This window comes from Prinia subflava, chromosome 2 (genome assembly GCF_021018805.1).
Source record: "Prinia subflava isolate CZ2003 ecotype Zambia chromosome 2, Cam_Psub_1.2, whole genome shotgun sequence".
Classification (NCBI taxonomy): Eukaryota; Metazoa; Chordata; class Aves; order Passeriformes; family Cisticolidae; genus Prinia; species Prinia subflava.
In genome coordinates this window covers 90560341-90632429 of record NC_086248.1, presented here as the reverse complement: position 1 = coordinate 90632429, position 72089 = coordinate 90560341, and positions in this window count along the sequence as shown.

Here is a 72089-nt window from a genome sequence, read left to right as displayed (position 1 = left end):
AAAATAAATAATTCCATATATTTTTTCACAATTTACTATTCTTTATCAAGTAAAACTCTTTGTTTCTTTTTTATTTTTAAATTAGTCTGAATGAAAGACGACACACATGGTTCCAGAAGAGGCTGCAGTAGTCTGTGCTAACCAACCAAAAGATAGGGCCCAAATTTAGGTTACACCACTGATATAAAATGCACTATTACTGCTAAATATGAGGGTTGAGTAAACCTGCAGGTTTATGCCCAGCGTTATAAATATCTTTACTTAGCTTCAGGTGGGGATACTGGGAGTTGTATCTCTTGTGCACAAATTATATGCAAAGTATAGATTAAGTGAAAAGAAGTTTTAATTAATATTGCCACTTTTCAACACTGACAGGTAGAGCAGAGTCAATTCAATCAGCTTTTAAGTTTTACTATTGCATTGTTTCCCCTTCTAATCAACTGTTCTTTGGTATAAAAAAGTACATTTGTGTAATTGATATTGTGTGTTTTTTAATAATTGGGGGAGAACGTTGTCTGGATTGTAAGTAATGACTTTAGGCTTTTTATTCTATTCTTTACTTTTTTGGAAAATCTATTCTTCATCATAGTATAACCCCTTCTTTTGGACACATCATCTAAGATGGAACCTGCTGAAACTCAATCTATCAAGCTCTTAACCTTGCCTCATAAATATAAAAATTGGTCAGAAAGCATCTACTCTCTGCATCTCAGTGACTTTTAAAAGTCATTCACACAGAAAATTGGCAATCTGACAGCTCAGGAAGACTCAAAAAGTTCTGTAAAGGAAATAAATTGGTGTCCTGATTACCTTTATTAGATAGTGAAAGATCCCCTCTGTGAAAAGGCTGAATAAAGAGGGAAAAATGTTGACATAGATCAGGACATTTAGAGTTGATATGCATATCAACTGCTGCTACTTGAAACACATATTACCTCAATGGGAGGGTCAGCACAACTGAAACCAGAGTGATAGGGAATGCAGATATGGCACAGAATCTGCAAACCAGACCCAGGTCACTAAAAAGGAAGAATGGGAGACATCTCTAAAATCCATAATGTGTTTGTCAAAAACAAGTATCACCATTAAGTGAAGAACAGTAAGAGAATAAAAAGAGTTCCTGACTTCTGAAAATTAATTTGTTTATTCAGTCCTGATTCACTAAGTCAGATACTGACTTACTGTTGATTTAAATAGGCTTTGGCTCAATGCTTATGCTGAAGAACATTACTATGTAAGCCTTTTTTCTGTGAAAATTATATCCGAGCATATTGATAAAATCATATCACCATCCCAAGGAATATCACCTGAGTTAAAAGTAAAATAATATTTTCTATGCCTAATCCCCCAAAATCCAATTATTTTAGCATTTATTAGAACCCACTCCAGCAGAAATGGAAGAAATTGCAGAACATATAAGAACAGAAACCTCTGTGTCTCATCTGAACCACAAGTCAGAGAGAAGTACCAGTATGGAAGTACTTTTCTGTCTGCATGAAAAATACTCATCCATTTAACAGTTTGTGAGGCACTAAAGGCTCAGTGGAGGCAGATATTTTTTCCTGGTATGCACTGGATCACAAAGCAGGGAACAGTCCCTCCTCAGTAAGGTACTAGTAGCTAAGTCATATAAAGAAGAGTACACCTTATCTACCACAGGACCATTTCAGTCTACAAAAAAATAAAGAAATCCACAATTTCACACAATTTTCAAAACAATCTTCTGACTAAGAGGCAGGATATTCTCCAGAGGAGAGAAAATGAGCAAGAAATACGCAGCCGTGGAGTTTGTAAGACAAGCTGAGAGAAGAACTGGCAATGAAAGCTAAGGTTTTCATTTGAATAAGAGCACCAGGCCGTGTCCTTACTTGTGCAAATACCCCCAAAGCCACAGGTACTCAAGTACATCCCTATGCAAATAGGTGGGGATGAACTGTCAGACTAAATCCAGCAAAACCTGAAGCTCTCTACCTCCACCTTCCAAGGCCCCAAGTCTTTACTACCTTTATGTCATCCTTAGCCAAGTCTTTAAGTCCTCCAGGCCCCTGTCTTTTACTGGAAGAACTCAACCCAAGTGCAACCATCCTTTTTTGTGAAGACAAGGAGGTCCAAGGCAGAGGAATGTCCCAAAACATCATAGGACTGCAACTGTGGGAGAGGTAAACCCTAAAGACTAAGGACTGAGGTACATCAGAGGTATCCATCTACACACGTTTGAATTACAGTATTGTCCCTAAAGCCACATTGGAGAGGTTTTCAGGAATTTGGAGATACGATTTCTTCTAGGAGACTGCAATAGCCAAGAAGGATCTCTAGCATGCAGAGAGAATTTGAACCTTAGGATGAAAACTTCTGAGGCATAGTGTAACCATGAGCAGAAAATCCATGAGTATCTTTGACACAAAATCTGAAGCAAAAATCAGGTCTTAGATATTCTTAATTTTCTTTCCGTAATTTTATATAACTTTATTTTACTTTATCAACTTTATTTTTAATTATATGCAAGATATGATTGGTTCATAATATTACATAATACCATTTATTTTATTTGTATTCTATAGAGGTTTTTTAGAATACATTTCTTAAAGGAGTACAGACTGGAAAGGGATACGATCACTCAAGACGGAAAAGGTACCAGTGAAGTGATAGCAGCCTGCACAGCCATTAAAGGATGACTTGAACCCCTTGACAGACTGGTCAGATATTTAAGGAAACTACTACCAAGGCAATGTAAATAAAGTATTATTGAGGGCGATATTAAAAACAGGAACAGCAAATTTACTTACAGCTGTTAGAAACAAACAGCCCACCAAAAAACTCCTAGCAACCAGGTAATGCTCAGGAACTGACTGTGGAAAATTCAGTCCAGGTAAGAAAAGCCCAATTGGAGGCCAAAGCTTACAGCGATGCAAGGATCCATAAATCAGTCATATCCTGCAGAGCTGCCTGAAGTCACAGCATTATCAGAGACAGGTTACAGGGCAAATCAGAAGAGTATCAAGAGCTGTCCCCAGTGACATAAAGCAGGTTCTTATTTCATGAGATGTTTTATTAGACACATAGCTTTATCAATAGCTGTTCTTCCCAGAGGCAACCTCAACCTTTGCTGGGTGAAAGTAAATTCATAAACACTCTCCCTCCTTGTTAATTCCTGTTAAAGTGGAGCTTAAGGTATCACAATGTAAGAAAAATTACTGCAGCATATTAAACCTCAAAAATTTAGGAGATGAGGGAACGTTGAGACAAATGTCTCCTGTTGCTGAGTTTCACTTCAGGTGAATTCATAAGCTGAAAAACAGAAATATTTATGCAATTTTGTTTTAGAGTAGTACCTCTGATGCTCACTGTAAGAACACACCACAAAAAGAATTTATCAGTAAACAGCAGGAGATACAGAAGTCATAAATGACAACCTGTCCTTGGAGATACACAAAAGGAAATTAACTCTAAGGGTTTTTATCTAAGGACTCTGTTGAGTATCTAACAAACCCAGAGAAGGCAGAATACATAAAAAACTTGCTTTAGGTTCCTTTTCATAGTGTATGTTACCAAAAAGTAAGGAGGATAACTGGGGAAAGAAAAACTCTGGGTCTCACTTTTATTTTCCTTCAAACTACCCTTCACATTTATTTTACAAAAGGAAAACTAAGCACTTGCATTTAAGTACAATACCACTAACAGTTAACATTCAAAAAAAAATCACAGTGAAAAACCTCCCTTCCTGAAAATGAACAATCCAACAGTAAGCATTGAAAACCTGAGGAAGATCCCAATAAACGGAACACAAGGAATAGCAAAACAATTCTCAAAAACCACCTTCAGTAAGAGTAGACAAATTATTTCACAATTGTTACATCTCTCCCATCTCACCCTCATGCTCTATCCCTCAGTATGTGACGAAAATGTCAGAAGCAGACCAGCAAGGGATCCATTCCTTTGTTGTTGTTTTTTAAGCTGTTTACAGCCTCTGCCAAATAAGAATCAGTCAAGGAAAAATTAACATTCTGCTGTACAGGTGGAATTGTGCCAGGGATGAAACACCTCCACAGCAAGAACAAATTCAAAAATTAAAATGCACCACCTTTCTGCTGCCAACCTTTCCCAACGTCATCACAAACATCTCTGTTCCTGAATTGTGTGAGCAGCTGTCTACCTGTGGGAGGCGTAAAGACTTAAAGATCACAGTTACCTGTCTCGAGCACTGTTAAGGCCACAGAAGGACTTACTGTCAGATAGGCACAGAACGGATGGTGCTAACTCCAAGCCTGGCAGAAGCCAGATCTAGCTATCACATCCTAAGTACTGCACCCAGACAAAAATTCCCACTGTGGCAAACTGCATAAAGAAACATCTGCTCATACATGTATCAACAGTCAAACAAGGATCACCCCAAATTATGGGACAGATGGCATTAGAAACTTCCACTGAAGCCACACCCCAGAATATGCCTCTGTGGATACCTGGAACTTGGACTGTAAACGCAGCCACCACCGTGGGAACTTGAGATAAGATAAAGGTGATGCTATTGTCTGAATGTTATCTCAGGTCTAGGGCCAGGTTACAATGCTGGGGGAGAAGAATGTATCACTGATAACAGACATAAAGAATGCAGCAACAAGGAAAGCCAACTCACCAGTGGTGCTGAAATCAGCTCAGACTGAGTAAAAGGCAGTTTTGGCAGGGGGAGATTACAACCACCAATTCACAACCCACTGACTCAAGAGAAAGACCAAGCAGGCAGAGTAATTAGCCTTAGATGAGAATCATTTAACCAGCAGCATAAGAGAACTGTGTAGCCAATGAACATTAATTCTTTTGTTTGCTAAAATATATAAACATTGAAAAATTTGGAACAATCTGGAGACCTCCACCACCAAGAAGCCAAGGCTAAAGAAGGGCCAAGGGACACTCTTGGAGCCACAGGTGGTGACTACCTTAGGCATTCTGTCTCTTTCCCTTTTTTCTTTCTCTCCCTCTCCTCTCTTTTCTATTTCTTTTTCTCTACCTCACATTTTATTGCTAGATAAAATCTATAGTATTGACTTCAGCATATGGTCTCATTTGCACCTTAATTCAGGCAGAGACATCTCTCAATAATCAGTTCTTAACAGGAGGAGCAGAGGAATGCAGGGAGTGAAGAAAATGTATCTTGGGACAAAGCAGAATACAGAATGAAGGTGAGAACACAGGGAATTGGGGTTTTTTCTTTGCTTTCTGGTAACAAAGTACTAAGAAGAAATCAACTTTAAAATTGGAAGTGCTACAGAATCACTTCTGTTAGTGATCTTGGCAGCCATAACTGGCTAAATATGTTCCGTCTTGACACAAATGGGAGACACTCAATAAAAGGAAAAAAAAAAAAAAACACAACAGAGCACTGCAGAAATCAGTGCTGAAAGCCCCTACCAAACCAAAACCTCAGCATGATGTTAAAGAGATATTGTACTGCAACAAGTACCATCTGTTGTGTGTGGATCTGAGAAGCTGAAGGGTTAGAAGCAAAACTTGCTCCAGCAACAACCTTTATTCCTCAGCCCTGAAAGCTAACCCATCCTTGAGTAACCCATTTGAGCAGATCAGATTGAACCCCTATCTCCACATGATATTCACAACATGTGTTTTGTGTGCTCTGAGAAAACACATATGCTTAGGTGGAACCAGCTTTTAAATCTGATCGCTGCAGATTTCAAAAACAGCAGCTATTGACACAGTATCTAACAGTCAATGGGAGCTGGTTAATCACTCCATGTGCAGTACAAAGCATCATTTTCTTGCCTAAGTCATGACAGAAATGTCCAGAAGCTTTGCATTGCATCAGGACTCCATGCTGCTCTGCTTACGTTTCAGATAGCTTAGAAGAAAGCTGAGGACACTATCTGAGATCCATCCCAAGGATAGCCACCCCTCATAAGATTTCCAATTCAGCCTCAAAAACGAGGAAAAATGGCTGAGTTTTGCTATAGGCAATAAACGGGCCAAAACCCCTGTGCCCTCATGTCATGAATGCTGATTAACCTGACTTAGCTAGAGTGAAAATGAGCTGTGCTGATAAAAAAGAACTGTATAATGGCACACCAAAGGGAGTCAGAGGGAGATTTTGTGATCCTCTGAATTATTCCTTCTAGTCTTTCACTAATATCAAAAGCAAACAAAATCTATCCAAAGGGTTTGACCACTGACTACTGGAATATCATCATTATATCTGGAAACTAGAAATATATTTTTTAAAAAACCCTTCTTTATATTGAAATATATCAGAATTTGTAGTTCCCAGTGTGGGGGAAAACTTTCCTCACACAATTTGGAAGATATCAGAGAAAGTAAGATTTTCTCCCGAACTTAACCTTCTGTTTCTAACCTCCAGTCAATTTTTTCCCCTTGTATAATAATTTTTTGCATTTAAAATTCAGCTACTTGCCAAGCAAATAGCATCTGTTTAAACAAAAGGAAGAGATTAGTGGCGTCTACCGCCTGTGATAGGAAAACAGCCAAGCTTTGATAAAACTATGTTTCAAGTTTGCCTTTACTGTTTTCAAAAACTGCAGCTGTTCCCTCCAACTTTTGTAAGCCTTAAGCTCTCTCGCATGACCTTGAAGACTTACAAAGCTGCAAAATTGTTCTAGACGCTTGCAAACTTCCTAAAGTAATGCATTTCAAACAGTTCCCTGTGAATTCCTTTTTATGAACAGGCTCATTTAATGTCTGTTAGCTAAGTTGAAAGGCACTCATTTGAGAGGCTTCTTCTAGACATAATATCACATACTTGCATGAAAAAAAGATAGATATAGGTGTTAGCTAATTAACCCATCCAGAAATTCTTTATCATTAGCATGAAATCAAAGAGAGAAATCTGTTGCCAGCTCCTAAATGCAACAAAACGTCATCCCTTTAACACCCAGATTTATTGTCCTATAATCAAAAAGTGAAATTTAAAAGGTTTCCTTAAAAAAAATTGCACTTGTTTTCTTAGTTTCTATGAGATTTCTTTATAAGACAGCATAATAGATCACTGTCAGTTACCTGAATTCAAAACTGATTATACTTTTCCTGCCTTTCTTTTTTAATGGGTGCAAACAGTTCTTTGGTTTTTTAGTCTGAATGAGGAGTGATGAAGAGAAAAATGATCTAGAGTGAGGTAGAAAGTGTGGTTTTTCTTACTAAGGTCAAAACAGCCCTAAGCAAAAAATTTTAGTTCTAATACTAAAAAATACTCTGGGGATATTCTAATACTGCGAGATGATTTTTCTTATTTAACAATGCAATGAAGTCTTAAATTTTCCTTCCCTGATTCTTAGTACTCATGATATTGATGAAAAATTCCCACTCAGTGAACTCTATTGATCATGTAAGTGCCCAAATTTGGAGACAGGCAGCGAATAAAACTGCATTACTGTGGTGTGCTCTGACAAAAATTTAAAGGCACCATCAGTCATTTAGATCACAAGATGGATAGATTTTACAGGATACTTAATTCTTTAGTGTCTTTGTCAATATGCTCTTTACCAGGGGTATTCAGAAGTAGGGAAGCATAGGTTCAGAGGAAGATCTGTCTAAAATGGTTATGCAAGGGTTTATAATTTCACTTAATGTTGTGCACTATCAGATCAACAAAAATTGTCAGTGTTCAACCTTTCCCTATCTCCTAAACTCCTGCACTAACAGAATTATTTGTGTCTCAAGCTGAGGATGTGAAGCATCAAGACTTGCTGATCAGAGGCGATTACCAACATCCAAGAATCGTTAGGCAGACCAAAAAGCCCACAAGAATTACTTCAGAATTATGCATTTAAAAATTATGTTTTCTGTTGTTTTCTGCCTTCTGGGATTAGACTCCCCAGGCACTACATCTTTTAGACCTTCATCTAGACCAAAAAGGATGAAAAACTGATTTGATTTTTAAATAAAATGAGAGTGCGAGCTCTTACAGGTTCATGAAAGAGGGTTAACACTCTGCACAGAGTGCTGAATATGGTAGGGCTCATGCCCAGCCCAAGATATTAGTATAGCAAAGACAGTCAATTGAATTTTTAGCTTCATGGAATGGTCCCAGAGAGTCTCACACAGCTACTGGATTTCAAATTAAAAATTTGATGAAAATAATTACATAAAAAGCTGATGTGGCTATGACAAGAAGAGATACTTAGAATATTTGGGTGTGATTGCTGCATTAATTAACACAGACTATAGCATCATTGACAGAAAAATGAAATCAATTAGTAGCGAAATACATGACTTTTATAAGAACATCTGAAAGATCTTGGGGAAATAGAGATAAAGGGAAGGAACCAGCAAAGACTACATATGATGAGTTAAAGCTTGCAAAAAAAAAATCAAGGAAGCAACACAGAATGAGTAATTGCTAGCTACATGGGCTGAAGGTGTGAGAAGTCTTTATCAGTTACTGAAAAGAAAATGAAACAGAGCAAAAGCTGAAAGACCAGCCCTGCACACAGACAAGTGAGTGACCCTTTTACAGCATTACAGCATTAGTAACACATTTTTGCCCCAACACTGTAACCCCTAAAAGTGAAGGTCTCTTGGCCTCTAAAAACTCCCAAGGAAAAGAGACCAATTTGCTTCCGTTAATTTAAAAAAATGTGGAGGGAGAACTCTGGAGAATATATGACAGCAAAAAATAAACTTGAATCACCAAAGGTCAGATATCTTATTGCTCCATCTCTCATTCTTATTCAGCATGATTTCCATTCACAGGCTTATCATTCGAGTGTTGCTCACTGACAATTTTTGTTGAAAATACAAAAGATGCAGGGAGAAAAGATCAGTGATCAGACTCAGCCAGAAGAAACAATGCTGATTTACACCACCTAAATATATGCACACCAACCGAAATATCTTATCATTATCCATAACAATATCAAGTCATATTTATAGGTTATATCTGTCCTGAAATATTCAGGAAAGAAATAATTTTTTTAGAGTTGACTTTGTGTAGCCTGTTACCTTTACTCCTTATGTAGCCCATGTAAAAGGCACTCAAAATTGCAGTCTCTACATTTGGGGAGTCATTATTAGCCTGTCAGTGCTCTTCTGGATGGGGAATTAAAGTGGATGGAGATATTTGGGTAGGAGAAAAGGCTGTGGACCACCAGCCAAAGCAGCATGACAATAAAGAGCAGAGGAGTCTCTCTGCCTAGTGATTACACCAAAGCATCCATAACCAGAGACCTTTGTCAACAAGGACAAGGACAACTGGGTGTTGTCTCTAGCCTGACATATTTGCAAGGACTGAAATGCAAGGGGGATTTCATCTGCTGTCCTAATAAAGTTTGCCTTGGTATCTAATTAAACTGCCCATGGTCTAGTTTAAATCACATAATTCCTCCTCTGTTCTCAACAATGAATGAAAATAATAGGCAACAACTCTGAAATCTATATGACTTCATAGATTTCATATCAATTCATAGAATTAATATGCATTCATCTCTTACATTTCCCCTCTCTGGCCTGAAGATATTTGTTTGTCTAGACCCTTTCCTCTATGCCACTTATAATATCTAACCCTTCAGTCTCATTACTCATACCTCTCTTTTAATCCCAGAATCACACAATGGATAAGGTTGCTTAGGGCCATATGAGGTCATCTGGTCCAACCTCCCCTCTCAAGCAAGGCCATTGCACAGGATTGTGTCCAGATGGTTCTCAAATATCTCCAGCCAGGGAGACTCCACAGCCTCTCTGGGCAATCTGTTCCAGTGCTCGGTCACCTGCCCAGTAAGGAACTTCTTCCTCGTGTTCAGGTGGAACTTTCTGTGCATCAGTTCCTGCCCTCTGCCCCCTGTCCTGTTGCTCGACTCCACTGAGCAGAGCCTGCCTCCATCCCCTTGGCTCCTCCCTGCAGATACAGACAGGGATGAGGTCCCCTCTCAGCGCCTCTTCTCGAGGCTGAACAGGCCCAGCTCCCTCAGCCTTTCCTCGTAAGAGAGATGCTCCAGTGCTCAGTCATCTTTGTTACCCTCCACTGGAGCCACTCCAGGAGCTCCGTGTCTCTCTTGTCCTGAGGAGGCCAGAGCTGGACACAGCAGTGCAGGTGTGCCTCACCTGGGCTGGGCAGAGGAGCAGGATCACCTCCCCTGGCCTGCTGGCAATGCCCTTCCTAAGGCACCCCGGGATTCCACTGGCCTTGCTGCCCACAAGGACACACTGCTGGCTCATGGGTGGCTTTTTGTCCACCAAGACCCCCAGGTCCTTCTCCACAGAGAAGGTCGGACCCCGAGCTGTACTGGCGCAGGGGGCTCTTCCTCCCCAGTGTAGAATCCTGCACTCCCCTTGGCTGAATTCCAGAAGGTTCCTCCCTGCCCATCTCTCCAGCCTGCTGAGCTCTTTCTGAAGGGCTGCACAGCCCTCAGGGGTATGGGCCACTCCTCACAACTGTGTCACCAGTGAACTTGCTGGAGAGGCATCTGCTCCTTCATCGGGGTCATTAATGAACAAGTTAAACAATACTGGGCCCAGTGTTGACCCTTAGTGGATGATACTAGTGACAAGCCTCACACTAGACCCTGTGCACTGATTACAACCTTCTGGGATCTGCCAATCTGCCTCACTGTCCACTCATCCAGCTCACACTTCCTGAGTTTCCTATGAGGATATTGTGAGAGACAGCGCCAAAAGCCTTGGGGACATGGAGGTAGATAACATATACTCTCTCCCCTCATCCATCTGGGTCAGTTTTTGGTCGTAGGAGGCAACCAGGTCTGTCAAGTGTGATTCAGCAATGATTTCTTTCAAAAACAGGCTTCCAATGATCAATATTTCTGTTAAGGGTTCAGTACACAAATCAGTGTACTGCTGCCAAGTAAAGAAAAATCACCTTTTTTTTTTTTCTAATTGTACCATAATTATATTAGCTCAATCTGAATCCCATGTATCAATCACCATCTCTACTAGTGATTCCTCCACTGGTGGAAGAGTACTCCATATTTAGTTTTCTCCTGCATATTTTTATATTTCTCTCCCAATTTGTCTGTTCGTTTTTGTGACAACCTAACACCACAGCTGCACTGCAGAAGAACAGAGCCTGAACTGACCGAGGAATGATCCTTTCACTCCAGGCTAGACCTGCTGAGTCCAATACCTCAAGTACATGAGAAACCTAAAAGGCTCGCTCACAGCAAGAGCTACATACCACATGTGCACAGCACATTACCTGGCCTTCACTCAACCTTCTTGATCCCACAGGTCAAAATAGGTGTCTGTGCAACCTCTGACATACCAAGAAGCTGTTCCTGGCTTAAACATCTGAGAGCAGTAGAAAACCACTGCCTTGTTTTACAGAGAGGAGCAGGACATATCATAGGCCACTGCACTCAGTACAGTGGGTCTCTCCGTGAGAGCACAACCCCCATGGACACTCTTTGACCCCTGCTCTTCCCCTCATTTCTGTGCCACACACTCACAAGACAAAGGAAACACCTAGCAAAGGAAACTCTCCATTAGTAGAAAATAAGTGCAGTCAGGCTGACATGATATCTCTCACATAATGAGGATTGTCCTGCTTAAGGCACCGAGGCATACAGGAGAATCTGCATCTCAGGCTTTTCCCAGTTCTGTAGGTGCAGCACTCACTGGTTGTGCCTTATGTGGACACATCACTGTATTTATGAACACTGGGAGGAGCAGCTGAACAATACTAAGTAGCTGCAATTGTTCCAGCCACAAGCACTCCATAGGAAGCCTGGGGATTAGAAAAATTTATTGAACTGCTATAACTCAGCGCTTGCTGACATAGCATAGTCCTTCTCTATATTATTATGTTCCCCAGATCATGGGCCACAACAACTCACAGCAAACTCCAATTTTAAAGAATGGTAAAAATGAAGATATTTTCTATATTTTATGTTGAATTTACAGTATTAAGAACAATTGTGCCAAAAATAATATCTATTATTTATATTTATTTATAATATCTGACTATTATTTATATTACTATAAATTTTCAAGAAATACATAAAATAACACACACAGTCTTTAAACAGATATCAGCTATGGCATGCATGTGTATATATTTGTGTATGTAAATAAAATTTTCAAGTATTTGTTATACATACATTTTCTTTCCTATTTCTGCTAATACTATTAGAGAGTACCTTAGAATATTACTCGCATTATTTGCTCCTGACACTGATTTTCTGAATTCATGTATTGTATTAGACCAAACACTGAATAGTATGCTGATATATAATTACAAAATTGAAGTTGCATTTTGCAACTCAGTGAAATACAATTCACATTCACTCATAATTTAGAAAATAATTTATTTTAATGAAAATGTCTCATTACCCTTAAGATGTGAAGCAAGGCTTCCATAACATCAGTATCATTTTTAAAATGATTTAGGTATTTTAAAGACTTTCACGTTACTTTCAAAATTTCAGTCAACTCCTATTCTATACAGATATCTTATTCAACATCTTTATATTATTTAAACCTTCCTTGAGTCCTCAAGGTGGTTTTTGGACCAAATGTAATCCCTTCTGCAGTCTCTATGAATTTTCTCTATGTAGTTATCACAACTAGATTCTAGGGGAGCTCTCTTCCCAGGCTGAGAATCATCATGTCCAAAATACTACATTAGACCAGCTACCACGTCCTTGTGCCCAGAGCTTTGTAGAGTGCCTCTGGACTGCACAGCACTGTGCAGTTTAGATCCACCCTCAAACCAAGAGCACCTTTGCTGTGTCACCAGCCCTGCTCTTAGGAAGGTTTTCTGCCAGCCCTGCTCTCAGGAAGATTTTCTGCCAGAGGAGGGTGAATGCTGTGGAATAATGGACAGCTGGGTTTGTAGCTGCAATCAAAGGAACAAAAGAGAACTAGCAATGAGCAGAATAGAGTTGGTTATGTAAATTTCAAATGCTTGTCATATCTACAAAGGTAATCAGGTCTCTCTTTCACTAACCTGAGCACCTAGGAAGTGTCAGCATACCCCAGAAACCTCTTTCAACCTACCTAAAATTTATTTTAGGATAGGAGGCACTAGGAGTGGGGAATGCAATCATTGTATGCACTCAGTTTCTAGGAACTTCTTTAGGTTTTACATTAAACTGTGAACATTTCATTCAGCACAAATCACACTTTTAGACAGATTTGCAGGTTGAACATGCCTTTCAAAATTACATAGATGATTTTCAAAGTGCACGTTTTTCACACCTGAATTCCTCAGATCTTGTCAAATGTACTAATTTTAGCATAAGTTCAGATAAGATTTGGGGCATGTGTGGTTTAATGTCTGGTATCAGACATCAGTTATCTAATTGCAGCTTGAAAGGTATCAAGCAGAATGGATAACATTGTCTTCTTAGCTCCTCTGATAAACTTAGTTATCTCACTGAACTCCTTGAAAGTAAAAATGAAAGAGTATTCCTCATTACTTTTTTCTCTAGCCCAAATGTTTCCAAAGTGGTGCAATATATATTATATTCAGTGATTCAAACCCATGTACCCATATTTAAGCAATACTCAGGCTCTGTTGAGCTATTTGGGTTTCACAGACAGTGGGCTCTTCTAAACTGTTATTATTTGCATTTGCGTGGTTGGAGAGGTTTTCTTTGCTGATTCAGGCCTTTTGAAACTCAAAAGGTCTAAGGTCAAAGAAAATCTTCCTGCTGCATCTAATGAACCAATAATCTAGGGACTCAAGATATTTGGTAATAATATGTTCCAGAAGGAGGTACAGATATCATCCCTGTGTTTCCTTGCTATAGATTTCAAGTTACTTTTCTGACATGACTGTAAATCTGCAGATAGAAAAAGCACCGAAAATACATCACTCCATGAAACAGAATTATTTTCTTTTCAGTCACATGCAATACTTTGAAGGTGAACTCTATTTCATTTTCTGATGGTACTCTTTTCTTTCTATTTTTGAAAGCTTTGTGCATGAGAGAACAAAGGGAAAGGATTTATTCTCTTCAGATGTAGTTAGAAGATGGAAAATACAAATGCAATAAAAGTCAAATAGCTCTAACTAAATAGGTATTGTTCTACAAGAAAAGAAGACATTTAATCTTCTGAAAGCAATATGACGCCAACAAATTTTGCAAAGAAACCTCGTTGGTAGAGCTCAGCACTATTTAGCACATGTAATTCTGTATTATTCTTTTAGTCATGTATTGGTGCAAAGAACTTGTAAGGAAACAAATACACAAATTAAAGGCTTGACAAGAAACTCTGAGAGATAAAAGATAATTTCTCTGCTATTTTGTGCAGCCAAGTTGTTTGACTAATAATCTTGGAAAGCTCTTAAAATCTCTTAAAATAATTGTATGCTGGTTGCCATTGTGGTACAGTTGGGAAGCTGGTCCAGAATTACTTTTTCCCAGAACAAAAAAGCTTTTAATTAATTTCCATCTTAAATGCATTCACAGTTAGTTAATGACTTGTTTCTTTCTACACTAGTCTCTTTTTTATTTCTTGTATTAAGTAATTATTCTGCAGTTTAAGTGGTTAACTACAACTTGTACTTTATGAATTATAAATGTTCATAATTGCATAAAAGATGAATTATAAATGGTTATAATTGCATAAAAGATTGCATTTAAATTTAATGGGAGAGTGTGAGCGATATTAATGGTTAATGGTTCAAGTATTGCTAAGATCAACAAAGGATTTTGCCCACTGTGGCAAGCTATATAAAGAAGCAACTGCTCATCTGGAACAACTGAACCACCAGCCCCACAATATGCCTTCTGGATTCCAGGAATTTGGACTGTGAGTTAAGCCACAGGCACTTGAGAAAAAAATAAAGGTAGTAGTATTGTTCAATTGTCTCAGGTCTAAGAATTAAAGAGGGCTGGGGGAGAACAACAAATCCACAAGGAAAGCAAACTCAGCTGGGTCTGGCAAGCCATAGTCCACTGCCTCATTCCTGAGGCCTTCCACCTGAGAACTGCACAGGACTCAGTATTGCAAGAGATCCAGAGTTCGGCAAAAGACAGGGTAAAACTCTCCCCCTGCAAGGGAGGTGCTTGGCATCCCTGTGAGTACCTGAATGTATACTAACCCCTGGAAGTCTATGTTTCACAGGATCCCACCACCAAGAAGACCAGAGTGAAGAGGGACCAATGGGATGCTGCAGGATCCACAGGGACAGTGACTATATTTCTAAATGTTCTCTATCTCTAACATTCCTTCTCCACTCCCTCCTCCTTTTTTTATTTCTCTCTATCTCTATCTCACATTTCCTTTTGAATAAAATCCATACTGTTGACCTCAGCATATGTTCTCATTTGCACCTTAGTTTGGGCAGAGACATCTCTCTAGTAGTCAAAATAATTGGATCATAACAGAGAGCCTTGTGTCTTCTGTTGCTAGGTAATAGTGAAAAATATTTAAAACTAAATATTAATATTTGCACCTGAGTTGCAAGGACTGGATTTCACAAACTGCAATATTTGGTGTAGCAAACCCAACTTCTATCCAGGGAGAAATTCCATAGGCTATGTATCCATTAATTCCTACTACATCCTTCAAAATTTGGATTAAATTGCTGGTCAGAAATCAGTGTCCCTATGTCCAAGGACATACTCTCCTTGACTGAGTAAATTGATCTTAAGAATTTCAGTGGTTTCCTACTCTGTAACTCCTTGGTTACTTTGTACTTTAACATTGATATTGTAGCTAGATAAATGGTAATAAATACAAACGTTTAAGACTCCCAGCCACAGGCCTCAGCATTTCCTAGGCTGTAATAAAGAACCCCTGATGTTTCCTAGGGGTATAGAAGAGGCAGTTATTAAAGTCTGCCAAAAAGGAAATACCGTAAACCCCATAAGCACAAAATATTATCAATTCTAGCAGAGATTTAACAATTCACCGGAGGAAGAATTTGTGCACAGAGATTTCTGTGAGCATCTGTGTCAACAATCAAGTGATACAGGCATTTGCAAAATTTCTCATCTTACCCTGGAGACATGTCAGCACCTACTTTTGCTCCTGTCAAGTCTTAGACCTTACTTTTTCTCTGCTTGTCCTGTCTTGCAACCCTGTTAGAATTGGCAACACATTGTTCAACTTCTGATTCAGAAAACTATATTCGCTTTTCATCCAATAATCAAAAGGTCAGAATACCTGCCTATTGTGAGAAATGTTGATTTTCTGCTTTTCCTGGGAGTGTGTAAACTCATGTCCTCCACATTAGCACAGCCTAAAGAATGCTTCAAAACTGCAGGAAAAAAAGAAGAGATGTGGGAATGCTTCAGAACATACTTGATTTGAAGCACGAGAGGAGCCGAAAATCCTGAAGAGGAGAAACTATGAGCCTAACTCTGACATCCGAGGAGAAATACCCCTGTGAAATGAAGCATACTGGGGGGGAGACTGTAAACAAAAATAGTTGCTAAGGCTCCTTGAGGTTAAGGTCCTCAAGTAACAGAGTAACGCTCTATTCCAGATCTAAGTATACCACTCACGGCACCATTTTTCAATCATTCTTCACATGACCTCCCCTGCAGACACTACAGCATCCCAAGTCCTGCAGTGATGGGGCCTCTGATCCTGGTCCCCAACAACCTTCAGGCAAAGCCAAACTCTCTACCTGAGTGGTCAGTATCTGTTCTTGATGACAATTAAAAAATGCTTGAGCCTCTTCTTCCATCAGAAAAGTCTACAGAGAAGCACCAACAACAAGTAGGAAGCTGAATACTCTCCACACAGAGCATCTGTGTGCCCAGTTCACTGTGACAACGGCCTTGGTGCAATGGAGAATACCAGCCTGTAGCCCCTTTGCAAGAGAAAGGCTGTGAAAAGGGCCAGGCCTCATCACTTCTGTGTGTGGCACTTCCAGCAGTTTAAGTTAGCATACTAGATCCGGAAAAAAACACACGATTTTTGGTATGCAATTCTTGACACAGACCAGTGTCAGAAAAGTAGAAAAGGTAAAGCATCTACTTTGAATGGTTCCATTTCCACTATGCTGTACTTGGTCACTCTGGCCAGGTGCATATTTCTGCTTAGGCTCCAAAGGGGACCCCAGTAAGAAAGAGACGGCCCTGCCCTTTCAACATTTTACTTTCCTCCAGGAGATCCCTTAATCTAAGGTGTCCCAAGAGCATTGCCCCTTCTTACCCTGCACTGCCTCGGCAGCACCCACAGACAGGAGAGGGAGCACGGTCACACAGGAAGGGTTTCTCTCCTGGAAGGACAGGATTCTTCCCCAGCTCTCACACACCACAGCGCAGCATCTGCAGGGACCTGGCATCACTCTGCAATACCTGTTTTGATCACAAAGCAGCTGCAACAGGACACCAAAGAGGACATGGCTGCATCATCAGATGGTACAGGAGCTTCTGTAAAATGGAAAATTCTGTAAAATTTTCTGGTTCAGTGAACTAGCTAATAAACAACTTCACATTCTGCAACAAGTATTTACTTACACAAAAACACTTCTAAATCTCAGCATGGATTTACTTGCCCAAGCCTACCTGAATCCACACTCAAACATGATAAGCATAACTCTACAACTGATCAAAAGAAATCTGAATCTACATATAAAGCAAAGCAGGTTTTTTTCTCACAATATTTTCCTGAGTATTTGCCTTACTTCATAGTAAAAAATAGAGAATTCTGAATCCAAATATCTTATGCACATCTAAATAGAACAGCAAAAGCCTTCAGGTATAACCCCTCCATCCTCCAGAGTTGTCTTCAGCTTTTCCTGACCAAGATGTTAAAAAATTCCACAAGTAGATGAATCATTCTGGTTCTAAGAGCTGGCTTTTTTTCAATTCACTACATGATTTGAGCTTATTTCTCATAGTGGTGTACTTCTTTTGCCAGTGCTGATTACCAGTGATTTTGACCCTGGTTCATCTCAATTATATAAAAATATGATCTTGCTGAGAGGCCATTTTTAATGGCCATTAACCTCTCATGCAGAAGATCATTATTTTCTGGATAGAGCAGATGCACAGAATGGGACAGACCTCACTGCATGGTTTTCAAAGTTCCTTTATATTTAGGTCTGAATAAATTACTCAAGTGTCCTGCAAAAGAAAACAAACTTGTTTTCTTAACAAGGTCTGAACTTAACCTCTGATATACAGAATTAATCAAATATACCTGTAAACCAATCATCCAATGCAAAATCCAAAAAGTTTCTGATCTCCTAAAATCATGTTAACCTTCAAAAAAGAAACAAAACCTTACAGAATTTGTTTTAAATGATTGAATTCTGAATCACAGCAACAACACATAGCACAATGATTGCTATTAAAATATTATCATCTAACCTGTCATAGAAATAATTCTGTGGTGATGTAACTCCATGCCCTAGAGAATATTCAATTTTCAAACTTCAGCAGGTTTGTCTTGGATTCACTTAGGCTTTAATTTGAGAGTTCACTGAATGCATATTGCTCAGTTTAGCCCTCTCTGCTGGTGATTCTCTCCCAAACAGAGCTTAGGCCTGATATTTTTCTTGCTGTTGCCTGTAATATTGGAAACAAATAATTTTTAAAAGAATGCACTCATGGAAGAGGTAATATATAGTTATATCATTGTGTCAATATTGACTTCTTGAATATTTTTAGAATATGGCATTTTTATCTCCTTTAATAGTAGTCCAATGTTTACAAAAGATAACAGATCTTACTAGCAGTGAAGAAATTACTATTTTATCCCATGTAGCTCTGATTCAGCTTTAAATCTTTTCACTAATATAGAGTATAATTACATACGTATAAGACATTCTGGTTTTCTTTCACACTTACTTTTTTGGAAGCAGGAGCATGTTTTGTAGTATCTGATGTCTCTGACAATTTTCCTTGACAAAATATTTACAGGAATTGTGGCTCCTCACCCTCATGGATTTTTTCAGTATGAGACATCTGAGTTGCTACCAATAGCACTGGGAACTGACGTCAGCTTTGAGAACTGCTAATCAAGGTTTGACACATAGCAGTTTTTGACACTCTCTACTTGCCAGAAGAGGAATTCTGTGAATACTATTGCTAGTCACAGGGGAAAAGGATTACACATACCATGCAGTTAATACTTTGCTTTGCAGCACTTCCACACATAAATTTTGCCAGTGCCATCATTGGTAGCTCAGTTATATTCTTTTCCTGCATTGCATTGATTTAAAGACAAGAAAACTGACACTTTGAATAGAATATTTGCAGATATAATTCTAGTAAGTGCAGTTTCTAGCTCAACCTTTTTGCCAACAGGACTGTGATGCAGATGTTTATACATGTAAATAGTGCATTAACATTTAAAATTGTATTCTCAAGTAGGCAGATATTGATTGATATACCAACTATTGTCAATAAGAATGGGTGTTTTAAGAATTGCTTCATCCATTTGTTTATTTAATGGAGAAGTAACACTGTCCAATTAGCCCAAAGCTGGCAACACCTCAGAAGTTCATTCTAAATACTTTCCACAGTGTAATCTTATGATTTAAAATACACTTTATTTATCTAGTGCATTTGTTGTTTTGCTGGGTTTTTTTTAGTTTTCATACCATTCAGGAAAAGTTTATATTTTAAATCCATGTCAGGAATTTTGGTCTATGCTTATTGTTCACAAGAAAGAATGCCCAGAATGTTGCTGTTTTGCTGAGACATATTTATGAACTCTATGTTTTTTGAAGGTAAATCTTCTTTTACACCAACAGAATAACCTTATTCCCATTAAAAAGTCTTTCTCCCTGAGGTCAGTGAGATTTTTTTCTGCATGAGAAGCATAACAGCAAAGTCTTAAACACTGAATAGGTTTCCTACCAATGGTTTAGTTGGCTCTTTTGTCCTTGGCTTCAGCACAAATCTCTCTGTTTAAAAGGTTGGATTTCTTCTAACACCAAACATTGAAGGATTCATATCATAATCCATCATTCAGAAAACACAAATGAATAAGGCAAGGTCTGTAAGTCCTTTTGCAAAAGTATGAAGTACTAACCATTTATCACTGATAAGACAGGTAATACTGGGACATTAAAAGCTGAAATGGTTCAGAAACCTTTTAAAATAACACTTCTCCCTACAGCTGAGATTAACTGAGATTCCCATCTTCCCTTCAGTACTGTTAATTCTTTGAAGCAGAATCCATCATGTCATAATATAGCTATGTATTGTGGCTCACAAAAGTCCAATTCTGATTTCGGCCTCCAGATACTATCAAACACTAAAATTATTTTTTTTATTTTTTTAATGAGAAATGTATGCTTCTATGTCCAAAAGAAATTGTATCACATACATAACTCACTGAAAGTTTTACTACAGGGAAAAATATTGCGCTAAGTTCCTGAAGGGTACTCCATAAATATGGCTAGGAAATAAGATTACTTTTTAAGCAAAGTTCTTTGTGCTTTTTCCTAGCTCTGTGTCAGCATCAGACCTGGTCACAAAATCATTTTCCATACGAAATTATAAATAGCCAGACAATAAGATAATAATGCAAAGCAATAATTACCATGAGTGCTTCAGATAAAAGCAGCTAAAATGTTTCAAGCAGTAGTCCTGTTCACTGAAATATATTTTTCCAAGAGCACTGATGCTCATAGGCAAGTAAAACTCACTTATAAGACTTCTATAATCTCCATAATGGAAAGATGCTTGAAATTCCACTTCACATATCAAAAGAATGCACATATCTAATCCCTATACAGAACAACTCACTGTGGGGAGAAAACACCTGGGACATATACTGACATTGCAATTTACAATCTGTGGAGACAATTTCAAGCCATAACAAAAATTTCTTGGTTCTGACTTTTTCCTCAATGTTCGGTTCTAAGTTTTGGAGCAGCATACTCTTTTCTTGGGTATAATCACATGCTCTGCACGAGAACATTCATTTTAATTTTTCCTGTGGGACAAACTGTTCAGTAAGATGAGAAGTGATTTCTTGCATATTTTGAGGTTTTTCCATGTTTTGATTTTTTTTTTAACAAGAAAAGAATAAAATTTAGTGAAACATTCTCACATACCTTACAAGTAAACTTCCAAATAGGCTGAGGAGAACTACAAGAACAATTCAAGAGCTACTCATACAATAGCTCTCAACTCTTTGTCAGCAACTGGAATCTAAAAAAAAATTGCTTGAAGTGTGGCACTATAGATGCAATAGTAGATTTTGCTACAGAAAACAATAAATTACTTTTTCATTTGGATTAATAAATGGGATCACTAACTCACCATGGATAAATAAATCCATTCCATCTATCATAAAGGTAGCAGAGGCATCATATTGGAAAGCTCCCAGCAAATGCAGCTGCTGCTTCTTCTGGTTCAAAGGCCTGAGGTGCTCTCCAAGGTAGGCATCTGCTCTGCACCAGATCTAGGAGATGAGTAGCCCAGCTCATACAGAATTTTAATTAAATTGCCAACAACACCTCAAGCAGAATCCGTAGGTGGAATAGCCTTGCAAAATATACAGCACTGGCACTGTGTGATCTTATTTATTTCATTCTGCAATAAGCAAAAAGGTTTTTAAAAGGATCTTTGATAAAGTCTCAAACCAGAAATTTAACCCTGTTAGAAAGTTTAGTGTGCTGGAGATACTGTCAAGAAAAGGGGGCACGTACTTGAAATGGTATCCAGGGGCTCACTGTTACAAGCTGGTCTGCTTGCACACTTTAGAAGGGGACAGTGCATATCAGAGCTCAGCAGAACCACAAGGTAGCAGCAAGCAGTGTGACACCTGTGACATGACAATGAGCATCCACTGAACAGGTGGGAAGACAAGACAGGGCCCAGCAATAAAAATTCCTTTGAAAGACACTGACAAGTGCTGGCAAGAGACACTCCACTAAGAAACTGTATGGAATATGACATGAAGGCTTGATGGTATAAGAGCCTGAGTGCAAATGAAAAGAATGGGATAAAGTGGGGAACCATTGTGGTTACACTTAGAGCATCACATAGGTCTTGGGGATCCTTTACTTCCTTCATGAATATCATGCTACATACATGGTATAAATGGCTGAATTTGAACAGAGTTTAGAGAATGGAAGGAAAAAGCAATAATCAAAGAAAGAAAAGTTTGTTCACTAGACAGTACACCAGTTTATTGCATCTGTTATATGAGGGACATCTATATTTTGCATTCACAACTAACATTTTTAACAAAGCAAAGGCAATATTATTCTCAACAAGCCATGGGGTGCTCGCATTCATACTAATGTTGCTCTTTCCCCTCACTGTGTTTTTCATCTGTCAGCCTCTACGAGAGAACAGGTGAAATAAAGGGATTCAATTCCTTCAAAGCAATGACATTCAGAAGCTGCCAGGGCCTGAACACCCAGGTGCTGCATCAGAAATACACTGAAAGACAGAAAACAGAACAGAATGGTACAGAAAATTTGGAGAGAAAAACAAGCTACAGCAAGAAAAACAAAAGCAAAATGACTGTGCAAGATACAGTGTAAACTATCTGAGTTTTCAAATGGCAATGTCTAATGTTAGGTGTTGAATTTCTATTTTTCAGCCACAAGAATTTGCCTGATTTTTTAAATTCCTTTACAACACTGTAGGCAAGAAGTTTATAGTATGATAAGAAATAAGGCTCATTTCTATCCTGCAAAAAAAGCTCCAGCCCTGTATCACTCAAATAGGAAGACAGATCTCTATTCCCCAAAATGTGCATGCAGCCTCTATTCACATGTGTGAGTCCTCACATTCACCCTCACATGTGTGGGTATGATCATTTCAGCAAAATGTTCATTATCAGGTTCATACTCTTGCAAACTGGTTAGGTAAAAAAGAAAACAAAAATGCCTGCTTATTTATATCACTAATTTATCCTTTAAACCAAAGTAAATCTTAATTTTTCTGGTTAAGGGCCTAGAAGCTGGGATGAAGACATGTACCAACAACCACAGAAACTGCAAAACTTGCAGCCAAATATTTAGGAGCAGGGGAAGAGAAAGGGAATTTGTTCAATGTAAAACACTTCTCACTTGTAAATTTTCAGACCAATTTTGCTAAAAAGCAAAAGTTTTAAAAAATGTTGAACAGTAATTTTAAAAGTATGAAAATTTCTCTCCCATCCCCTGGTTAATGTAGATGCAATATCAAACTGTGATCTGAATGTGATGTACTGAATGTTATGCACCAGAAATTATCTGTGAAATTCTGGTATAATGCTCATCAACAAGAACACAAAGAATTCAGAGAATTTACACCAGCAGGTCTAAGAACAGAATCTGACTGTCTATAGCAGAACATTTGAGAGAAAGTTCTTGGCCAGACTCAAGAAGTAGAACAGATATGTGGATGATTATGACTTGTTTTATTGCTAACACATTAACACTGCCAATCCAGTACCTAAGCAACAGCTCTATGATCTATTACAATGGATTCTAACATAATCAGGATTGGTCCCTCATGTTGTGTTATGAGCTTCAGCCAAACCCTCTTGCTTTCTAAACTTCTCTGGTAAGTCTAGGTGCCACTAAGCCCACTTAGCCTTGGATTCAGTCAGCAGTCTGTGCCAAAATAGTTTAAGTTCGGCTAGAAACGTATATGTTTGCAGTCTTTGGCCTTGCAACATTTACAATTACAAAGCAACAAAACACCCATGCAACCACTTTTGAGTTTTATCTTTACATTTGAGCAGACCTTAGTGATTTTTGCCCACCCATGCAAAAGCTCCCCAGCCCATACCAGTGACCAGGATTGTTCTTCCCAAGGTGCAGGATCCTGCATTTGCCTTTGGGGAATTTAAGGTAATTCTTCTCTAAGAAAAGTAAAGCTTCTCTTAGTGTAACTTTCTTCACAGGCACCACGGTCATGGTGCAGCTGGGAAGGTTGTACAAGTTTTCAAACTTTCTGTATTCTTCAAACTATCACAGAGATTCCAGGCAACTGAAGCCTCACTATGATGCTTCTGACTCATTTTATTAATCATTAGCAATGATATACACATTGCAGGGATTTATAATTGTGTAATTGGCATCATTCAAAAAATACTTGCTAGTCCAAAATCCTCCTGAAATCAATAATTTTTGCTGGATATTCACCAGAGATGCCGTTGACTGGGGTGCTGTTGGCTGCCAAAAGTTGGGAAAAGTAGATGGAGTAGAAGACAGGAAACAATTACAAGGCAATTATGAAATTAGATAAAGATAAATGAAAACACGTTGGACCTGGATAGTCGAATTCAGTTGAACACAGAACTTCTACACACTAACACACAAAACAGATGGCTCTCTTGTCTCTCCACAAGACTGGAAAGAGTTTTAGGAATTGGAGTAAATGAGCTCCCACTGTGCTGAAACCAACCTACAGTCTTTACTGTATAAACAGTAGGACAAAAGAGAAAGTAGCATATTTTTACCTTTATCCATATATCTTGTAGGCCAATTGTAAAACTGGATTAGAATTTTTTTCCCTACTTTTCAAGTTATGTTGACAGAATGAAGTAAGGCACAGAAAAGTATCCAACCATACACTTTAGGGTTGTAGAAAATATCTTACAGAGACAGTCTTAAAGAACTCATAATTGTTTAGTTTATCAAAAATACAGGAAATGTTTTGACTATTATATAAAAGCTTCACTGGGAAAAAAACACAGAGTAATAGAAGCCTTTATAATCTACAAAGACAAAAGTCAGATGCATAAGAAGACATAATCCTGATCGTGATGAAGATACCTCTAGGGAGACTGGTGATGGAATTGTCTAAAGTGCCCAGTTTTAAGACTGAGACTGTCACCCCTTCTCAGGATAGTAATCTTCGGCAGAGCATTAACAGTAGCATTTAGCAAATGTCAGAATTCAGTGGGGATTGAAGGAGTAAAAATGAAATTTGTTGGGGACATCATGGATCAGACCAGATGACTGGTTTTGGTGAGCAGTCACTTTTACAGTAGGTACAGTGACCTCAGGGCCTTTAAAGGGTCAAGGGGATTGGGGAGGTAGTTGTGAATTTGCTGTAGACTCTGATCACATGGGGGGTGAAAGAGTGATACATCAGGAGAACATGATTCGAACAGTTACTTCAACTTTCCCAAGTCAACTTTCACCAGTTTGCAGCTTTAATCTGAGGCAAAACCAGGGAAAATCTGATTGCCTGAAAGAGTGCTAGGTTTTATCTCCCTTAGCTATGCATTTGAAACCAGCTCTGTCGGACCAGCCTCGGAAGAAAATGAATGGTCTGATTATACAGAACTGCAGTGTCTCAGGTAACAAACGCGTGACAGCTATTTAACCAATACCTGGGAAGCCAACCGGCAAGGGTGGCATTAATGATTTTGCAGAAAGTTAACTAAGTACATCTATCACTTTGTCATGTAGGGTAAAAAAAAGCATCAGTCAAAGAAGAAAGAGAGGAGCAGCCTATGCTTCCTTTTTTACGTTCTGCTGAAATCTGCTCTAAGAATCAATATAGCTGGAGCTGTGAACAGTACTCAGGCTGATTAAATCTAACAGGGATAGAAAGGGGAGGAGCAAGGCCAGAAGCTGATCCGGAACTAAACAAAAACTAAAAAAACTAAACAAAAACAAAAACTAAACTAAAAAAAAAGAAGAGTATTATGGGTCAGCAAAACACCAGGGGTGTATTAAACAGCTCTCCAGTGTCCATGCCCTAAAAATTGTCTCCAGGGGCTTAGCCATTTCAGTTTTCTTCAAAGAAGTGTTTCACCTTGGCCACTGATAAACTTTTAAATGTTCCTGTTCACACACAGATTGTACTCTCAAAGTCAGGTACTTCCAATACTTTCCTAAGAAAGACCATGCTGAAGTTATTCCTCCTTGGGACAGATCCACAGCTGGAGTGAATATGAGCACCTTCAATTGTAATCTCAGTTCACAAGAGCTGGGGTTTCAGACAGCTGATTTTCACAGCTCCTAACTGCACTAAGCAAGTCTGTACAATTCCTCTCTTCTCTTTCCTCCCTTGAAGAAGAGGCATTGTATGTACCTTTCCATCCCTTTTCCACTTGTTAAGCCTAACACAGCTCCCACACTTGAACTTCTACTACCTGGAACAGTTCTTTTGACCCTTTTCATTTCCAAGATAACCTGTTCTTTGCAAGAGTCTGTCTTTCCAACATGGCCTGCAGAGCAAGTTTAGTCAAAACTGTAACTAGAGCTGGTTGAAACATTTTTGTTTGGAACTGTGTTGTAAAAGGATTAGCTGCTTTTCTGCCATTATTTTTCTGATTTTTGAAAAGTAAAAAATAATTAGAAAAAGGGTAATATTAAAAATCCATTATATGGTATCTTAAAAATTCCAAGTTAAAAATAAGTTTCCCCAGGAATGTTTGACAAGTAAACCTATTCAGTAAAAAATCCTACAAAATTTAAAATCTTAGGAAAACATCTCCTATTTTTTTTTTAAATCACTATTCTTATTCTTCGCTTAAATCTTTTTCAAAAGAACAGTCTATAAAGGTCATCTACACCTAGTTTATAATTATTGTGGAAGAATCTATCTTTTTGTTTATCTCGATGCAAAAATAGAAGAAAGAAATATATCCCCACTATGCCTTTCTAGAGCTCAAGTAATCTTTTGTTGTTGTTGTTGTTATTATTGCAAGTAGTTTCCTCCTCCATTTTTAGAGTGCCATATACCTCTTTAACTTGACAAACTCATTACTTTATAATGAATTAATTACTAGGGAAACAGCTTGTCAGTTTGAGTGGCAGACAGTAACAGGCTGCTCTTGTACCAGAGGGCAGGCATAGCACCTGACAGCAGCCTGATTAAATTAATAGGGTCTCAGTTCCACCCTTTCAAACTCTTGGGGTGAGCACTGCTGCCACCACCGCCTGAATGTGCTGTGCTCCCTATCAAGTGATTAGTAGGCACTCTTGATTTTTGTCTTTCACCATCAGGAAAATCAGCTCCAAAGGGTCATACGGGAGCTCACACAGCACAGAAGGGAACTTGTTGTGCAGTGGCCACCACCATTAACACCCTTGATATGGAAATAAATGAGTAAGAGAAAAAATTCTAATAGCTTCATGGTGTCCCTGCATCAAAGAGTTTTGCATTAGTTACTCAACCACTAGCAATCTGATTAAAATACCAAAAATTAAGAAATGCTGCAAGAATTAGCATATCCTTTGAGTTGTTCAGAGCCTATGCACCACTTAAGTTGTTAGCCCTGAGTGTAAGGCCTGCACAGGACCTTGGGTCTCTCTTCAGTAAAGCATTTGAGCACAGGACCCTTAAGTGCCTCCAGTAGGATTATTTTCTTGCTTATAGTTAATTGCACACTTGGACTTTGAGCTGGGTGAAGCGCTACATTGCTTCAAGACAGGGATCCAATCCTTGCTGCTCTGGGCACTCTGAAAAGGAAAGAAATAATGCTGCTCCACACTGCTCATTCAGCTGGTGCTGACTTTCTGTTCCCACAGGAGCAGAGAGCAAGGTGCAATTTCTGTCTCACATTAGTGTGACAGGTCACCCTGTAACCCAAGGAGCAATGGAAAGTTCCAGTGCTCATTCCAGCACTGTGCAGATTCTCCATTGCTGCACTCTCAATGCTGGGAAAACAGAGCCTGTTCTGCTGTAGCAGCATTAAATGGGACTTGAAGTAATCTTTCAACAGGACTTTACTTAAACTTTCAGCTGCTGTTGTTTTTTTCCCCACCATGTAGCATGTAAAACACCACAAAGACACTTTTTAGAACTGCTAAAAGAAGCAGGCTGAGTTGTTTTCTCTAAAAACTCCAGGAATCCAGAATCTGTTCTCTTAACAGTCAGGCAGCCTAATAGGATCTCCCATCACATTTTTATTATGTCAGTAACAATAAAATAGAATCACAGAATCATTAAGGCTGGAAAAGACCTCCAAAATCACTGAGTCCAACCTTTGACCATGCTGTCAACCAAACATTAAGGGCCACTTAAGGGACATTTGGAGAGGCATTTCTGCAAAACTCAAGTACTCTTTACCTACATTCTTCTTTTTCCTGATTAAAAAACAGGAAAAACAGGCAAATGGTTGATTAAGAGATGAATGAAGAAAAGACTTAGTGTGATACTGTTGTAATCTAATTTACTTTTACTTTCCCACACACAGGAAGCAATTGCTTCAACAATTCACCGGATTCCTCCACTCTGTATAGACTCGTTCTTACCTCACAGAAATTGTGTGAAGCAAAAATGTTAAGAACTGAGAAGTGCTGACAATACTAAATTGGGAGAAGATTTATAATTGGCTTATATAAGACTAAAGGAGGAAAGTATTAGCTTACACTGAAGAAAACCAGAGTGGTTCTTAACCTAGAAATGTCATGTCCTCCGCAGTGTCCCAAAGGCTCCAGTCTGTGTTCACCAGACCTGCACCTCTCATACCCCCTTCCCTCCTCTTTCATTTCAAAACTTGGCATTGCATCAACATTCCCCCAGCTACCAATCAAACAAAAGCTGTACCACAGGTTGTGAAATTTCTGTAACTTTGATTACCTACAAGACTACCACTTCTTTCCTTTGATCTGAAAAGATAATACAGGAAAACTAAACTCCTAAGTAAATGTAGCTTCTACTAACCATGCAACTTCAGGTGTTCAGAAGTTCATACCTGTGTCCTTGGAAAAATCACCCCTCCCTGGGAGTATGTAGGGATATGAAATCCTCTCCTCTGTTCTGGGTAAGAGCCCAAATACAAAAGAGAATCAAGCCAGTGATCTTTCTCTACCAGATTAAGGAAACAAAGGGGAAGAAAAAGGTAATGCTAACACACCTCATCAGACTTGCACAGACTAAAAAAAAATATATGGACATTCAGAAGTCCTGACATTCCATTCCTATTCTGAGGAAAGGTCTGCTTTAAACAGATCTTCCTACTTTTCTTCACTGATCTTCAGATATTTCAACAGGGGAAAAAGAAGCATTTTCATCAGAGCGTCTTTCATCCTTGCCTTTAAAAATGATATATTTCTTGTTCATTTTATGTGAACACTGAATATTTGGAGACCTAATACATGCATCTGTAAGGCATCTCAGATTTTTCATGTAATCCCAAGGGGAAAATATACTGATCCAATCACTTTGGTACTGCAACAGAGGGCAGTGAAGAGAAAAGTCAATAAAAGCATCAGAGCACAAAAAGGCAAGCTGTAATCAATATATGATCTTGATATAGGCTGTCTGGTAAAGAAAAATCATTTAAGATTCAAATTTATTTCCTTGTGCAAACTGCTTAGAAAGTGAAAAAAATTGATGTGCTAAACCTAGTTTATTCCTCTATCCTGATTTCTTTTATTTTTTTCCTTTTCTTTATCCAAGAAAGCAAGCAAATATTTTGATACTGGGAAATTAAACCAGGCAGAATCTGGCAAGAGAACAGTAGTCTGATTTCCATCTTTTGCCAGGCAAATGCTATTATGCCCAAGCCACCCACCTGCCAGCTAGTTATTCAATGTCAGAAAAAGTCATCACAAGGAAAGATATCTTGTTCTTTGAGAAAGGAAAAAGAAACCTTCAAACCAGCATGTTTTAGCAATTCCATCCTGACTGCAAAGGAAATGTTTTAAAGTAGCTACAGGTATGTAAAAACAAACAAACAAATTACTTCTACAGGTGCTTTCTGGCAGTCCATTTGCCAAAGCTGGGCCCTGCCAGCATCCCTGCAGGTAATGCAGGGTAACTCATTCCCACCCACTCTGCTACCAAGTCCAGAGAACTGGGAAGATTGATAGCAAATTGTATCAGCAAAAGAAAAAAAAAAAAAAAAAGGCAAATAAAGCCTTTTTCATATCCATGAAAATTTACCATGCTCTCCTCAGTGATTATACTTGAACACTTGTTAAATATGAAAATATATACATGTTTTTAGACAAACAATACCAACCATATCAGAAAATTTTAACATTAATTTTTCCAGCATTTCATGTTCCTATTTTTAAATACATTTCTGTCCTACAGTCCTCTTTCTTTATGGGGTTCTTCAATCCTTTTTTTATCTGAAAAAATCTAATTGCCAAATTCTGCTTATTCACCTAAAACTTGAAATCTAATCAGAGAGGAACTACATTAACAAAATGAATGTTCATTGCCAGGAAACAAAATTCTACTTTAAAAGTACATTGAGTTCACAAAAATAAACAGGCAAAAGTTAATAAATACCAGAATTATATGCTGCCTCTGAAATCTTGTCTCAATTCCCCTGTGTATTATCAATGGCCTTTTAATTTCATTGACTTATTTTTCCCATCAGATCTTGTTATTTCTACTGATTTTCCTTAACCAAAGTAAAATTGCCTTCTCTGTACCAGTCTTTACAACATGTATGTCGGGCTTTATCTTCAACTCGAGTACACCACCACTCTTCCCTTAACTTCTGATTTAGGGTAACACCAGCAGCAGAGACTACAGTCCACAGACCATTACCACATTCCTTTATGCTATTAACTGCAGTATAGCCTAGTCATTAATCTGACCTCATCATCCAAAATGTTCCCTCTTTCTACTTCATCATTTTAGTTGCTCAGCTGTAAAACAATAACAAATCATTACTACAGGACAGGGTTTCTTGTCTCTTGTCTCCCTGGCACAATGTCCATATTGCTGCCCTGAACTGAAGCTTAAGTCTCTGAGTATCAGAGCAGCACAAGTTTAAGACTGCATCAGACTGAGAAACAACCTACACCATCATGTGGCTTCTAGCAGTGGCTCAAAGTGGATGGTTAGGAAAGAATGTAAGAGTAGTGCTGCTGCCTCACCATGGTCTCACAGTTTCTGGCCATCTACAGCTCAGCTGTGGAGTTTCTCTGGTGGAGATGGTATCTCTGCATTTAATTGCCCATAAAGGGCATCTCTCATGCACAAATTTGTCCTGTTACTTTTTGAAGTTATCCCAAGATCTGTCATCCACAGTTTTTTGCAATAATATATTTCACAGTTTAGTCATACATTTGGTGAAAAATCATCTTCCTATCATTCATGTTTTGAACTAGTACCCAATTAACTAAATATTCTCTTAATGTTTTGGGGGTTTTGTTTCTTTTAAGGAAAAACTGCACATGCAACCAATATTCATCTTGTCTTTGCTACTTTTAAGTACAGATCTCTATCATTCCTCACTGATTTCAGTGAGTAATGTCAATCTATGTGGTCTTTTTTTATACAGAATAATTACCATACTTTTAATCACGTTGTGTTCTCTGTGCATTTTTTGCAGCCCTAGTTCATAGAACTCAAGGTGTGAGTCCTCCACAGGTTTAGAAAATGGCATAATTATTGCTTTCGTTTTTACTCTTTTAGTAATTCCTCCCATTCAGTTTGTCTTTTTGTCTGCTATTGAAACCACAACCCCACACTTCTCATAGAAACAGCCCCATTATTAGACCTCATCATTATTCATTCTACAGTTAATACTGTGTGATATTTTTGTACATTTTCACTGCCAGCTTATTACATAGACTGACTATCCCTTTTCCAAGTTTCTAAAAATACTCCATATGGCACAGAACCTCCAGTGTCCCCAACAGAGACAGGTCTCTACTGAGACAACCAGCCTTTACTTGTTTCCTATTGAACATTTGCATTAGTTGCCATCATAACACAGTTCTGTGTCAGTGTTCCCAGGATGCCCTAAGTACAGTCTTGCAACAGCCTATTGAGAGCTGCAGTAAGTCAACCTTTACCCTTTCTCATGGGTTGGCAGATGCTTCTTTCCATTCCCATTCCACATGATGGAAAGATGGAAAGATCTACTTTCCAAAAAGCCTGTGGACCTAATGCAATGTCCATTCTTCTCTGTTATTTCTGCAGTTCTAGGGAAATAACTTGCATAAACTCATTATGTTAATTTCACAGGAATTATGCTTTACATGACATTCATGCCACTGTCTTACCAAGCAGAAGAGACAGTTAAAAATACATATCCCTTCATGTTAAATGTTCAGTGCATGGCCCTTTAGGCTTAAATCAAGTAAAACAAAATTGTTATGCACTTTACTGCCAGATTTCTTCTCTACTAGATTACTATTAGCAGCCTTTCCCTGGCACAAACATCAGAAGGAAAATATCTCCTCCTACTGCATATTTATAACATCACAAAATCAACTGCCATTCACAATGTACATTTTGCATCAGTGTCAATATCACTGTAGAAAAATATTTGTTATATGTCCAGAAAATTCAGCCTTTCCAAAGGGCCAAAACCAAAAATCTTAATATTAGTGGAGCTCATCCAGCCTTCTAGCAGAAACAAGGCTCTGAACAAGCCACCCCATCTAGACTTTTAACTCACTCATGGGAGGGGGGTGGGATGTGTGTTAACAACTTCTTTTGTAAATATTTTTATGAATGACAAAAGTTAAAAATATTAAAAGCACCTATGTGACCTGTAAAATGAGTTCTCACTGTAAGAATGAGTCATGCAAATGTCTATCACTGACTTAACAGCAGTGTTTCAAAGGCATTTAAGTATGGTGACCTTTGGAAAAGGTTATAAATCTCTTCCAGATCCTTCCAAAAAACAATGGCAAATCAAGCATATTATAGCCCTATTGTCACATCTTTATGCATGAAGGCATCATTTGGGAAATAAAGTTGTAAGAACTGGTGCATCAACCATGCATTTTTAGAATTACTTTTCTTTACAAGTCAGCCACTTCTACTGAAATAGATCAAGAAATACCACGAGTGGCACATGTAACATTTGTCTATGTCTGTAACATTCCTCTATGTTTGTGGGTAGGCATAGTTATACAAACTCTTCTAATAAATAGTATTAGTTTGCAGCACTGGTTCCATGTCCTACTATGTAATTGCACAGTGTTAGCATCCACTGTGTATGCAGGTAAAGTCCTGGAGGCAGACTGCTATGTTTCTTGTACATTTTCTCTCTTTATTAGGAATAAAAAAGTAAATTAAAGAAAACTGAGGTCAAAATTCTTCTTGAATCTTCTTTGGTCAAAGATTTTAACTTCTGACAATAAAAACATGATAATTTTATAGCCCCAAGCTGATACCTTTAGAACCAAGACCTGAAATTATTAACTTCTTAGACTGTACCACTCTTCACTGACTCATTTCATTGAGGAGTGAAGCTATAAGGCATGCCATGGAAAATAATTACTAAATCCTTTAACTATCTCATTAGAACAGATTGAAAGAAATGCTTGATCCCTACACAGCTGAGATGGATTTTTTTAAACTTTAGAAAGAAAAGAGGAGGATAAAATGTAGGGAAAAATAACAAAGAAACAAATCCTCTTCTCCCCACAAAAAGTGTTAATAACATATCCTATATACCTTGGATATAATCATCATCATATACCAAAGAGCTTCACTTTTACAACTTTTGAATGGGAAAACTTCCATAGAAATTACATCAGAAGTCATAGGGAGAAAATCAATCTTACATTTTAGAATGTAATTTTAGTATTGGCTGTTCTCTGCTAAAAGATGTGAACTTAACTAATTCTTGGGATTCTTTAGGGGATTTATTTACATAAATATCAGTATATGGATTTTCCCATGAACATATATGACTCATAGTGCACTTAAATATACCCCACACTCAGATTTCTTTTTCAGGCAGTTTATGAATTGGGCCCAAGAATATCATGAGAGCCTAACCATCCACACAACGTTTTCCTAACATATTTCTGCTAGCCTTTAAAATTCTATCTTATAGCAGTTGGCAACAGTATTGCAATGTCCATATCTAAAGCCAGATTTTGCATCAGCAGTACATTGATAAAGTTAATGAAGCTTTAAATGATTAAGTAGATGTTTCAATAATGTTTCAATAATTGATTATTAATATTGAAATGAAAACTGAATCCACTGTGGTTGTAAGTTCTAAAAATTGTATGTTTAAAATAACAGTAGAGGCTAATTACCATTTATTAACTCCAGAAAATGTTAGTGTGCTGTTTACAGGTGGCCTAAGCAGCAATATTCAAATAATTTTGCATGCAAGACTTGTTTTAAAAGGAAATTCTTAATCTTACAAACACTTAGAGTTCTGATAAGTTGCAACATAGAAAGCCCAGCTCTATGATTTTGCAATAGAGAACAACACAGATTCCAGCTTTCAGGATCTTTGTGAAAATCAGTATCATTCATCAAAGGACACTTGCTTGCCAGCTATTATGGCACCTATGACAAATTTTCTTTGGTTTATAGGAAAGAGGTCTCTGGCTATGCTCAGCATTACAAACTCATTTTTCTTGAATCAAGCCTGTCTTAGGCTCCTGACACAATGCAGAGAAGAAAAACACTCTACAATGCTTTACCTGGTGGGAAACTGTACAATGTACACCAAGTTAGAAGAAGGAGGCCAAGAAGTGCCTATCTACTCCACTGCTCAAGAGTGCTGACAGGAAAGTGTCTGTTGGCACCTCAGCATCTGGATTTGCACCATCCCAAGAGAGATGGCTGGCAGGGATTTCCTGTGCTCTCTTTTATCATCACATAGGGAAAGAACAGGCGGAATGAGGTGTTGATGTTGCAGAGGAGGAAGAGAAACAAATCCCTCCGTCAGCACACACAAAAAGTAATGCCCCTTTGTGCATCCCATGTTGCAGCAGAAATAATGACTTTGCTGCCTGTTGACAGAACCCAAACAGTATTAAACCAGTTTTCAGACATATTTTGGGGTGGGTTTTTTTCCAGCTTGACAAACAGGTAGTAAATATAAATTACCTTTGGTTAGACTTAGAAATAATGCCTGTGGGCATATGGAAGAAATGACACTAACAACTGGTAAGCAGTTTCAGTCAGCTCTGAACTGTCTCTACTTCTCATTATTTGGCAAGAGAAGAATCATGGCATATACTAGTACCAATTCAAGTTGAGGGAGGTAGGTAGGTAGGTAGGCAGATAGGCAGATAGAACAGCAGTCTCTCATCTGTGATTTTCTTCTTCTTGCCAGCTAAAAATAATCTTCAACTATAACCTTAGAAAAATTCATATTCAAGAGCTAAGCTCTGTATAACACACACTTTTAAAAACCTCCGATATACCCTGTAATTATGGAATAATGGACAAGTAAAATCTGAATGTAATTCCTTGTGAAAAGCTGTGGGTTGCCAGTGGTGGCTTAAAAATTTTGGGGAAACTCCCTGAGAATATTTGGACAAATGCAGTTATTCAGTTCACTGATGTTCATGACCTGTGTTTGGTGCTTTTGAACATGCTGACAGTGAAGTTTTACTCTCAGTAACATTTGGAAGGAGCTTATATTATTGCCAGTGTGTACATTTGCACATAAATCTGAATGCTAACATGAAGACATATTTGCCAGACAATCTGTTATGGTTTTCCCAGTGAGAGAACAGAAGCAATGAGAAGCAATTTCAATGACCAAGTATACCACGCAAAGAGCATGTAAGAAATACCATTCATGCACAAACAATCCCCAGCAGAAACTATTAGCTTTCAGAAGCTTAAAGACACAGTGCTGTCCAGTAAAAAACCCTGCTGCCTCATTTTCAGTAGTCAGCCAATATAATGACAGAGCGAGGCAGCCACAACTAAGGGTGAGAGAATACAGAGACTGTCAAATAATCACCTAAAGAGGAAAAGGAACAGTTTTGGAGCATAAGAGCTGAAAAGATAAATCAAATGCAATTCTGGATCTGCAGTAGAAGAGATTCAACACTGCCAGCCTCTTCATTTAAGCACCTAACTTTCTGGTAACTAGACAGAAGACCATCTTTGCCCTCTAGGATGCAGTTTCAGTTCCTCAGTTCCCCTTTTTGTCTGTGTCCCTACTGGAAGATCTGAAAAAAACAACAAAAATAATGCATATCTGCCATAAGTGTATGATTACACATTTCCATCAAATTAGCCAAGCAGGCACCTTGGGCAAGCCATTTGGGATCCAGTTCTGCATTGCCTGCTACTGCTCATATTCCCTGGAGGATGCAGGCAATGTCCCATCATAAAGATATTTGTGGTTGGCTCCTGATAAGAAAAAGCTTTCTTTTTGTGATGCAAACCGCTGCTTCAGAAGAAAACCTTGGACTGTTTGCAAGTTGCAATGAACACAAGTCCGCACCTGAGCCTCACAACAATCCTTTCTGCGGTAACACACTTGGAAGTGATTTGTTTCATGTTCAGCATGGGTTACCGACAGCTAGGTAGCCTGTAAGCAGAGGTGGGGATACACACTCAATTCATCATTTTGCTAGATATTCTGTCATGATGTCGCCATTCCCACAGGACCAATGACTGCCATTCCCTTTGTAACATCTGTAACCTGAGAAGAGATACACTGCAAATGCAGGAGTCAGCACGGAAGGAAGGATGGCAGAATAAAAAACATTCATTACCTCACCAGTGATCCTCAGAGAGCTCCTATTGAGAGATGCTGACCACTATGAGGTCCCATGCTCCTCCTCTACCTGGCTGGCCATAAACTTTTATGTCTTCCTCCTCTTCACCAGCAGAAATGCCTTAGACTCATTTTACCAAAATTTTCACACAGAAAATCCCATAAGTAATTAGGAGTTAGACCTGTATAGTGCCTTAAAACTGAGCCTCTTCTATGAACAGAAAACAATCCTTTTGCTCACTGAAGTATTCACCTTTCCTGTAACTTCAGCTCAGATCCTCAGTCCTGTTTTGCAATTATCAAATTCAGTACAGTACCCAGGAAGATGCACTTGCTGTTGTTAGTGGTGTTGTCTCTTGAGTTCCCAAACAGAGCACTCCCTCCCCATAATCACACCATGTGCAGTGCTCCAGGCCCCATGGGGTGAGGGTACTGAACTGGGAAAATGTGATTGTCACATTCACGTGTGGGGTGTTCTGGCTCTGGGTTCTTCCTCTGGCGACTCACCTGACGGATGGGCAGCAGCATGCTCGTTCAATGGGCACGAGTCGAGATTTAACTATTGAGACTGAAAAAAAAGAAAAGAAAGATTAAACTCCAACAAGAATTCCGAACAAAGAGAGAGTGCCTCAGTCTTATATAAGGATGGCTGCATCTGGAATAAATCCAGACACTGGAGCATTGAGCTTTGAAATGGGAACTATGAAAATATCAGCGATAAACCTCCTGATTTTCTTGTACAATATCCAGTCTTCAAAAGGGACAGGTATATGCTCTCTGATCAAGCCAGAAACAGCTCTCTTCAGAATTTGTTGAACACCATTAGCTGGTATTTTCTTCCTTTGCTTCCAGATTTCACAATCTAATATGAAACAGGCTTAGACCAGACTGCTACAGGAGACAGTAATAAATGCAGATGCATAATCAGTGAGCAGAGGAACACCTCAGCACAGAGGGTATCCAGGGCCTTTTGTATGGCTAAAAGACCACACAGTTAATGCAAAAAAGTCCTGGCATCCCAAACTAAACTGAAGGAAAGGTTTATGTAATTTGGCTAGAGGTTAGGAAAGAAAGGATTTCAATCCCTGTAATGATATTCATGTTGAGTTGTTCATAAGCAATACAAAAGGAATCATCTGCCACTTACAGGGTAGGAAGAAATCATCAAATCTGATGGCAGAAGGAAAAGATGACTGGAATAAGAAATTGGGGTTTGCTCCTTTTTTTCCAGTCCATTATGTTATACTTGTGTGGTCATATGACTCTGAGATAAGCCAAGTAATTGTATAAACTGGGGAATAGCCACACATAGACTGCAACACCTGCTGAAAACTGAGACAGTGGGAGCCTAAATCAGCAAGAAGGAGATGTCTTTTAACATCTCTCAGCCAAGGTAAGATTAGACAGAGCTTTCTCCATCATAAGTCCTAGGGAAAACCTCTTCCCACCCCACTAGCATATTTCAGGAGGCCAAGTTAAGAAATCAATTATTTAAGTTTCATTAGGCCTGTGATGAGACCTTCCTACCACAAAATGGACTTTTTGCCCAGGTAAGACAACTGAGTGGGACATTGTCTTGCTTGCCAAAACCCAGCAAGTTTGGGAGTTAGTAAGTGCAACTAACACAGAGTATTTCTGAACTTCAGACTCTTTCTGATACTTCTGTCTCCTAACGTTTTAGTCATGACAGCATCTCCTCCCAATTCAAAGGAGACTATCAACAAAATTTTCTAAAAGGCTTCAAACATAAAAATAAAGCAGTGCCCTATTTTTAATGCACTTAGAACTACAGCACATCTGACAAGTTTTATTTTCCTTTACATATAAGCCATTCTTATTTGCATCTGTTACATTCAAAGTCTGCTATTAATCTCCTTTTCTTTATAGTTTCAAGCAATTTACTGTGTGCTAAAGGAAGATGAGGTCACAGTCTGTAAATCCCAAAATCATCACAAGTGCCTTTTTAAAACATAAGCCTGGTATTTGCTATTCATCAGTACACTGTAATAGCTACTTCTCTGAGCAAAGACATTTAATTCATGCCAAACAGAAAAATAATACAAAGGAAATTCTACCAGATATTCTTTGGTTTTCAAATGTGGTTACTCTTCCATTTAATCTTAGGACTAGGTAATGTATTTATGATAAGATTTTTTTTTTTTACCCAGCCACCAATATATTTTAATAAATTCAATATAAATATCTTCAAGCCCAGGCACCTTGAATACTCTTGCTTTGACAGTTGTATTTGTAACCTCATTCATTCCTTCTTTTCCATGTAAGTGGACAGGTTAAAGTTGACTAAAAGTTTAAATGTGTTTGTTTAATATAAGCAACATTCCTGCTTTATTCTAGGGATTGAAAAGAAACTGTCTAAAAGATAGTATGATACAAGCAGGCTACAAATTGTATGCTTATTATATTTTTTCTCTGAATTACTCACTCATGACACAATTGCTTTTCTCTTTGTTGCCTGCATGCTGCCTTTAACCTTTTTTTAATGTATGTTCTTCATCACTAACTTTTTTTTAATGTATATTCTTCATCATTTGACCAGTCTGTAAAGTACTGTGAGTTATCTATACTCTGGCATTTTGTAAATTTAATATTTTTTCCTGCAGAATCAGAAATACTGACAGAATTCTCGCTGATGCAATAACATGTGTTGCCAACCACATTTATTTTTTGTTACGAAATTTCAATGGAATCTGATAGATACACAGAGGACTAAAAAATAATTATGTTCCTCTAGGCTTCTTGGAAATAAGCAACATAGAGGAAAGTGTCCTGAAAGATGACACTGGCTTAGTGCAGAACTCAGTGCAAACAGATTTGTACCCTGGACCTTTATCCATGAGATAAAGTGAAGTTTCTAAAGATGAGTCAGATTCTAAGAGGAGTTTCTAAAGAGTTCACAGACTTCTCATCCATGAGACAGAAATTCTCACAAACTTATGGCTGCAGAAGTGTTTGTTATCTCACAAATACTGGCATCCCTCCCCAGCATAAAGGATGCTAACATTATAACACAGACAATTTTAAGCAGGGGTTAATTTGTTTATCTTAATTTTATGCCCAAATTTCTGAGCCATCAGGGAAAGCTCTGGTCACCTTGACTTTTCTGGCAACTCAGAGAAAAAGAAATCCCACAAAACAGTGGTAGAGAAATAATAGTTTCAACTTTATTCTAAGTGTAGGGTCTATTACACAGCAGTAGAGCATACCTGCAGTTAGGCTGTTATGAGAATCCTGCATTTCTTTGCACTTATTTAAGGGATAATCTTTATTTCTTACAGCTTTTCTACACAATGCCATAAACAGCTCCTGAGATTAATAACAGAAGTTAAATCAACTTCCAGAGCTGTATACAGAGAGCACACAACAGGGCCACTGAGGGAACCAAATTGTATTTTAAAGTAAACCACACATAAGAGGAGACAGCAATATTTTTCTCCTCTTGGAAGGGGCTGTGCAGATCTGTTCTCTTCCTAAACTTTCTGGTAACATACAGTATGCACTAGATATATAAGGATATAGAAGATCCAAAGTCTGCACTGATTAGGAGACACAGGAAACGTCAAGAGTAACTAAAAACTGCTGCAAAGTGAAAGCACATTAGCTAAAGCTCATTAGATTCCTGTGTGGGTACTTTGCTTCTGAATGAGAGGGTCCACACAGAGCTGACTGCACTTCAGCTAATGTGATTTTACATCACACTCTAACTTCTAATACCTTGACCTTACTGGACATGTGCTTTAAAATTCTAAATGTTTCCGCAGTGAGGTAAAATCTCCAAACAAATGAAGAAGGGGCTCCAAGTGCTAGGTATCAAAAGGCAGTGAGACTTTTCAGTGACAGCTGAGTCTCCTGAGGCCAATGACTTCTGAACACCACCATGCCCAGCAGTGGCTGGCAGAGGTGGCTGCAGCCAGCTGTTTGTGCCACCCCGTTATCTGCTCTTTGTGCCACAGCAGAGGCTGCAGAAGAGGCAACACACACTCACCACTATTGACACAATCTGCTCCTCACCTGTGGTGCATGTTAGGAGCCCTTCAGGAGCAGTAGAAAGTCAAGGACAGTGACTCTTAGAGCCACAAGAGGCAGGAACTGGAATAAATAATGCTAAACCTCAACACATGAGGTTTAAGTATATGGTAGAGGACATTGAGATAAGTTATCAGACCTAAATTCCAAAACACCTATCATCAGTCTCTGCAGGACTCTACAGGGAGCCTTTCCTCAGTGCCCTCTTGCAATACCAAACACTGCTGCCCTCTAGAAATCAAAATCTGCTAGTTACTTCTTTCTAAGGGTTAGAAATTATGTTCTCAGTCCAAAAAAAAGGGAAATGTTTATGGCTAATATAGTCAAATTTTGGAAATTAGTAAAAAGTACCAGTCTCAAAAGATGCACAGACGATGCAATGAAAGCTCCCAGATCACACGGATCATCTTCACTTAAAGTAGAAACATATCTTTCCCTACTTCAGCTTCTCTTTTATATGGCAGTCTCTGACTCAAAACACACTAAAGTCCAAAGACAGAGAGGTTTACTAGTGGAGAAAGCAGAGAATATACTAAAGACAACTTAAGCTTGATTTCTTTTACTATATGGTCTAAGGAGAACAAAAATATGTGCTAATTTTGACTAAACTAATTTAACTTTTAATGTAACAAAATTTATATCACTCACACATCTTAAACATGAGTCATTTAAACTAATTAAACAATTTTCAGAGCTAGAAGAAATCTAAGAGGTAAAATGTTATGTGATTTATTTTGGACAATCATCAAAAAATATTTCTAAATATTTCTAAAGATAGTTTAGAGCAAACTATGTTTAGAGCAAACTCTAAAATGCTAGACAAAAATTAAGTTTAATTATAAAAAACAAATTTATGTTAATTAGAAATGTATTTTAATAATTCATAATCTTGCTATGGATATGTTATACCAAAAAACCTGATGATTACATTTTTAGAATTATTTCTCTTTATAAGTCAGTCACTTCTACTGATATAGATCAAGAAATACCATGAGTGGCACATGTAACATTTGTCTACGTCTGTAACATTCCTCTGTGTTTGTGGGTAGGCATAGTTATACAAACCTTTCTAATAAAAAGTATTAGTTTTCTAACAATTGTTCTAAATCCAGAAATCAGTTCTCGAAAGGTTTGGGAACAGCTATGGTTTAGTTTCCTTGGCTCCATCCACTCATTTTACCTGCACTAATTAATAGAAAGTCGAACTGACTCAGTCAGAAATTTAAAAACTGTATTTCTGTCTTTGGCTGAAATTGCAAAATGACACTTCCTCTCCTAATCAAAGACAATGTGCTTCTTTCAGGCTCAGTGACTGCACTGTAAGCCTGCTGAAATTACCAAGCAGCAAAGTTCTCTAAGCACTAATAAGATGTAATTTTAAGACGTCACCTGGAAGTTATTATATTTTTAAATCTTCTTTACCCTGTGCTTTATATTTCTGCCTTGTTTATTTTATAAGAGCCACTTACTTAAATAAGTGATGGTACAAATGTGGGTTGAGGGGTTTTTAGTGAGAGTAATGTGTTATTTTCTCATGTTTTCTCTATTTTCTGTGTAGGAATAGATCAGTATGTTGCCATTACTCTACCACTCCTTATCTCTAGGTGTTGTCATTACACCTACCTATTATCAGAGATGTGTATCATATTACCTCATGACAGAGATATCAGCTTTTTCCTTTGATGCTGGAGCATGCAGTTCTGATTTCTACATATGTACAGCATTACCATAGAGACATAGTGAAAGATAGCTACTACCTTAGAGAAAGAACCCTGAGGTTGTGTGGAGATTAAACTAGAAACACTCGGGATGCCAACAGCACCTTCCTCAGGAAAACATCAAAGAGGATTTACTCAGCCTAGCAATCTTCCCCAAAAGAAACACTGTAAACTGTTTGAGGAAAGTATGTTCAGTGTTAAATAAATTGGCATAAACAATTAACCAGATTAGAGGGCATTTAATTTATCAGAAACTTCAGAGGGTAAACACTGATCTAACACCTAATTCCCAGAAAACAGGCTCTGTTGGTGTCATAGCAAATGGAGTTGCAGGAACATAAAGAAGTGCTGCTCCTTGCTGGTACCAGGACTCCTCATATATTTAAGGTTTTGTTGGTCTCTGCTCACTCCCACACTAGCTTAGCTTTGCTGCATTGAGGTTTGAGAACTGTGACTCCTGTCTGTGCCTTAGCTGTTTTTATGTCCCTAGTCAATTTGATTCTCGTGTCTGAGCATGGCATATTAGAGGAGCAATGTGGCAAAGCCTGCCCAGATACATGATGAAGATCATAAAATCCCACACATACAGAGCTGTGGAGAAGAAAAAAACAAGGGCTAAATTTTTTTTTAGCCTTTTCAGTACAATTTAACAAATATTTCTAACAACAAAATTTTGGATTAAATTTAGAACTGAAAAGCTGTCAATCCAGAGAACTTGGAAACTAAATTCCCATGAGGGTTTTGTCTTGTCAAGTGTGCACCATCCAACAAGAACTGAGTACACTATCAAGCTCCCAATCAGCTCTGCTGTCCTGCCCTATATGGAGACTGAGTTATAATGCAATTGTATTCAGGGTAAAACAGAAAAATAGAAGAATTGAAAGTGGCAACTGTCACGTTAAGTATGCAGGCTTACCTTGCACTGCACATGGAAGAACACAGAAAATAAGGTTCCAATATAATATCTGCTTCAGCATCTGCCTTCCTCACAATGACAAGGAGAAATAGAGTGTGTTACCAACAGGAGAAATGCAGAAGTTTCAACGATTCCATAAAGACTGCCTGGCTATCTGCATTTCTGGGAGGGTGCTGGCAGGGCAGGCTGCTGCCATTTGCATTCCCCTCATGCCACACCTACTGGCACAGTAGCTCTCTGATTTCATCCTCTGACTTCTCTCTTTCTGATTACAAGTAACATGTTAACATTTTTAACACTGGAAAATACACAGTTTCTCTTAGTGCATAGTTTACTGTTCCTAGTGGTGCATGTGCTGGCCAAATTATTTGTCAAACTTCATTCGAAAGACAGAAAATTTCATTTATCTTTGTGATGACACCTGGAGGATATGTTACAAAGTATCAGCTCTTTATCCCTCTCTTGGACACTTTTCCTTCACATTTTTCCACTTCTTTCAATGACTTTTTATTCCTTCACTTATTAAAGCTAGAGTTTTAAAACAAGGATTTGAAGAAGACTTTTAGAAAGCAAAAGATTAGATGTGTATTTTTTTCAAACTCTTCCAAACTTTTCTCCTGACTTGCTAAATGCATTTCCTCAAATATCAAAAGCATACAGTTATATTACCTTTTTCTGGAGGACATTTAATCCAGGGAGAACTAACTACACTTCATTTGTTTAGAACTTGCCCAAATACATCTTCAGATCATTTAATCATACCACACAGTAGTCACACCTTTAATTTGCACAGTCTATGCAGCATTTCAAAGTAGTTTTTCACTACTTTGATCTCTTAGTAAAAATCAGTCTGATCCTTGATACCACACTGGGTTTGCTGACTTTCTCTTTGAATACAGCTATCCCACAACACTGCTGAACTGCCACTCCTTGTCAGCAGAGCCTCATTAAAGGAGCATCCAAAAAACTGGATTTACTTGCAGGCAAGGGAAAAACACCCATATGGTTCTCCATGACTCATACAGAATTTTATGTGAGTCAGTGATAATGGTCACTAAACTCCAAATCTGGATATTTTAAAAAGCTCCTACTTGTATTCACAAACTGCAGTAAAAACTCAAAAAGATGCAAAATATGAATAATCTGTTGAAAGATTTGTGTTCCCTTCCTTCTGTGTCTCATCCACTGATGTGCACAAAATAAAATGCAACAGAATAATTTAAGTAGGAACTGTTAGAATATGAGTTTTCCTAATAACCTCCCAAGTTGCTTTACATTTTTCCAGACCAAGGAAGTGATGGAAGTACAAGGGATGTGGAAAATAGCTACATTGCTACTATCAAATGCTGAAATACTTTCACAGTAATGCCTTGTGTCATTAGCAGAGTTTAGACCACTGCCTTATGCTGTCAGTGTTCTAGTGACCTGAATGAAGCTACTTGCCTAAATGGAAAGAATGCACCATTCCCTATTACACAATTTATTGTTATAGTGGAACTGAACTAAGAATTTTCTGCTGACAGCAGATTTTGTTCTTCCTCTCCTAAGAATCCTGTTGTTTTCTTCTTTTTCAGACTTCCCTGATCACACAGAAAAGATTTCCCAGACCACTGTCACACTGGCATTAAAAATACTTTTTCTTCCTTTCTTGGGATACTTTTTGCCAATTTAGCAAGTTCTAAACATGCAATTAGATACTGCCAAAACTGAGAAAAATGACACGTGGCACAGTCTAAAGCAAGGAGGAGAGAAGAAAATAATGTATTAGTGATCAGCAACAGCAGTCTATTGATTTGGATCAAATCCTAATAGAAATCCACAGCCTTACAGATCCTGGAGTCTCCAGCAGAGATTCTCAATCTGCCATGCTCACTGACCTGCCTTATGTATTCCTGATAGCCTTGCCCCCCCCAAAGTTTATACTCCAAACAGACACAGCAAACAGCCAGCAGGAAGACAGAATACTCAAAATTCACCCAACATTTCAGGGTCAAGAGCAGGATTATTTAGTCTCAGATCAGCATCAAAGTATAAAAAAGCAATGTGATCTAAAGCTTACAAGGCCTTCTGGTGTGAGTTTTTCCATTTCTGGTGTCATGGTAGTTTCTTGGTCTGATTTTACTTTGTGAACCTGAAGATTTTTTACTCAAGGTCTAAAAGGATATATAAACAAGACTGAATCCTAAATACCAGTTTGTATCACTACTTTAACAGTTCCACTATCCTGAACAGAGATGTATTAGCAAAAATATGCACCACAACAGAATAAATCTCAACAAAAAAGAATTACATATGTTCATAAAAGTAAATGTTGTTAAGAGCATGTCTTGTTAGCACACTAAGACATAGGCAGACAAGCAGCTTGGTTCATAAAAACCTAAATCAAAAGGTAATCTTCAGCTAGGAGTCCATGCACAGTGCAATAAACTTAGGTACACAAAAAATAAGTGATGCTAGACAGAATTCCTGTATAATTCTCTCTTCATGAGTCTTACATCAAGGGAAGTGGAATATTTCACTGTGAGATACAAAAATGTGATAAATCCTCTAATATAAAGCACATGCATGGCCACTGTTAAGAGTGGAATTTCAATGCAACACAGAAGCTGTTCTTTTCTTGCACTAACTTGTCTGCAACAGGACATTGCAAATGGGAAAGCACAGAATCCAATGGATATGTCTAAACCTAAAACAAAGGAAAAAACCTAAAAAGATGAATCTGTCCCAAATACTTGGAGACACTGATATCACCTCCAGGGGACTATTTCTAGACAAGTTCACTTAAAGAATGATTACACCAAAGCTCAGCTCCTTGCTTAACTGAAGGTCTAGTTAAGCAAGTGAGTTTGTTGGCTGAAGGTCCAATTAGGAGCTCGGAGCTCAGCCTGAAATTTTTGTAAGTATCCTTGCCATACTCTGAGGAAGGAAAGCTTATATCTACTATGCTGGCTTATTTGAGAAACAATTTCACCATCTCCTTAGCTGTGGTCACAGCTAGAGGCAGTGACCACACACCCAGCTCATCAGCAACAAACCCACTCAGGCTTTCACAACAATCATGGCACCAACCCTGAAACCAACACCATCAAATGCTCATGGGCCGTGCTGCTGCCGTGCCGGTCACACGGGTGTGCTGCGCCACCAGCAACAGCCCCAGCCCCTGAGACCACAGCCCGTGGTGCAGCTGAGTCTGCAGCAGTTTTGCAGCAGCCTGTCTAAGCCCAAACCTACTCAAGCCTCTGAAACCACAACTCTGGTGCTGGAACCAGCAGCTCCCATCAGAACAAAAGTGAGCATACTTAGATGCCCCTTTTGGAAACAACCCGAAAAAACCTAAACAATTTGTTCAAAATTAACAATCCAAATGTACATACTCATGCCAGATGACAACCTAAACTTCATCCAGCCTTGAACCAGACCAACGACATCTTCCAGATGAAATTTGGTGTAACAGATTTCTAATACCACCACTTATAACACACTGCATTATAAGGTATATTATCTGAAAATGCCAGCAATGATTGATAATTAAGTCAAGAAACCCTATAAAATTTTTTGTAATTAAAAAAGTAAGAAGAACATCTTGTTACAACTCTATACTAAACTAATCTAACTATCCAGACTTTTTTATGGTTTTAGTTTTAGAAATAAACCTGAAAGCCCTGAAATTTGGAAGTCAGAATCTGTCTTAAGTCCTTTGTTGTTTTGAACAAACTTATCAGCCTTTTCTAGCTTCCAGAGAACATTATATTTATGTACATAAAAAAATATAAAAGTACCCTGGGAAGATAAAAATGTGAAATGTAAAAGGTCCATCATCAAAAATATTGGCTTTCTAGCACACAAACAAGAAAAAGCAACACGAGCAAAAGATGTACACCGTTTTCAGAACAGCATTTCTGCCACCTGTTTTACACCCCTGTTTTTATACAATAGAATAACTTCCATGATGAGCATACGTGGAATAGTAATTGGAAATCAACAAGCCTGTTCTTATATAGCTCTCCTCTATATTAGAACTTTTGAGATCAGTGTAACTCTACTAAAGTATTAACACTTTTTATAACACCTCTCAGCTTATTAGTTCCTAGATGAGCACCAAAAAGATATTAATCCTTTTAACATCTTAAATGGAAATAAAAAAAAAAATTTAAAAAAAAAACACACGACAGGAATAAAAGTATAGCCATGGAGTAAATTTGAGGTAGAAAATGCAGTTATTTCCTTCTTCTATATTTGTGTGTATTTGTACATAAAATCTGTATGCAAATATTATATCTGCTTAATCCTTTCTCTGTTGAGGGAAAAAAGAAGAGTAGATTTTCTCCCTATTAATTCATTAATTAATTCAATTAATAGGTTCACATTACTAAATTTGATGTCAGCAATGCATTACTATCATAGAACAGTAATTTCAGAGATCTATGAAAAACTGTTATACATAAGTGTAATTTTTTTCCATTTGGAAAGACAAAGAAATCCATTTTACCAAATGGTAGATGAAAGTAAAACTTTTCATTACAGTCTCCTTCAAAGTTGGGTCTTTTTGCAGTGTGTTTGACAAGGTGAATAAATAATCACTGAGGATAATTTATTCAGGCATTTACCTATTTGTTTTTTTGTAAATTCCATATCAATAAACTGCAATTACAGTTCATAGCAGTGTATCTTCATTGGAGAGTTTTACAAAGATTTATGCAACCAATTAGGAGGACAGGTCATGTGACACAAGAAGTCCTGGGGCACAACATTTCAATCATATGCTGTTGTTCCTGACTACTGACTAGATGGCTTCACTTCACAACACTCTGTTTTAATTCATGATAATTATTTCATTAAAAATCAAATTTTCTTTCTTGCTCCAGAAAATCTCATACAAGAAGCTGCAACAGACAGGCTCTGTGTATATTAGACAATTTGGCACTTGTCTGGGTACTCATGATCTGTGAATATCAGAGATGCACAAATACACTGAGTCTTACTTTCAGCTCAGCAAACAGTTCATGACAGATTTTTATGCTGCTGATCAGCCATATTTCTACATTTATTTTCATGGATTTTGTTCTTTAAGGAGCTGAGCTTAGTCACAACATTTCAAAGCAGCATTCTGTTTCAGATCAGTGAGAAAAATCTAAAGAACAGAAGCATGAAATTGCCAAAATTTCATTCTGCAACTAAATTTCTTTAACTTTCAAAAAATTAAGCTGATGCATTTTGGTTCAAAACCCCAATGGGGGGTGCAGATCAGTGACAGTTCTTTTCAGTGGGCTCACTGCAAAGCTGTGTCCCTTTTTACCCCACTCCTCTGCTTGGGATAGGAAATCCTTCTCTCCATCCACATTGTGTACACAGACAGGTGAAATCCACAATTACCATGTCATAAGTATCATGACAGAAGGCACAGCCCATCAGGGAACTCATAACATCAGGATGTCTAAGAAAATTTCAACTGATAGACAGCTGTGCTTTACCTATTAAAAAACATTCAACCCAATTGCATAGTTAAATTTGGATCAAATAAAGTGAAAACACTCATTTTTAATTCTATTGACTAAAATTCAAACTGAGGAACTGTATTTTACATGTAAGAAATCATCACAGAAAAATTATTGTAGCCAGAGTTATCTCTCTATGTTTCAACTATTCTACTTACTGCTCTGCTTACATTCCAATGTGGCATTTCTTGTCATTGTCTTCATTTCCTCTGAACTTGTCCCTATGCTCTAAGTTCCAGGAATTTTAACGTTTTTCTAATTATTAAGTTTTCAAAATTCCTTGCTTAATGACCAAATCTGATTATCTGAGATTTGAGGTTACACTTTAAGAATCATGTCTGACATCGCTGTCATAAGAAATGCTGCATTTTCATATTGTACTTGTTTGAGAATAACGGGCTTTTTTTTCCACCAATAGTGCCAATACTTGAAGCCAAGCTTTCTTTTGTTGTTTCCACACATGCTCTTCACTTCCCTCATTTTCAGTTTATATAATGTTGATGTGAATTTAATCCTAAGGTTGCTGGTATTAGCACCACAAAATACTCTGTATTCCACAAACATTATTATCTAAATAGACAATGAAAGCCAAAGAAAAAGAAAGGCTGAAGAAATTAAATAAGACAACTGGATTTCTGCATTATCTGCTTATTCCTTTTCTTCCTCATAGTCCTACAGCTTGCAAAATATTTTTAGCATTTTTACTGAAACTTTTTGTGATGCTGGATGGGGAGTGGAAACACTGGAATTTATTGTCCCTCTTCAACATAAAAACTCTAAAAAAATTCACCATGTTTAACTATTTTAATTATATGTTCATTGCTCAATTCTCAAATCTTCTGGGGCATGAAATTAAACAGTGTAGTATCTATGTCTTTGTAATGTCTTGGGAGACATCATAGAGGACCCTCATGAGACCACTTCATTCTGGTGTTATCTGCAGTCAAAAGTAGAGTGAAATCATTGTAGGACAAGAACAACAAACAGCAGTAAATAAGAAAAAGCAATGTGAAAAGCAGCTACTTGCACTTTCCCAAAGTGCATTTCACTGGATCCAAAGCACAGGGACAGTTTAGAGAATACTTTCTGCTTCTCCTACCCAAATCTTAATTTCTGGAAGCAGGCAGAAATGGAAAGCTGAGTTTCTTTAACACCATTTTCAGTTGAAAGAGGGACAATAGATAAAGCAGAAGTACTGCTCAGAAGCAGTACAGAAATGAACTGTAGGGAGGAATAAGCTGGTGATCTAGTTGTGATGAGGGAAACAAGATCTATTCAACAGAAGTCTCAAACTCTATCTTAAATCTCACAAAGACAGGTCTGCAGGAGCTTTGGATACTGCTTGTCACTATAGTACCAACTTAACATCAGAGTCTTGTTCCTCCACAGATTTTTATTCTCTAAAATCTGCCCCCTGGCTGCGTTCTTGGCTCCTGTCATTAGAAAACCAAGAGTATAGCATCAAAAAGAAATGCTCACCATATTACCCGCTTCAACTCAACAGCCTGGAGCCACGTATTTCACTGCTAATAGAATAATACCACATTGTGTGATTTTGAAGGGGACAAACACTATTAGAAGTGAATAAACACTAATTGCAAGCATGGGAAGGGTTTGGTTCATTAAAAAAATCATAGCTCTTCAGCGTGAGTGAGTCAGAGGAATGTATGTACTCACACCACCACGATCAAGGTCACAGTATTTCCAGAAGTTTTCACACCATCTCATACTGCACAATGTTCCATTTGCAGATATCTCTGGGCTGCAGGCAATCATTTTAACATTTTTCCCACATCAAGTTTCTCTTTCTGAAACCCATTGAAAAGTTTCTTAAACAAATACCTGACTAATCCCAACAAACCATATGTTAGATCCTAAGGGCAGCCAAAGACAACACAGCAGAGCTGTCTGAAAAGTTACTAGATACTATAATCTGCACAGTTGGGTGGCTGAAACCTGCAGATCATGCTAATTAAAGGGGAAATGGGAAAAGGTTAAGAAAAACAGACTATCTCTAAATAAACTGCTGCTAACAAACACTAAGTTTCACCGTACTAGGTTTTTTCTAACTAGAGAGAAGCTAAGTTAAAATAAGCAGAAAAAAAAGTGTAATATTTTTATATCAAATTGATATATTTTTTACCAACTACATTTAAAGGAATTTTTTGTTTCTCAATGTTACATTTAATTTTCAATAAACTACCAGGCAATGCTTAAGTGTCCAGTCTATCCAACAGCCCAGTCTTATTTTGAGGATTTTAAATCAGTGCTTAAGGTCCCTTCTAGCTCTCCTTCCAAACAAAAATTTCACCCAACAGAAAATGCTGCAGTGGCATCAAGAGTCACTGCTACACCTGCAGAGGGTGGAAATCACAAAGCATCATGATTGCTTTCCTCTCAGTCTAATTAATATGTTTCCATTTCTCATTATTGTTTTTCCTCACATTGTTATGAAAAAGAAAGCAGAAGACTCTCCCACTGTTGAAGCATAGAACCTCAGGGTCTTCTTTCTTTGGTTGTTTTTGATGTAGGTACCTGGGAAGCTCTCACTCTCATACCCTTGGTAAGGAAAAACCTTGCATCCTCCCCACAAATGAATGGAAAATATGCAGTTTTGCACAGCAACATTACTAAACCCATACCTCAGCCTATTCCATTAAAATTTAGCTCAGATGCACCTCTGATATACTGAGCCAAGAACAATATATGCAATCCAGCATTTGGGTGTTTGGTTGAATTTTGGGGTACCCAGGGCAAAGAGTCATGGAAAAACTGGGGAAAGTTCAGCGAAGGTCATTGGGATGGTCAGGGCAAACATTTACCCATGAACAGAAGCTGTAGAATCTGGGTTTGATAAGTCCAGAGAAGGGAAGCGTTGGGAGAGTGATAGCAGCAGCCACCAGTAACAATAAGGAGGGTATAAAGGTGACATATATGGGCAATTCTATGTGCCTTTCATCTTAAAATCCAACCATTGGATTCTCAACTTTCACTGGGTTTTTTTCTGCTAGCCACTTTTCCTTTTTCATAACAGGAGGTAGCCATTACTTTAAAAGTATAATTCTATGTACTTTCATGACCATTTTTTCCCTCCTGATTTTATTTAATATTATAGAAAACCCTGTGTCTTGGGTTATGTAACCAAAAAAATATGTGTTCTATTTCATCTGTTGAAACCAGCTGGGGAGATGTTGGGGTTTTTTTTCCCCTTATCTCTTGTAACTCCAGGGAGGAGGAGGGTGGATGCCTTCTGATAATACAGGTGGGGCAGTGTTTCTTATCTCTTCCACCACTGTCCACCCTCTGGGGGATATCTTCTGTTAATGGGCCATTAAGGCTCACCAGTGACATGACACATTACACCATCCCATTGTGAGATGCTCCACCCAGTGGGGAGGAGGAGCCAGCTGTTCCTACCAAGATAAAAACTGAGCTATAGGAACACCAAGCATCCTCTTTTCCACTGGATTCTCAGAGAAAGATCAGACTCATCGCCACTTCAGGATCATCTCTACTCCAACAGAACCACATCTGTCCCTCCAGGAGGACTTATTTGGACTGCTTCCAACATCCTGGCCAACGGGGTGTCAGGTTGTATTCCTGACTCCGTCAGGGTTTTCTAGAACTTTTGTTTGCCTGCTTGGGTTTTTTTTGTATTACTGCATTTGCATTTTTTAATATTCCTAGTAAAGGACTGTTACTCCTATTCCCATATTTTTTTTGCCAGAAAGCTCCTAATTGCAAAATTGTAATAATTTGGAGGGAGGGAGCTTTACATTCTCCATTCAAGGGAAACTCCAGTTTTTCCCAGATACCTGTCTTTCCAAACCAAGACACCATGTCACTATAGTAACACAGTAGTAAAGTATTTGAAAGATTATATGTAAAAAGAATTATCCAAAATAGCACCAGTCAGAGAAAGAACACTGAGAGTACTGTGTCTTGCAAGAAATTTGAAATCTAGTCATCTTTTCTAATGTAAACATTCAAAATGACATTGAAGTCATTGTAAATTAAAGCAGAATGATAGTTGAGGGCATAGTCTATTACAATCCAGGAATTTGGATGCAAAAACCTAAAGCAAAAAAACAAGTTGAATTATATTTCTTCAAACAACAAACAAATTCCAGCTATTACAATCTCCTTTAGGGAAATGCAACTTTCAGTAGAACACTACCTTGAGGGAAACTGTCATTATTTCCCTTTCTTGGTTACTAACCTGTAATTTGCCACTGGGAAGGCACAACCCACTAACTCAAGCCAGTAATTTGTCACAAAACATCACAGACATTCTTTTTAGATACCAGAATGTAGTCCGCTGATTTTATTACTTACAGGAGGAAGCCGCCACTAGGAGAAGGAAAATCCAGAAAAATTCCATGTTGGACATTACTCTGGGCTGAGTAATTCCTTATAGTGCCATCTTGAAGTAAATTTAGGTTTTCTTGCTCTCAAAAATTACAGTGGCACTTTCCTCCAAATTATTCATGACTGTCTGAAGACAATAATGGATTCTAAGAACACGTTATTACAAGGTCATTCATCAATGGATGACTTCTGAAGGAAAACCCTCTGTGGTCCAATCTTTTTTCACCTTCAACCCCCAAAAAAATTCTATTCATGGCAAAAATGGCATCACCAAAAATGGTCTGTCTGGTAAAACAAATAATAAGTCACAGGGATTTCATCTTTCATTGTTCTGAAATGAATATCATTCTGCCCTTCTCTGTTTTAATCCTTTTGAATCAAAGAAGACCAGGTCATCCCACATGATTCCGGGACGAAGATGAAAGGAAAAGATTAAATCTTTGCAAGAATGGGAATATTAAAAGAAAATCCTCACCAAAACAAACACACAAAATAAAACCCCAACCAACCAAAATACCATAAACACTACAACAAAAAAAACCAGACAATTTCCCTCATAAAAGTTTAGTTTAATCATTTATATGATTATGCACATAAGGCTATGCACCCCTATATCTTTTCAGATTGGGGCAATAATGAGGAAGCTTACATTAAAATAGTATTCTGTTGAATGCAATTATCTTACAAAAGACAACAAACCCAGAAATGAATCATAATTATGACACTCATCTTCCCCAATTACATCCAAACACCAAAGATCCTTAAGAATAAAATATAATTGTTGCACTTATCTTCTCACTTTTAAATACTCCTTCTATCTGTATTGGCAAATTAAGCCTGAATAGAAATACAAATTTATGTGACATTACTTAAAGTAACATCACTATTTTCCAAGTATTTTGCTTGTATGAATTACAATTCTTTTCACATGCAAAATTTTGAAATAAAATCTTCAATTTTTAGATTGCCTCTTCATAATTTTTATAGCTCACATACTGAGACCTGTGTGGTAAACACATTAATTAAATATTTGCACCACTAGATGGTTTACTAGAACCTAACGAGTGTTATCTACATATGGTGTCAATATCCAAAATATAAAGCTTTATAATTTATTTATTAGTAAAACTACATATAATACCATTCAATTTTCCTCTCTTTGACTACATGATCATTCAGAACTGAAGACCTTCTGTTGTTCAGTGCAAGACCACTCACAATCTAAATATTGAGCCTGATTATGTGTATGTAGTACTATTGCTTTAATGCACTGTAGAATGAGACTGAACAGTCCACTCACAGTGCAGTGCATTCAAGCTGTCAGTAAAGCCAAAGAAAATTAGACAGGGTCATATATCAGTACTTATACAGAAGGTTTGCTATCTTCACTTTGTTCCCTGCAACTTCCTGCTCTCCTTTTGCTAAGAGTTACATCCCCTGCATTTGACATGAATTCTGAGATGATCTTGTAAAATGCTGAAATAAAGAGGAGAAAAACTAGAAACTCCCAAAGTATCATTAGCTCTGCTGTCATTCATAGCAAGGAACTATGCTGGGTTTGCCTGACTACCTATAAACACTGACCAGTTCTAATCAGCAGTGAATCAAACATCCCAGAAAAAATAAGAGGCCTCAATTTACTTTTTTTTAGACCACTAAGCAATCTCAGCACCAGCAAATGCTGTTTGCACTGACCTTCACTGCTCAGCTGTGACCTGAGCAGCTCTGTTCAGCAGAAGGTATTACTGAAGCTCTAAAAGGAGCTGCATTTAATTAAGGCTAACCTAAAGTCAGTGCTAAGTGTCACACCTTAAAGCAAAGGTCTCTCAAGATACCCAAGTCCTTCACATCTCTCATTAGCTCCCTTTAGAGTCACTGTGTACACTTGTCCACTTGCCGTACCTGTATGCAGTATGCAGTAAATTTTGTGAGTGACATTTCTATGCAAAGGTTATATACAGGGGCTATCAGCCTCTGATATGCCCTCCACAAATGAGCAGCCCAACACCTTCTCAGATCAAGCATGAAAAATCTGATAAAAGGAGCTTCCATAAGCCCATATGAGGGGATGAAGAAAGGCCATCAGCCCACAAACCCTCCTTAGCAATCAGAGGCCAGCAGCGGTCTGAGATCCTAAAGCATGGAGCACATCTTCAATGGATTCTAAATCTGGGCCACCTTTACTTTCTGAAACAAAGCATCTAGCTTCTTAGAGTCTAATTAAAGGAAGACATACAACAATAATTTTTCAAAAACTAAAGTGCTGAGGTTCACAAAACTTTTTGATTACACATGGAAAACATACTTGTTTTTTCCAGAAAGTTGAAGCCTTAAGGCAGTGTCTTACAGCTCTACAACAAGAGATTTTTGGGATTTTCATTCTGATCTCCAGCCTTGGGACACATAGATGCTTTTTTTTTAATATTTAATTAACTGGATTTGAGCGATTTTCAAACAGAACAAGTAAAATCACATTAGGTGAAATCAATAGGTGATGTGTTAAATCGGAGGTTAGTTCGCAACATAAAGCATTTTTATACCTTAATGAAGTTTCTGTTTAGTAGAGTAAATGAAGAGAGATCCACTTAAATCCCAAACATATTTAATTAAAATAAGGTAATTATTGTAGAGCTATATTTGAACAGACAATACAGTTGCAGCAATTATCTCTAATTATGCAGCTCCAATCACAGAATAATAGAGGTTTCAATGTCACTAAGCACTATAAGGATAATTACTCTTTCCATTATTCTGATGGGCACATAATTAGCAACTTTAGAAAAAATAAAAAAACTTCATGGGGACATAATAGCCACACTTTAACTACAGGCTGATTGAGAATGATCAAGGTATCCACTGCAAAAAGAAAAAGTAGCACCCTCAGCTGGTTCCAACTGAATAGACAGGTACTTCCCCCAAAAATAGCATTTATTCCATGCTTACAATCATGTTTTATCAAAACACTATGCTTACTGAACAAGACCTTATAATAGTAATAACAACAGTTCCATCTGAACCTCTAACTGGTTCTTAAATATTACATTCTTGGTCTGAGAAAGAATATATTTGAGCCAAAGCATAGAGTTTCTTCAAATATGTAACTGAAAATCAGATGGACAAGAGAGCAGAAACCCCTGGTGACAGTACTAACTGACTGTACTCTGGGTATTTGCCTCACAAATTTCTGTATTCACTGTCTCCAGATTGTCAGTTTTTCTGTGGTTCACCTTCAGCGCCACACAGAAACTGTGGCCTTACAAGAAGTGATGTGACTGAGAGCTAGACATCCCCTCCTGCTTCAGTCCATTCCTCAGTCTGTGGCACTGGCCATGACCTGTTTTACATCAGACTGAACCAGTCTGCATTTCTGCTGGCAAGGAGGCATGGCATGGCCACACCAAAAAAAAACAGACACATTCAACCAGCTGGAAATGGCCCCAGGGCCACGTGAGAGCTGCTAAGCAAGCCCAACGTCCAGCACCCACCCTGTGTTGGCATCACCAAACCCTGCTGTGCTCATGCTGATGGGAATGCCCATGAGATCACCGCTCCTCATGCTCTTCCCAGTCACTCTAACCACTGTGGTGCCCCAGTAACTCCCAGATTGGTTCCCTCCTACTTTAGGCAGGTTGCTGACTCACCTAAGCCAGAAAACAAAGCCTAGTTTTCTGCTCAGTCAAACAGGGAAAGGGAGGTATCTCTAGGTGAGGTCTGGTGGCTTGAGCCCTTAGAAAGTTCTGCACCACTTCTGCAGCTACATGGCCACAAGTTATCTCAGCTGCATGCCTGAGGCTAGATGGGATGAATCCAGACCTAAGAGGAGATCAATCTTCTTTACTGTCCATCCCTAGCAAGGGTGGCACAGCAAAAAAAACAAACAAATGGGCTGTCCAGTCAGAGCTGCCATGGCATCACACTGTTCCTCCCTTAACATGTAGTTCAAAGCTTCAGCAAGACTAACAGCTGCTGTTCCCAAAAGCTAGCTGGAAAATTTCCCCCTCTCTGTGCTGATGCCCTATGTGTGGGACACAAAGGACACCCCATGGACACCCACTCACTCCTGGGCCAAGCCCCAGGGAAAATACACTGCTCTCACTGACAAGGAATATCTTCTATCTCTACAAAACTTGGCAGCTACAACCACTGAAATTATGTTCAGGGAAAGTAATGTGGTTTTAAAGGGATTTAATTGGATTTTTAGGTGACAGTCACTTCTAGACAAGGACCTGATAAGCTCCCAGATTTTCCCTTTTATGAGTGGCATAATCTTTTCTGCTCGTTTGCAGAACCAGAAGCCCATCTAAGATTCCAAGCAGAGGCTTTCATGCACAAACATTCTGGAGTGTGAACTGGAATCAAACATACTAAAAATCTCAAATTTTTGTTTCCAACCTAGACAGGATATGCAACACAGAAAATAAAATTGTGAGAGGGGAAAAAACATACCATTCTTATATAGCTGCAGTTATAAGACCTGAAAAAGATTAATGCTTCATTTTGTAGGATGGAAGGAAGTAAAGGTATTAGAAGCCTCTTTCTGTTTTCCCTCAGTGCCTAGATTTAAAAGAAAATTGAGGAAACATGCTTTTCAGAGAAAATATTGAGATTTTCTGCTAGACATCAGCCTTGCTGAGACAATATGTTATTTGTATTTCAAACTTGACAGACATCGCATGCTAATTGCAAGGTTCAAAACACAGTCTCGGCCCAAACAGGGTCCTCTGCCCACAGGCTGTTGATCACAACTCCCCAGCCCAGTGCCACAGCCTCTCTCCCCCAGTCTGGGATGCCAGCAGCCAGCTAGAGCAGGTCAGCTTGAGCTGCCTCCTGATGGCCAGAAAGCAGCCAGGTACCTCCAGGTGACACAAGGAATATGTTCCAGCTGCCCACTTGGTAAAGCCCTACAGAAATACACAATCCCTGGTGGCAGCTTATGCTCTTTTAACATATTTCAGCCATTTCCAGCTAAAATGTACAAGATAAACTGAAATTCTATCATGCACTTGCCTCTCACAACTCAATCCATCACCTCTTTGCCAACAGTAAAAAAAGGAGTCCTGCAGTTTTCGTTTTAGGCCAATACTTTATTGGCAAGGCAAGATGAAGTGAAGAACTCTTTCTACATTTGAGTGAGGCCCTCCCAGCAAATGCTTGATTGTTGTGCCATATAAAAGGGGCTGCAGCTTAATCAAGACTTGTGACTCCCATGGTGATTAGACAGCATGAGAAAGGCCAAAGTTTCCCAAAGAGACACACAGGGAAAAAAATGTTCTCAATATGTTCAGAACCAAAATTGCAATGACATCTGTACACTAGCAGTCAGGCGTGCTTATTATATGGTATAAAAATGTCTCCTTGTATTAGGTTTTGTGACAACTAGCCATTGCTTGAGTGGACTAAAAACATCTCCTCTAGAACAGGATACCAATTGTTGCCTCTTAGTTTGCAGCATTTCAATAATTGTGCATTCTTCAGAATAGTGAACAATTAAGACAGAAACTTACAATTTTGTCTGCAGCAAATATAATATACTTTTCCTATATGTTTGTTCTGCACATTTTCCAATTTCTTGTTTCATGATGTTTGTGCTGTTTGTGTACTTTCATATAAGACGTCTGAATTATTTTGCTTCTGAGTAGTGTTTCCTGTGTATGTTTTTTTAGGGAAAGAGGGAAATTATGTTGTCAGAACAACTCTGATACATATTCATCACTTGTATGTTAGCATTTTTTTAACCTCAAAAGGCTGTACTATTACATTAGTCTAATTTCCTTCTTTTTACTTTTTATGATTTTTTTATTTAATTTAGTTCTGAAATTTTAACAGCTTCCCTTTTGCAGTAAACTCTAGCTAGTTCTTTTATTTGTAGGATTTGTCATAATGTCAACTAATAAAAGTTAGTGTTCATATCTATTCTGCTGCATTACAGAGACAAAGTCAAGACTATGTTCAGCTCTCCCTGTGCCTCTGGGCACGTAGAGTACAAACCATTTGGGGTTTTAAAAAGCAAACAAGCAAACAAACAACCCAGGAAAAAAACCCAACACAAACCACCACAACTACAACAAAACACCAATACATTTGTATTGCCTTTCTCTGAAAGCAGTTCAAAACTCTGCCAGAGAAAAATGCAGCAACAGAGAGCTCTAGAGGCCCTGTCCTGCACTGCACCAATTCCCATATATATGTATATATATACACACACTTTTGCATAAGCAGAATGCATGCCTCTTCTCTTCTGTGCATGTGAAGCACAGAAAGCTTACAAAACACTTCAGCCATAAGCTGCAATTATATGACATCCATTACTCAGTTCAGTTACTAGATGCAGGTTCATTTAGTTCTTTGAAATGAAGCAGGCAGAGGAGTGTTTTGCTTGGCTCTTTCTTTGGAAAAGAAGATAGTGCTTTTTGATGACAAACAATAGATCTGACTCTATGCTTACAAAGTAAGGAAAGTGTCATTACAGTAAATTCTGGAACAGTTCTGTAGTCATCTACTTTCCCTAGTTTTATTTTAGAAGTCCCAAAACCCACGGTGCTTTTTCCAGCTCAGGTGAAGAGCATGCGATTGCAGTGACTGTGCTCATCAAAATCCCTTTGAGGTAAGCTTTAAGTGGTTAGTAGAAAGAAAAACACTCTTTAAGGCATCCCAAACTCATGCATAATACAGGCATCATCAGGTAGCACTGAAGTGAATCTTTCCAAAGTGCTGTGGAGCCACCTGGCAGAAGGTGGGTGAAGAGCTTGTGTGCAGGAGCTTGTACCACGTCCATGCTCTAAGGATGAAAACTACACTACCATGTACCTGGACCATCAACTGTGACTTATCCCCAGAGCATATGCACAACAAGAGCTAAAACACTGATACTGCCACTACCCAAGAACAGAGCCTGAACTTGCCACAAATACAGGTCTGTTTCACAGGGTCTGTTTTATCTATTTTATATAAGCTTTGTCATTACTTCTGAACCAGAATTTGCCCTTCTAATTGGAAAAATTCCCCACTCAGTTGTATCACAGCTCAGTGACTGCCCCAGGACACCTCTCTAGTATCACCCCAGTTTCTCTGGGAAGGTCTCTTTCCTTGCTGCTCCCAAAAGGCAAACCTGCCAGTTCCCAAAGCAGCATTTCCTCTTAGAGAGGGTCAAGATGTCTCAGGCACTCATGCAATGATGAGCTAAGCCAAAGGACGAGAGCTTAATTACAGAACACCAATTCGTTCAGTGCCTAGAATGTTTAAATCCATTCCTGCCCGCAAACTCTCCTCTAGATCGTTCAAAATATGTCCTTCCACAAAAAAAAAAAAAAAAAAAAGCAAACAAACAAACAAAAACAACACCACTTAGACAGGAGCCACACAGAAATCTTTTACCAATAGTTTGTTCCTCATTTCTCCTTCCTACATAACAGAAGGAAATGTTCCTTAACATGTCAGTTTTAACACCTTAAATTCCATGGTAAAACAAAACTGCATTCACAGTCTTCATGAGAAATGCAGCTATGAAGATCTCAAACATAAGCAAGAATGTTCATAATTTCCTAACACACTTATAAACACAGACAGCGTGTGTGGTAAAAAATGACCAAACAACCACATTCTGGCCCTCACCAAATCTATACTGGATGTAGGATTGCAACAATGCAAATTTACAGATTCTCTTTCTGTTTAACTCACATCTGTGCATATTACATTATCTTGTGACCCGAATAGCTTTCCTAGCTACATTCTATTTTAAATACAAGACATTAGTATGGTGTGGAACACCATGCAAATCAGCAGGAGGACGCTGCAGTCAGAATTATTTAACTGTTATTGTTTACATCAAGCCACACACAGACACAGAAAATCTCCAAAAAGCATTCAGATATATATCCACCTCAACTAAACTGACCACACAAAACATCTTAACCCTACAATATCCCCATTGATTGTGGCAACTGAGAAAGGAATCCTTCTCTTGAAATAGACTCTCCTCAACTCTCAGCTGCCAGGGTGAACATAGTTGGGCTGGGATTCTCCTCCTTTGCCAGCCTCTTTCCACTCTGAGGTCCTAAGAGGTAGATGGATTTTTTCCCTCCCCAGCTGTAACCATCCCTTTTCCAAAAAGCTGCTCTCTCTTTCACTCCTTCCCCTCCAGAGCAACTACTGGCAGTCTCCTTCAGAGACCAAATCTTCCTCTTAAAACTTTTGCTGCGTTTCTTTCTGTTGACCACTGTTAGTCCCAAAATCCACAAATGATGGGTCAGATTCTAAAATTCCATGGAACACCAGCTACACAAAGCTTAGAGATAATGGCTGTAGTTTGGGGATGTTTCCTACTTGCTCTGAACAGACATGCATGGTGCTTTCAGCACTGCAGCTCTCACATCTCTTGGTGAGTATAGAGATTTTGGCTACTGATGGGGTACCCTCAGCAGAAGCTTCCATGGGAACTAAGACCTCCTTGGGATTGATCACAGTATTGTAAAACAGTCAGAGTCATCTAGCTCTGAGCCCTCTGCCTATGGGCAGGGACACTTGCCAAGAGATCAGGTTGGTCAAAGCTCCATCCAACCTGGTCTTAGAACACTGATGGGGATGATACAACCACAGTTCCTTTAAGATAACCTATTCCAGTGCCTCACCGCCCTCACAGTAAAGAATTTCTTTCTAATATCTAATCTAAACCTACCCTCTTTCAGTTTGGAGCCATTCTCCTTGTCCTCTCACTACATACTCTTATAAATAGTTTCTTCTAATCTTTCTTGTATGTTCCCTTTAGGTTCTGGAAGGCACAATTAGCTACCTGTAAGCCTTCTCTTTTCCAGGCTGAATAATCCAAATTCTCTCAGCCCTTCCTCATAGGAAAGGTGCTACTCATCATCTTCATGGACCTCCTCTGGTCTTGCTCCAACAGCTCCATGCCCTTCCCGTGCTGGCACCCAGAGCTGGATGCATCACTCCAGGTGGGATCTCACCAGAGCACAGCAGAGGGGCAGAATCCCCTCCCTGCCCTGCTGCCCGCGCTGCTTTGGAAGCAGCCCAGGACATGTTCGGCTCTCTGGGCTGTGAGTGCCCATTGCTGGGTCATGTCCAGCCTCATCCACCAGCACCCCCTGGTCCTTCTCTCCACGGCTGCTCTCCATCTGTTCATCCCAGCCTGTGCTGATACCAGGGGTGCCCCAACCCAGGTGCAGCACCTTGCACTTGCTCCTATTAAACCACATGAAGTTCCTGTGGGCCCACTTGTCAAGCTCATCCAGGTCCCTCTGGATGGCATTCCATCCTTCAGGACTGTCAACCACACCACTCAGCCTGGTATCATCTGCAAACCTGCTGGGGGTGCACTCAGTCCTTCATCTATGTCAGAAGTGACGATAGCACACACACAGTGTCCCCAGGCCACACAGTCACCTTCAGGACTGGCCTATTGCTAGACAGAAATAGCTTTGAACTGGACAAAACTCAAAGTGGCAATCTGTCCATGAAAGCCTCCACAGGTTACTTAGCTAGGAGCTAAGTAAGGAGATTACTTAGCTAGGAGCTATGTCAGAGCACTGCAACTGAAATTCCCACGACCTGCTGTCTTCTGCCAGGCCTCACACGGACAGAGGGGGAGCAGCTTTTCTGGCAGCACATGTGAACTTTCACAGCTTTCCAAGGATTCCCTGCAACAGTCAACACTAAACCTTGCAAGCTTTCCCAGTCATTTCTGCAGAGGAACAGAGGACTGTCCTGATCCAAAGGGCAATGCTGCCAGCCAATGGTCAATTACATTTTTGGATGAAGGAGCTGCCTAACTGATCTGTTATCCATTTTGCCATGTTAAAAAGGTTGGACAACACCATGTCCATATGTACAAACAAGGTGTGCAGGGTGTGGGTTGGTTAAATAGTCCTAAATATTCAGTGCCAAAAAAAACTAGGCAATAAAAAGCACCACACTCCAGCAAATGAGCTTGAAAAAAGGTCAGTAATGGTCAGCTTGAAAGTTTAAAGGAGTGCCTAAAAATAGAATCAGGAACTGTGGATGCTGTCTCAACACATAAGCACCAGAAAATCACTCATATGAGTCTAATTACATGTGAATCAGCTCATATTTATCTAGTTCAAAATAAAAAAGCCCAAAGGAAACTCAGACAAGAGCAAGCCTTAATTCAGTCTGATGTATTCCTGCATTTGGGAAAATACTCCTCACAAACATTAGATGCCATTGTCATAACAAAAATTAATGCAGAGAAATGGTTGTGTGCATATATATATATATATGATTCTCTTAAGTAAAAGTAACTTGTTTGAAATAGCTGGTGTTACTTTTCATTCTGAAATTAAAGGAAAATCCAAGTATAGATTGTTTGACAAACACAATAAGCAATGTCATGGTCAAACAAAAAAGGGACAGGTTTCTTTTGCTGAAAATGCACCAAGAGGAAATAAACAGCTTTCTGTAAAAGTAACAATCAACAGCAAAGTGCAATGCCATTAAGCTTTTCAAAGGATAGAGTAGAATGTGTGGGAAGATTAGAACAAAAAAATAAAGAAAGCTATTAAAAAAACCCAGATGCCTGACAGAAAAATAAGAAAAGGACACGGGTCAGCGTTCTGCAAAAACTATTTAAATAAATCTATATTTTGGAAAAGAGGAGAAGGAAGGAAAAAAGAAGCAATAGAATCCAGATATTTTTCTTTGCCATTTCATTTGACGGCAATAATATCTAAGGTCATCTCTCATATAAACTTACCCTAAGTAGAAATATTTTGCTTCTGTTTACATTAAGATTGGACAGTAAAGTCATTATATTTTGTTCATGTGGTGGTGTACTTTATCTTGCATGGTTCCTCACTAAGTAATCTATTTTATAATTGGGGAGGTAAAACCACAATTTGTATAATGCCAGTGAGCATTATACATAGCAAAAACAGTTTTGCTGGCTTATAAAAATTGAAATAGGAAGATGGCCACAAAAACACTCATAGTTTGCCAACATGTTCATATTATTCACAAGAATACAAAACTCTTAGGATACTAACTTCAAATCATCATTTCTGCCTCCTACCATACCATATCTTTGGCATGGCTGATGAACAGTGTTTCTATAAGATACTGCCAGCCAACTCTGTTGAAAGAAAAGAGCCTTTACAACTTCAAGTATTTTTGAAAGCTTTCCCTTAGCCTTTAAATAAAAATCACATAATAATGTGCTATACTGAATGTGCAAAGGATGCTCTCACAAGAGTCTTTACAGACATACTAAATACTTAAAGAATTTGTTTGAAAGCATTTTTTTCCTGAAAATAAAGGAAAAGTACCCCAAAATTTTCTGAGGGGTGGGTGCTATGTGACTTGGAATTTACAATATCCATTACTCCTCCAAAAACTGTTAACATCAGAAAGCCTTTGGGTAATGACTCCAAAAGCTTGACTGGAATTATAAAATACTATATCCCTACGCCTTCTTCTGTTGATTTTTGCCTTTTTTTGACCAAAAATTGAGGATGACATTTAAAATGCCAATAATATTCATGCATCAGTCTCATACAATGTATGTTTGTCATGTTCTGTATCATGTTAAGAATGAAGGCATTGATCTTTTGCAAAAAAAAAAAGTTCTTTCAGCCAAAATTCAGATCGATGTGTTAGCACTTATTATAAAATACCACCATTAGAATAAGAACAAGTCTAGGTAATTGCTGTGACAATAAGGAGGGTAAGACTGTATTTAATGTCCCCTTTCATTACAAATCCATTTGGCATCCATTCTAATTGTTAGTCTATTCTCAAAATAAAAAAATTTAATGTGTGGGTGGATGTCATGTGTGCCTTGTACATCTATAGCACCTCTATTGTAATTCCACATTAATTATATTTCATATTATGTCCTGCATAATGCAGCAGTATGAAATACTCATATTTTGTAAATGAGAAAATTAAGCTCTACTTTTGTCTGTTCTAATCCCATTTTACCCTTATTAAACTTCAGTATCAGAACTCTCCCATTTTATTACCAAATCCATGAGCACACAAAACACAGCTCTTTAAAATAGAAAAGCAAGATTCTTAATACCATTTAAAAGAAAAAAAAAAAAGAAAAAAATTAATTTTCCTTAATTCCATATCACTTTAATATATTTTCCTGCTTTTAAATTCTTAGTAGGATCATAAAATACAAGTTGAAAGAACAAAAAAGAGCACTAGAGTCCAGTCTTCATAGGTATAGAAACAATAAACATCCCTAAAAGCAAACTACTGGTCAGTGTGTCACTTCATGTATACCCTGACCTCTTCTCAGTCAGCTGGACATTTGCTCAGAGATGCCTAGTGTTTATTTTCCCCTAGCTGTGTTTATCACAAGAACAAAGGAGAAAAGAAAAGTCAGTTAGAGGTTTTTTATTGAGTCACAGAGAGCTATCCCTGTTAAAGTGAACCTGATTACTGAATAGAATAGAATAAGGAAGCTAGAAAAAGAACAATAGAATGAAAGATATATAGATATTGGTGGAAAAAATATTTAAACATCAGGACACTTCTTACACTTTCTAATGCCTCATCATTGACAAAGTTTATAGAGGGAGGATTCCTTCTGTAGGAAGTTCTCTTGGTTTCCTTCATTCACCAGTACACCAGGTGACCTTTCTAGGGACTCTGTGGGTGTGTAAAGCCTTAAGGTGCTTAGTGTGGACAGACAAGTTGAAACCGGATCATGTCCTTCACACAGTTTACTAACCCATCCTTCTGCCAAATATTTATATCAAATGTGATATTTCTCAAAAAAAAGCCAGAAACATCCATGAAGAAATGGAGGGGGCGGGGAGGAAAGGGAAAAATAAGAAAGCATTAAAAAGACATGAATTTTAAGACCATCCAAAATATTTTTGTCCTCTTTTGCTGTCTCTTGGAGCTAGACACTTCAAAGACTTTCTAGCAAAGACAGAAAGGTTAATATTACCAGTTTACTGACAATATCCCAGAATAGATATGTGGTTGAATAGGATTATACAAGTATTTTGTTTAAGAAAAGCTTTAGGAACATCACACCAAGTATTTCTGTACCTGTGAGCAGATGTTACTGCATCTGACTTACTGCAGTTTCAGTAGAACCTTATGAGTTGTTACTTGACTCTAAGGGAAGTTGCCCATACTAGACCAGAGGAGCAGATCTCATCTTCATCGCAGCAAGTGGGAAAACCTACAATGCATTTGGTTATCTTCACTTGATAGTTTTTGTGTCCATACCAAGAAATCAAAGGACATGACAATTCATGGGAGACCCCAGCTACAACCTGCCAAGGCCACTCAGGCAGATAGCATCTACATAGAAACGCTGCAGTCTTTCCTCAAAAACTCAGCTGATTTTCCTTCAATAGAAACAGGGTCTTTCTGCATTGTGTCTCAATATTTATGAAAGCAACCAAAGCCTTCATCCAACTTCTGTGGGGCTTGCAACCATATCTTCTGGAATCAGAGTGTGGGAGGGCAGGTCTTGATTTTCTAAGTTCAAGTACTTGAGACCCCATAAGATACATCCCACTGACCAGCTAAACACACAGATAAAAAATCCTTCCTCACTTTTGAGCTTCTAAGGAAAAAAACTATGCAAAACAATATGTTGGAGGAAACTAGAAAATAAAACTACAGCTGAGCAGTGGAAAAAGGATGGAACAGGGGAAAACAGTCTGATTGAAACTTAAGACTTTTTTTATGTATCTTGTTCATTTTTGCTTTTCAAGACAAGAAGACCATACAGCAAGCTCCTGCAGAGTTAGACATGAATAGCTGTGTCCTGAATTGAAAAACCATAGTTGCCTAGGCCAAAGCAATGCCTTTATAAGCCATGTTTTCATTGATTAATGCTTAAGCCATGCTATTGCACAGCTAGAAGAAAACAGTAGCTTTTTATATAAACACACACTCCACAACAGTTTAAAATATGCTGAAAGTATCAAGCAGTGCCACAAAAAATTGGAAACAAATCGGGGATATCTTTAGGGAAAAGAGCCAGAAGAGATACTGCATGCATAACAGCTGCTTAACAGAAGTTTCCTGAAGGTACTCCAATTATAATAGGTTGAACACTGCTTATAAATGTTATGAAGTACTAAAAAGTTAACCTTTGAGGATCCCATAAAAAAAAAAAAAAGAACACCAACAAACCATATAGGTAGGTGTTTGAAGTTTCCAGGCCATTTTCTCAAAGAGCCTCAGCAAAGTAAATATTTACTGCATCCAGAAATCAGTATAAATAAAGTTAATTAATTTTTAATATTATAGACAGCTTTCAATACAATCTCCTAACATTGCTGCTGCAGTTAGTTATGCCATTTCTGAACTTGTTTATGTTGCCACATCCTTAAATAGAGGGCTTCAGCAGAAGAGTCTTGTTTCTGAAACTTTATCATACACCTATAGAAGTTTTATAGAATAGTTGAACTATTAGAATTTTAATGTTACTATTGTATGTCTGTTACATACTTATAATAGCACTACAGGGCTTCACAACAGGGACAATGATGGCATTCTCTGTCCAACACTTCAGGATTAGTCAGCTAAACTTCAGCCAAGTATCTCTGCACATAGGAATGCTGCAGTCCTGAGGTTGACTTAGCCAGGAAAAAAAAAAAGAGAGAGAAATCTACAGGCTGTATTCAAAGGACTACAAGAATCAGCATGCCATGCACAGAGAAAAAACTTTTTATGCATGGATCAGTCACTGCATCCATAAAGATTTTTTTTAATATTCTCCCTTTACAGTCAGAATTTCTTATGTCCTTTCAGAAGTCATGACCATGTCCTGGATTTGTACCAAGCTTCCTGAGCACAGCAGCCTACCCTAAATTTTCTATGTGTAGTCCCAAGAGTATCCTGTGAATCTCCTTGTCACTGGTCACTCTGCCAAAAATCAGATGCTGTAATAGCAAACCTTTTCACTGCAGCCAAATGTCACATGTAAATCGATAATGTGAAAGGCCAGTATTCCATGGAGACAGTATTTTGAAAGTAGGTTTGAGCAAGGGTGCTGGAAAGGGATGCAATGGCATCTTATCAGCCCATTTAAAATCTATTCAACTGTTCAGTATGATATAACATAGATACAATTGCTAAGTTAACTAAAAATGAAAAAATAACACATATTTTTATCCAACATACAATACAAACTGCACAAGTCTTCTCTTGTCTTGACAAGAAGCTTGTGCTTCTTGGTCTCATTGTGTTGGAGTCTAGAACATCCCTCTGGCCACCCTGGAGGGTTTGGAGACCAGACAGGGGGGTCTGGGATCTGTACAGGGGGGTCAGTTAGACCCACACAGGTCCCAGGAGGACACTGACTCTGATCCCTGTCCATGGGAGTAAACACTCACATGCAGGAAGAATCACAAATCCTAAGAATTTGAAATAAGTAGTGGATGGTTTATTATAGAATATAAATATAGAAATTAGGATTCTTAGCATATGGGGCTGAAGAGGCAAGATGGAGGAATTGGGGAGTGGCCCCTGTCTTCCTTGTTCTTGTTCTCGTCCCCCATCTTGTGCCGAGTTGGGTTTTAGAGATTGGCTTAGAGTAGAACTGACATGTTAGTATAGGTAATAGGTATTGGTAAAATTTTGTAAATAAAAAATATGTCTCGGACAGTGGTTGGGTCAGGGGTACTGTACATAAGGTGCGGGGCTCTCTGATCTGCCCAGTCTGCCGCGTGTCCTGCTCTGCGGAGACACCTTGCAGAGCTGAGAAAGAACTAAGATAAGGGACCCTGCCAGGGAGCCCTGGCAGAGCTGAAAAAGGACTGAGATAATGAAGAATAAACAACCTTAGAAATGTGCACCGGCAGACTCAACTTGTCATCTCTACCTCTGGTGTGTAACACTTAGGGCAAAGAGAAGACTGAAAGCCTTATTACCTCTGGGAACAGCAACCCAGAGGAAACTCCCAGGGAACAGCAACCATGGGGAAAACCTTATTACCTTGGGGCCAGCAACCACAAGGAGAATCTCAGGGAAACAATAACCCTGAGATCATTGTATGTAACCAAACTAGTCTTGTCAAAATTTTTCACTGAGTACTTGCAATAAAACTTCTGGTTATGCTAATCTTTCTCCACTATTATCCTTAACAGCATTTTCAGAGTTGCTGCCCTAGAGAGGTTCACAAGTCTTGACATTTAAAAAAAATCAGTCATTTGATATTTGGCATTACTCAGACGTACCTTAGCAGCAGCTCAGAATAAAGGTGGTGTGGGTGTGAATGCATACAGGTGCACAGCTGTTCTTCGACACACCTCTCATCTTTCTTATCTTTTTTCCTAAACCTCAATATTTTTGGTACTTGAAGTCTTATAATATCAAGGTCACATTCAAGATTTAACCCATGTCAGTGAAAGAAGGCTATTGAGATGCTAATTGCTTCCACTGTTACACTGTTTGCTGGCTGCTCAACTTAACTTGCTACACATGCTTACATCTGAAAGCCCAGACTGCAAAACAGTCCACTGCAACACCTCTTGCAAAGCCTGTTTGGTCATAGCAATAATTCACTAGAAACTGGTCCATTCTGGGCTTCTGCTCTTTTTGTTTAAATTAGAGGTAGTTTTTAAATAAAGTTCAAGACTTTCAGTAGTTTAGAAAATAGAAAAACAGAGTCGTGCCCATTGTACAGATCAGATATTCAAACCTCAGATACACATGAACTGTGCAATAACACCAAACAGATCAATACCAGAATGGGAAGAAGACTCTCTTTACTCGACATAATGTGATATTCTATGAATTATCCTGCCACTTTTGAGTTGCTTCAGGATTTACAATTGTCACTTCTTAGCATCCCAGTTTAAAACATCTATTTTAAATGCATTTTGTGAAAGAGTAATGTTAACATGAAATTGAAATAGATGTGTTTGTTGATTTGCGGGGGGGTTTTAACAGAAAGAGCAATACACTAATTATCACTTACCATTGCTTTCCAGGCTGAAGGCACAGATAAGGTCTATGTCTAGCTTCATATTTAGGTTTCTGTTGGAAACTGGAAGTTTGCCAGTTAAGAGTTCTCTTCCTTCCATTACCTTGAGGTTCTTTTAAGAGACAACAAAATTAGCACAAGGTCTCCAAATGGGAATACAATTCATGCTGACAGTAAATAATGAGTTATTCTTGTTTCCCAGCTTTAAAAATTTGTGAGGAACTGGAATATCAATGATAACTTCATACTGTTTGAGATAAAGTGAATTATTATGCTTCCATTAGCTCTTCAGAGCACAGACCATAATACATCTTGTTTGGTATTATGTCTCTATCATTTTAGATCAATTCCAGGGTGTTGCCTAATATTGCCACATTTGGCATCAAACACTGCAGTTTTTCTCTCTTTGCTGTGCTTTGAAAGCCAAAGCAATCACAGAAAGGAAGTTCACAGGTAGTATTCCCCTTCAGAAGAGGGTATAAGTCATCCCATGAGGAGCTGTTGGATGTTCCTGCCGGGCTATTTTTGGTCCCCAGATCAGACAAAGCTGTCTGGTTTGCTCTGCAGTTACCATGCTGTGCTGCTGACGTACCCAAGCTCTCCTTGCTCAGCCTCAGGCCCTGCTTAGTTGCAGGATGGTGGCCTGGCAGAATACACTTGTTTTCAATGAAATTACAATACCAGACCCTTTATCAGGGTACTGAAGAACCCAGTAAGGAAATAGCGCTGTAATCTAGCTGGTTCTTATAGAAATACAGGTCAAGATTCAATGGAGTAATTTTTATCCAGAGCAAAATAATCGCTGTTGTATGTTTTATTGGTTATTTTAATAACTACTGCCACCGATTATTCCCTGTGGTTCAGTTTCTTTCTCATTATTCCAGTAAGCAGAGATAAAATAAAGCCTTCAGAAAAATACAATGGGACAACTCTACAGGGAATACAGACATTTCCAAAATAACAAAAAGACAAGACCCAAAAAGAACCTTATCCCTGTCCCTACTGTTAGCTGATTTATCAAGCCCTATATGGCAAGAAACACTCAAGAAAAGCAGAAACCACTTTTAGAGGACTATTGTTGCAATCCCAGTTGAAGTAAAGATGGTATCATTAAACATTCAAAAAGGAAGTTTCCAGTTGCAATCATACACCTTTTCAGCAATCTGAAAAGCTATTTAGAAAAAAGAGAACAGCTGACATTTCCCCATTGCTATCCCTTGATCCATATGTCTAGATGACTCATGATAAATAAATCCACATATTTGAAATGGTCTTTTTTATAAGACTATGAACAAACTATAGTACCATAGCACAGAGATTTCAGGATTCCATATAGATCAAAAATTTATTTCCACTATCCCATCTACTTTGCAAATCACTGCACCAAAATTTTTCAACATCCCTCAGAATCCTACATTGTTCATTTTTCTGCCGTGCTTCAGTGAATGCTTCACCAGCTGCACCTTTCTGCATCAGAATAAAATGAACACAGAGAAACCTTTCAGATCACCAACACAAAAATAATTTCTCTTTTCCCATTTATTTTCCTTTACATCCACTGTCTCATGTGCTTGTGGAGACTATGATATGATCATCTGGCTGCAGTAGTTAAGAGCAATGATGAAGCCACATTTATTTAGGAAGTGCTTGAGCTGCCTCTCTCAGAGTTAACATTTTCCTGACCACATTGCCTTTTCCTCAGACTGGACATATTTAATAGACGTCTCTTTATTTTAAAAGATAAGAAAATTGTCTATATTTTGTACTTGAATGTCTTGAAATTTTAGTATTCCAAAAATCCATTTGTTGTTTCTTTCCAAGAATGACAAAGCAGGATCTGTCCAGAGTAGAGAAGCAGTGGCTAGCAGCTAGCAGCTTATCCTCTATGGTTTTTAGCAAAGCCAGGAAATGCATCAAGTCTGTTCCTATAGGACTGAAAAATTTAAAATCAGGATGATATTAAACACCTGGTCACACTTCTTAAGTGCATTCTGGTCAGAAGAAAGACATTCTGCAGTGTTACAGAAGAGCCAAGCTGGAGCTTCTTGGAGAAAAACTCTTGCTGCTGCCACACAGCAGCAGAAGCTTCACACACACCATTCACCACAGTAAAGAAGGAGCACTAAGGAAAGAGGCACAACTAATGAAAGTTTAAACAGATCCTATTTTGCCAAGGGCAGAGAAGAGCAAAGGTAACAGGTAGCCTGAGCACAGCACTCTTCCAGGACTCTCTTTACAGTCAGAGGAGAAAAGTGTGAAAATATTCAGAATAAAATCTAGAATCCTTTTCTTAATCAGATTCCTTGTTGGCAGCTTTGTCCAACCACTTAGTAAAAGAGTCTAGTAACGAGACATCAGTTTCTGTCTAGCCTCTTCCAGTGTGTATTATTCATTCTTCTCATAATCTTTCCCTA